Source organism: Giraffa tippelskirchi, chromosome 4 (genome assembly GCF_054371585.1).
Source record: "Giraffa tippelskirchi isolate mGirTip1 chromosome 4, T2T-mGirTip1v1.2.pri, whole genome shotgun sequence".
Lineage (NCBI taxonomy): Eukaryota > Metazoa > Chordata > Mammalia > Artiodactyla > Giraffidae > Giraffa > Giraffa tippelskirchi.
This window is the reverse complement of record NC_137278.1, coordinates 106,152,788-106,224,876: the sequence shown is the minus strand read 5'-3', so window position 1 is coordinate 106,224,876 and position 72,089 is coordinate 106,152,788.

The window sequence follows — 72,089 nt, the reverse complement described above, 5'->3', positions numbered from 1 at the left end:
GAGTATATGATGCAATATTGTAGCTTAGATTTAGCTTAGAATGTTGCTTTAGTCATCTTCAGTTCAGCCGCTCAGTCATGTCCAACTCTTTGCAACCCCATAGACTGTAGCACACCAGGCCTCCTATCCATCACCAACTCCCAGAGTTTACTCAAACTCATGTCCATTGAGTTGGTGATGCCATCCAGCCATCTCATCCTCTGTCGTCCCCTTCTCCTCCTGCCTTCAATCTTTCCCAGCATCAGGGTCTTTTCAAATGGGTCAGTTCTTTGCATCAGGTGGCCAAATTTCAGTTTCAGCATAGTACTTCCAATGAATATTCAGGACTGATTTTCTTTAGGATCGACTGGTTAGATCTCCTTGCAGTCCAAGGGACTCTCAAGAGTCTTCTCCAATACCACAGTTCAAAAGCATCAATTCTTTGGCACTCAGCTTTCTTTATAGTCCAACTCTCACATCCATACATGACCACTGGAAAAACCATAGCTTTGACTAGATGGACCTTTGTTGGGAAAGCAATGTCCCTGATTTTTAATATGCTGTCTAGGTTGATCATAACTTTCCTTCCAAGGAGTAAGAGTCTTTTAATTTCATGGCTGCAGTCACCATCTGCAGTGATTTTGGAGCCCAGAAAAATAAAGGTTGTCACTGTTTCCCCATCTATTTGCCATGAAGTGATGGGACCAGATGCCATGATCTTTGTTTTCTGAATGTTGAGCTTTAAGCCAGCTTTTTCACTCTCCTCTTTCACTTTCATCAAGAGGCTCTTTAGTTCTTCTTCACTTTCTGCCATAAGGGTGGTGTCATCTGCATATCTGAGGTTATTGATATTTCTCCCAGCAATCTTGATTCCAGCTTGTGCTTCATCCAGCCCAGCGTTTCTCATGATGTACTCTGCATATAAGTTAAATAAGCAGGGTGACAATATACAGCCTTGATGTACTCCTTTTCCTATTTGGAACTAGTCCATTGTTCCATGTCCAGTTCTAATTGTTGCCTCTTGACCTGCACACAGGTTTCTCAAAAGGCAGGTCAGGTGGTCTGGTATTCCCATCTCTTGAAGAATTTTCCAGTTTGTGGTAATCCACACTGTCAAAGGCTTTGGCATAGTCAAAAAAGCAGAAATAAATGTTTTTCTGGAACTCTCTTGCTTTTTCAGTAATCCAACGGATGTTGGCAATTTGATCTCTGGTTCCTCTGCCTTTTCTAAAATCAGCTTGAACATCTGGAAGTTCACGGTTCACGTACTGTTGAAGCCTGGCTTGGAGAATTTTGAGCATCACTTTACTAGCATGTGAGATGAGTGGTACTTTGAGCATTCTTTGACATTGCCTTTCTTTGGGATTGGAATGAAAACTAACCTTTTCCAGTCCTGTGCCCACTGCTGAGTCTTCCAAATTTGCTGGCATATTGAGTGCAGCACTTTAACAGTATCATCTTTTAGGATTTGAAATAGCTCAATTGGAATTCCATCATGTCCATGACTACTTTTTCTCCTAATAAAATTTTAATATTTAATATAAAACAAAATAGGTAGAAACTATTAAACACATCATATGATATTCGTGAAGGCTTCTCTTTGCTGTTGTTAGCATTATAATATATAATCCATTTACCTATTTTGTAAATACACAGTGATAAATTTATCTTAACTCTGCTTCTTCATTCTTATCTTTTCAAAGGATGACAAAGGGGGAAGATGAGAGGTTTTTGAACACTGGGTAGAAGAAATACATAGCATGAATCCAAAATGATATAGCAATGATAATTGAAAATTGTGATAAAAATATTTTATGTCCAACTACAAATGTTTTTGTTAAAATACATAGTATAAATCTAGTTTGAAGCAGAGCTTATACTTTGATAACAGTTTTTCCTGTTTCACAACTTTTTAAAATTGTGTCACCCTCCCTCAATTTGTTAAAACTATATAATTTGGAGAAAGCCATCCTTCAGAATTGTTTTTTACAATTTAGCTGTCATTGTGATATCATCTTGGGAAGCACTGTAGCCTTCTTTGGTTGAGGGTTTTTGTGACATTCCAAATCATTATACATAAATTTTTAGCTAGCATTCAAGGCTCTCCACACCATGATGTAGACGGAACACTATCCTTCCTTCTCATTCATCCTCCTGGCCATGTCCCATATTGTTCAGCTTGCCGGAGAGACTGGATTAAATACCACCTGCTGAACAAACCTAAATCATTGTCACATCTATGCCATTTCTCACGCTGTCTTTTTCCAGGAATAAAACACTCACACATATAAACACACATATGGAAGATACATATATATATATCTTAGGGCATAATTCACCTATTGCTGCTGCTAAGTCGCTTCAGTCGTGTCCGACTCTGTGCGACCCCATAGACGGCAGCCCACCAGGCTCCGCCGTCCCTGGAATTCTCCAGGCAAGAATACTGGAGTGGGTTACCATTTCCTCCTCCAGTGCATGAAAGGGAAAAGTGAAAGTGAAGTCGCTCAGTCATGTCCGACTCTTAGCGACCCCATGAACTATAGCCTACCAGGCTCTTCCGTCCATGGGATTTTCCAGGCAAGAGTACTGGAGTGGGGTGCCGTTGCCTTCTCCAATTCACCTATTACATTTCTGAATTTTCCTAAGCACTCTTGTGACTTCATTGAACCTCCAATCATATTTTATAACTAAATTTGAAGATAAATCTCTTAAGTGTTTTCAAGTAAGATGAAACAAAACAATCACACAAAGGAACATTCTTTTCATGTTTCTTAAAAATATATTGTTAAAGGCATTTTCTTTATATAGTCAAATCTCTTAAATTGAAAAAGATGTAATACACTTTTAAAAAATGTTCTATATATTACTTTTTCTTGGTCATAAAATAATTGTGTGGTAATAATTTTTGTCCCTTCAAGCTAGCTAGCTTGGAAGTAAATTTAATATTCAATTGTAGTAGCTTTATACAAATATTAACTCCCAGGAAGTTAGTTGCTTATTCATAAGGTGTGGTGCATAGGAGAACCACAGACCCAAGAAATGCCATACTCAAGAATTCAAATCCTATGCTAGTACTCAGTGAATTAAAATCCTAGGCATACAGATGTTTAGAGATTTTGATCTATGAGTGCATGTTAAACTTCTGTTTTAGGAGAAAAGGAGAGGTACCTTAAAGTATTTTAATAGAAAAGCAGATACTACAACACATTCTATCTGATCATGGTGAGGAACTATAAGAATAAAGCTGGCAGAAATGAGGCAAAAATTCATGCTGTGGTCAGCTGGTTGGCTGTGTAGCCAAGAGGTCATTCAACTCTAATACAAGAGAAAACAAACTCAGAGCTTGTTTTGAACCTGAGACTACTCATGTCCTAGAGTACTGATGAGAAAAAACAAAAGCCCTGCTCTCATGAAACATACATTCTGGTATAGAGTCACAGACAATAAACAAACACACTATTACTTCAGAGAGTGATAATAGTCAAAAAGTTAAATAAAAGAGAGTAAAGGGGAAAAAAAAACCCACTAAATTAGATAAGATGAATGGTGAAGACCTTTCAAATCAGGGGAAATATGACCAGGGGCCGTATAAAGTAATGGAGGGAGTTACAAAAATTCCTGAGTATTGTACCTTTGGGGCAGCCACCTGTCTAGTAAGAATTTACTTGGTTGGAAGACCAGCAAGATAGAAATGGTGGTTAAGATGAAGTGGAAAAGGAGAGTGGCAATTTGTAGATAAGGATTTTAAAAATATTTTTAAAAGTTGTTATATTACTGAATATTATAAAAGTTAAATAAAGTTTTATACCCCTTTATAAAGAGGTAGTAGAATTTTTTAAAATGTGTTAGTGATTTAAACTAGGAATGATTATCTCCTGTGTATCTATATCCATCCCAATGCAGTCACCTCATTGTTAAACTTAGAGTGAATGACAACAATTTGGCCCACATTTCTTGATATTTTGTGAACTATGAGGGTTCATGTAATACTTAGCATTTATTTGTACACTGACAAGTATAAAAAGTACTTGAAGAAATTTATAGTCATGTTTCTTTTCTAATACAAATTCCTGAAAACATTTCATGTCCGGTAAGTTTATTTTTACTTCCTAATTTTTTGTAGTTTAACACAGCAATATTTTCTATTACTAGATAACAATGCTGGGATAGAAATACATTCTTTTAAAATAATTCAAAATTTTTCCGTTTCTTCTAACTACAGGAGATACACAGTTTGTCAAAAACAGTATAGTAAGAAAGTATGAGGACTATTTTTATCTATTTTTCAAGAAAATTTAAGAATGAGATCATTTACCCTTATTTTTAAACCATAAGATTGAAGGAATTTGCCATATCCTCACACCTGGGAGAATCTCATTAGCAGGACTTACAGTATTTGGATATAATCTAGGACAGTTGAGGTTTTCTATATGTAACTGTGATTGATTTGACAGCAGTTATTAGTATTAAAAGTTGAAATAAGCCAGAAAGATGATTATAATACTTAGGTTATAAATAATGAAAAATGTACAATTTTTATTACTAGCTTGTTAATAAGTACTGCTTATTTAAGAAGTACAGATGGATATATACTAACATGTAGATTAAGTGAAATAATGAATTATTCTTTTTTTCTTTTTGATAGGTTTGTGCCTACAGCTATAACCAAAAATAACATAGTCTGTGTCTTTGTAAATTTTTTTTCCACGATGATAAACAAGAATTTAATCGATATGCTCAAAAGTATTTTGAAGAGTAAATAATTTCTATTCTTGGTAATGTCAGACTAGGTAAATCTAGATTCCATCCTACTGTGAATGCCAGGGAAAAACGGTTAAAATATAACAACAAGTTTGCTTAAGAGCACTGAAAATCTAACAAGATCCTATGAATGTATAGTTCTAAGATCTGAGAAGAAAAGTAACTCAGGTCAGTGAGTAGAGTTTGGGAGCTGCTTTTGCAATAAGAACAGTATCAGTTCTGGAAGAGATGACTTTCAGGGTTAGAAACCTTGAAGAGCTAAGGAAATCAATCTTAGAGTACAGGGTCCATCAAGGTGAAGACGCCCCTGAGAATTTTACACATATATGTGGGGTGCTCTGTAGAGCCTAACTGTAGGATTCACAATTGAGTAGGTAAATGTTGGCCAGGAAAGAATCTCAGTTTTAAAATGTGACAACTCCTGATTGAATGAGGTGATCTAGAGTTGTCAAGCTCATGCTATCTGCCACCCCTAATGATTAGAGTAGCGTACAGGCTCAAATAATATCTATAATGCACCATGTAAAATTCCTGGAACTCAGCAAGGCCATCAGGTAAATGAGTAGATAAGACAGTGTCATTGAAATCTATGTGGAACCACAGCTCCCAGAAGTATCTCTTACTGGGAATCCTGGGAAATGTAGCTCATAGCATCTCTTCTGTGATGTAGGGCGAGGGGCCTGATAAGAAAACCGTGGTAATGGAGAGTTGACAGTGAACCTGCAGCACAGTGGGACAGATTTGAACATGATTAAACTTCATTTAACACATATAGACTGCTGCACCTAATAGAATAATTTATATTTTAAAAATCAGTTTGTAAGAATTATATATGCGAACCATAAAGGAAGTCTCAAGAAATTTTAAAGAACTGAAATCATATGAGTAGCTTCACTATCTAGAGAGAAATTAAGCTAAAAATAAGACAATTAGCAAATAATAGTTTATGTTCATGAAAAATAATTAGTAAATGAGTATTAGCAATATTGCCAACACAAAGTCACTGCATAAAATCTAGATATATTTCTACATGCAGAAGTCAGAAAATTAAATTTTAAATGATGCTATTCACGAGCTGCAGGGTCTTTCCTGTGGTTCAGATGGTAAAGAATCTGCCTGCAATGCCGGAGACCCAGGTTCCATCCCTGGGTTGGAAAGATACTGGAGAAGGGAATGGAACCCACTTCAGTATTCTTGTCTGGAGAATTCCATGGGCAGAGGAGCCTAGTGGGCTACAGTCCACGGGGTAGCAAAGAGTTGGACATGACTGAGAAACTGACACTTTTATTTTCACTTTCATACACGATAGCAATATACACATATACTAACACATATGGGAATAAAGTTAATGTCAGAATTCTAAGAAAACTTTAAAACACTTTAAGAGCTATTTGATAAAGTATAAATAAATCAAGGAATATTCCATTTGCAAGATATTTCAAAGAGATTTCAAACAGCATTTAGTGCAATTCCAATAGAAGTTTCAACAGGTTTGTGCATGTGTGTGTGTACATGTGTAAATTAAACTGTGATTATTAAATTTATACAAAAATGCAAAGGATTTAGAATAGTCAAATCATTCATGAAAATGATACATATCATTGAACTAGGATAAAGGACTATATAGCCTGTGAGGCTCCTCTGTCCATTGAATTCCAGGCAAGAATACTAGAGTGGGTAACCATTCCCTTCTCCAGAGGATCTTGGGTAACCACTCCCTTCTCTAGGGGATCTTCTGGACCCAAGGATTGAACCCAGGTCTCCTGTATTGCAGGCAGATACTTTACAATCTGAGCCACCAAGGAAGTACATGATAAAGGACAATGTTTTTAATAAAAGACAAGAAAATTTATCTGTATAAAAGTATGAAACTTGAATATACCTTATGTTATATTTAAATATAAATACCAACAACTCTACAGATTCAATTATAAATGCCAAAATAAAGTGGCACAGATACATACATGCATACAGCATCTAGATTGTACTATATTTAAAAAAAGTAAAAAATAAATTGGGCTTCCCTTGTAGCTCAGTCAGTAAAGAATCTGCCTGCACTGCAGGAGACCTGGGTTCAATCCCTGGGTTGGGAAGATGCCCTGGAGAAGGAAACAACAACCCATTCCAATATCCTTGCCTGGAAAATCTCATGGACAGAGGAGCCTTGTGAGCTGCAGTCAATGGGGTCGCAAAGAGTCGGGCACAACTGAGTGACTACACTTACTTACTTATAGTAAAATAGGTTCACAATTTTCTGGTACTGATCAACTAACTAGGACAAAAAAAAATCATTGAAAACAAAGAAAAATATTAATAGATTGCACTACATGACTGGAGAAGGCAATGGCACCCCACTCCAGTACTCTTGCCTGGAGAATCCCGTGGCGGAGGAGCCTGGTGGGCTGCAGTCCACGGGGTCGCGAAGAGTCAGACACGACTGAGCGACTTCACTTTCACGCGTTGGAAAAGGAAATGGCAACCCACTCCAGTGTTCTTGCCTGGAGAATCCCAGGGACCGGGGAGCCTGGTGGGCTGCCGTCTATGGGGTCACAGAGTCGGACACGACTGAAGCGACTTAGCAACAGCAGCAGCACTACATGAAAATTAAAAGCCACTAAATTAGAAAGAAAGCAAATGTAACAGTGAGAAAATACTTTTGCAATACATGTGACCAACAAAGAGAGCATAGTCACTGCATGTGAATGACTTATAAATAAATCATTAATATCAATAAGAAAATGATGAACAATCTACCAGGAACAAATTGTCAAAGCCACAGTCAAATATTTTGTAAAACAGCTCAACTGGCTCATAAACATAGAAAAAAGTGTTTAAAACTCATTTGAGCAGAGAAATAAATACCAATTGATATCACAATAAAATACCACTGATATGTAATAAACTGTTAAAAAGAAAAAAAGTATAAAGTTAAGTATTAGGAAGGGTAAGGGACAAAAGGCCCACTTAAACAGCGTTAAGACTGTTAATTCATATAATCACTAATATAGCCAAATATTATGACTCAATAATTCAGTTCCTAGGCCTATTTCCAATAAAACTATATACATAAAAAGTTTATTTAAGATTGTTCTAAGCAGTATTATTATGAATGAATATACTAAAAATAACCCAAATGTTCATCAACAGAAGAATAGGTAAATATTGTTTAGCATGTTCATAAAATGAAATCTACCCAACAATGAAAATAAATGAAATACAGCTTCATGTCACAACATGGATAGATTTTACAAGCACAATTCTGAGTAAAAAAACACACAAAAATTACATAATTCATGATTGTCAATTGAGGACAAAAGCAGGCTAATCTCTCTGATTATTAAAGTTAGGATATTGGTTATCTTGAATAAGATAGAGAGGGTAATAATTGTTTAGGGTCAAGAGATGATCTGTGGTGTGCTGATAGCATTCTCTTTCTAGACCTGGGTGGTAGTTGCATAACTTTTCAGTTTTTGGTCTTACAGTGAGTTTCATATTTATTTTCTTGTACATTTTTGCTGTGCATGTGTTCTACTTCAATTTCTAGTGTTAAGAAATTTATAAACATAGCAGTGTTTCTAAAGTTGCCAACTTTAGGCACATGTCCAAGAAAACAAGGAAGTTGTGACTAAGGGGTTTTTCTCTGCTTTTTGCATCAGAACACAAAGGTTATTACAACAAGTGATTATAGAGCTAGACATGTAATCCAATGGATGAGATATAATTAAGGACTCAATAGAGGATCAAAAATAAGAAAAAAAAAGATAGAGAAAGAAAAATTTCTTCAGAAAATCAGCACATTACAGGCAGCCAGATAGTGCTATGCAGAAAAACATGCAAGTTCAAAATCAAACCACCAATAATGATGACTATTTATTGCATGATTTGCAGTCAAATAAATCCAAATTTAAATATTTTATAGTTATGTGATCTTGATCATGCCATGTTTCAATAGATTTGAGCCTCAATTTCCTCAACTGTAAAAACGCCATGTTATATCACATAAGTATTGTCAGAAATCAATATAAACATATAAGAATTAGTTTAGTGTCTGCAATTAGTAATATATAATACATAATATTTCAAGTGGTTGTAAATATTTCTGATAAGGTCAATTCAGTCGCTCAGTTGTGTCCGAATAATCAGAGGTTATTCTCATTGTCTTAAACATCAAATTCTTTTAGGTGCGTGCATGCGTGTTAAGTTGCTTCTGCTGTGTCTGACTGTGTGCGACCCTATGGACTGTAGCCTGTCAGGCTCCTCTCTTCATGAGATTCTCCAGGCAAGAATACTGGGGTGGGTTGCCATGCCCTCCTCCAGGGGCTCTTCCTGACCCATGGATTGAACTGAAGTCTCCTGAGTCTCCTGCATTGCAGCTGGATTCTAGCACCACCTGGGAAGCCATCTTTTAGGTAACACTTGCTTAATATAATGATAAAGTGGAGATTCCTGCTTATAGTTCCTTATCTTCCTTTATATGGTTACTACATGTAAACATAATTTCTCTAAATGCAACCACAACCCTTGAAATATCTTCATCTTGGTCTTCTGAATATCCATGCTAAAAATTATATAGTTACTCAGACCGTAGAGACACTTGCAATGCCAGAGACCCAGGTTTGATTACTGGGTCAGGAAGTTCCCCTGGAGAAGTGGATGGCTACCTGCTCCAGTATTCTTGCCTGGAGAATCCCATGGACAGAAAAGCCTGACGGATTATAGTCCGTGGGGTCACCAAGAGTCAAACAAGACTGCGTGATCAAGCAAACACTCCTTCACCAGCATTCTCTCAGTTCTCTGCCTAATTACTTCTTCTATTCTGGGTAATTGATATAAAAGAAAATCTTACATTTTGTTAGATACTAGTCTAACTCTTCTTTATAGAAATGAGTACTTTTATGCTAATAAGGGGACCATCTTTCACATGAAATAATCTCCCAACATTCAAGCAGAGTAGACCTACCAAAATGGATTTGTGTCTGACCTCTGCTAATCTCTCTAGTTTCATTTTAAATTACTTTTTCTCACTATCCTTTGATATATGAGACATCCAGGAAACCAAGACCATTTTTTTTCTTTAAGTTTACCAACTAAGCCCTGGACTCCAGGAGGTAACTTTAACAAGACCAGGAGAAAGTTGAGAGGAAAGCCTTTTTATCTATTTATACTAGTGACTTATCTTATGCCCATTATTATAAGAATGGGAGAATTTAATTCAGATGACCATTATATCTACCACTGTGGGCAAAAATCCCATAGAAGAAATGGAATAGCACTTACAGTCAACAAAAGAGTCTGAAATGCAGTACCTGAGTGCAACCTCAGAAAAGAATAATCTCAATTCATTTCCAAGGCAAACCATTCAACATCACAATAATCCAAGACTATGCCCCAACCACTGATGCCAAAGAAGCTGAAGATGACTGGTTCTATGAAGACCTACAACATCTTCTAGAACCAATGCCAAAAAAGATGTCCTTTTCATCATAGGGGATCGGAATGCAAATATACAAACTCAAGAGATACCCAAAGTAACAGGCAAGTTTGGCCTTGGAGTACAAAATGAAGAAGGCCAAAGGCTAACAAAGTTTTGTTAACAGAACACATTGGTAATCACAAATACACTTCCTCAACAACACAAGAGATGACTCTACGTATGGACATCACCAAATGGTCAATACACAAATCAGATTGATTAAGTTCTTTACAGTCAAAGATGGAGAAGGTCTGTACAGTCAGCAAAAACAAGACCTGGCACTAACTGTGGCTCAGACCATGAGCTCCTTGTTGCAAAGTTGATGCTTAAATTGAAGAAAGTAGAGAAAACCATTAGGCCATCCAAGTATGAACTACAAGTTGAGAATAAATTAAATCCCTTATGGTTATACAGTGAAGGTGACAAATAGATTCAAGGGATTTGTTCTGGTAGACAGAGTGCCTGAAGAAGTATGGACATAGGTTCATAACATTGTACAGGATGCAGTGACCAAAATTATCCCAAAGAAAAATACAAGAAGACAAAGTAGTTGTCTGAGGAGGCTATACAAATAGGTAAAGAAAAGAGAAGGGAAAGGCAACAGAGAAAGGGAAAGATACACTCAACTGAATGCAAACTTCCAGAGAATAGCAAGGAGATATAAGAAATCCTTCTAAGTGAACAATGCAAATAATTAGAGGAAAACAATGGAATGAAAAAACTAGAGATCTCTTCAAGAAAATTGGAGATATCAAGGGAACATTTCACGTAAGGATGTGTATTAGTCACTCAGTCATGTCTGACTATTTGTGACCCCATGAACTGTAGCCCTCCTCTGTCCATGAGATTCTCCAGGCAAGAACAGTGATAGGCACAATAAAAGACAGAGATGGTAGTCAATGAACAGAAACAGAAGAGATTAAAAAGAGGTGGCATGAATATATAGAAGAACTATAAAAGAAAGGCCTTAATGACCCAGATACAGCAATGGTATGGTTACTCACCTAGAGCTGAACATTCTGGAGTGTGAAGTCAAGTGGGCCTTAGAAAGCATTACTAAGAACAAAGCTAGTGGAAATGATTAAATTCCAGCTGAGCTATTTCAAATCCTAAAAGATGACACTGTGAAAGTGCTGCACTCAATATGCCAGCAAATTTGGAAAACTCAGCAGTGGCCACAGGACTGGAAAAAGTTAATTTTCATTCCAATCACAAGGAAAGGCAATGCCAAACTATTGCACAATCGCACTGATTTCACATGCTAGCAAGGTAATGCTCAAAATCCTTCAAGCTAGGTGTCAACAACACCTGAACCAAGAACTTCCATATGTACAGACTGGATTTAGACAAGGCAGAGGAACCAGAGAGCAAATTGCCAACATCTGTTGGATCACAGAAAAAGCAAAGGAATTCCAGAAAAACACCCAATTCTGCTTCCTTTGACTGTGTTAAAGCCTTTGACCCTGCCTCTGGCAAAATCTGTATACAAGTCAAGAATTGACAGTTAGACCCAGATATGGAACAATGGACTAGTTCCACATTGGGAAGGGAGTATTTCAAGGTTATATATTGTCACCTTGCTTATTTAACTTACATGCAGAGTACATAATGCAAAATGCCAGGCTGGATGAATCACAAGCTGGAATCAAGATTGCAGGGAGAATATCACAACCTCAGATATGCAGATGACACCATGCTAATGGCAGAAAGTGAAGAAGCACTAAAGAGCCTCTTGATGAGGTGAAAGAGGAGAGTGAAAAAGCCGGTTTGAAACTCAGCATTCAAAAAACTAAGATCACAGTAACCAGTCTCATCACTTCATTACAAATAGATAAAAGAACGGTGGAAGCACTGACAGGTTTTATTTTCTTGGGCTCCAAAATCACTTCTGATGGTGACTACTGTCATAAAATTAAAAGAAGCTTGCTCCTTGAAAGGAAATCTATGAAAAATCTAGATAGCATATTAAAAGCAGAGTCATCTCTTTGCCAGCAAAGGTCCATAGAGTCAAAGCTATGGTTTTTCCAATAGTTGTGTATGGATGTGAGAGTGAAACCATAAAGAAGACTGACCACTGAAGAACTGATGCTTTGGAATTGTGGTGCTAGAGAAAACTCTTGAGAGTCCCTTGGATTGAAAGGAGATCAAACTAGTCAATCCTAAAGGAAATCAATCCTGAATATTCTTTGGAAGAACTGATGCTGAATCTGAAGCTGCAGCTGCAATACTTTGGCCACCTGATACGAACAGCTGACTCATTGGAAAAGACCCTGATACTGGGAAAGACTGAAGGCAAAGAGAAGGGGGCAGCAGAGGATGAGATGGATAGGTAGTATAACTGGCTCAGTGAACATAAATTTGAGAAAACTCCAATAGATAGAGAAGAACAGAGGAGACTGGCTTACTCAAATCCATAGGTGACAGTTGGACATGATTCGGTGAATGAACAGCAACAGCAACAATATTACAAGATTGAAGACAGGGATGTAGTTTGATGTTCACCCCTTGACTATTTATTGGTGACTTTTTTTAAAAAGTGGAATAGTTCTTAAAATGAAGACTGAGATATTTTGTGTGACTCACATTCAAACGGAAAGCTATTTGGTTTAAGGAATTGTCTGAATAAGTGAAGTAAATCACAAGAACATTAGTTTCCCCCCCCCTACATTCTTCATATCTGACCATCTAAAATAGATTTAAAGTAAAAATATTTGTTTTCTCTCATGTTTAAGTTGAATCAGTTTTATAGTAGCTCTGAATGATAGAGTAAGTCTAGTGTTGTGAGAGGGCATCAGAGGGAAGACACACTGAAACTAAAATTACAGAAAACTAGCTAATCTGATCACACGGACCCCAGCCTTGTCTATCTCAATGAAACTAAGCCATGCCATGTGGGGCCACCCAAGACGGATGGGTCACGGTGGAGAGGTCTGACAGATTGTGGTCCACTGGAGAAGGGCATGGCAAACCACTTCAGTATTCTTGCCTTGAGAACCCCATGAACAGTATGAAAAGGCAAAAAGATAGGACACTGAAAGATGAACTTCCCAGGTCAATAGGTGCCCAATATGCTAATGGAGATCAGTGGAGAAATAACTCCAGAAAGAATGATGGGATGGAGCCAAAGCAAAAACGATACCCAACTGTGGATGTGACTGGTGATAGACGCAAAGTCCAATACTGTAAAGAGCCATATTGCATAGGAACCTGGAATGTTAGGTCCATGAATCAAGGCAAATTGGAAGTGGTCAAACAGGAGATGGCAACAGTGAATGTCGCCATTCTAGGAATCAGCGAACTAAGATGGACTGGAATGGGTGAATTTAACTCAGATGACCATTATATCTACTACTGTGGGCAAGAATCCCTTAGAAGAAATGGAGTAGCCATCATGGTCAACAAAAGAGTCCAGAATGCAGTACTTGGATGCAATCTCAAAAACGACAGAATGATCTCTGTTCATTTCCAAGGCAAACCATTCAATATCACGGTAATCCAAGTCTATGCCCCGACCAGTAATGCCAAAGAAGCTGAAGTTGAATGGTTCTATGAAGACCTACAAGAACTTCTAGAAATAACACCCAAAAAAGATGTCCTTTTCATTATAGGGGACTGGAATGCAAAAGTAGGAAGTCAGGAAAGACCTGGCGTAACAGGCAAGTTTGGCCTTGGAGTACAGAATGAAGCAGGGCAAAGGTTAACAGAGTTTTGCCCCGAGAACGCTCTGGTAATAGCAAACACCCTATTCCAACAACACAGGAGAAGACTCTATTGATTATATTTTTTGCAGCCAAAGATGGAGAAGCTCTATACAGTCAGCAAAAACAAGACCAGGAGCAGACTGTGGCTCAGATCATGAACTGCTTATTGCCAAATTCAGACTTCAATTGAAGAAAGTAGGGAAAACCACTAGTCCATTCAGATATGACCTAGATCAAATCCCTTATGAGTATACAGTAGAAGTGACAAATAGATTTAAGGAACTAGACCTGATAGACAGAGTGCCTGATGAACTATGGACAGAGGTTCGTGACATTGTACAGCAGACAGGGATCAAGACAATCCCCACGGAAAAGAAATGCAAAAAAGCAAAATGGCTGTCTGAGGAGGCCTTACAGATAGCTGGGAAGAGAAGAGAAGCGAAAAGCAAAGGAGAAAATGAAAGATATTTCCATATGAGTGCAGAGTTCCAAAGAATAGCAAGGAGAGATAAGAAAGCCTTCCTCAGCGATCAGTGCAAAGAAATAGAGGAAAACAACAGATTGGGAAGGACTAGAAATCTCTTCAAGAAAATTAGAGATACCAAAGGAATATTTCATGCAAAGATAGGCTTGATAAAGGACAGAAATGGTATGGACCTAACAGAAGCAGAAGATATTAAGAAGAGGTGGCAAGAATACACAGAAGAACTGTACAAAAAAGATCTTCAGGACACAGATAATCACGATGGTGTGATCACTCACCTAGAGCCAGACATCCTGGAATGTGACGTCAAGGGGGCCTTAGAAATCATCACTACGAACAAAGCTAGAGGAGGTGTGGAATTCCAGTTGAGCTATTTCAAATCCTGAAAGATGATGCTGTGAAAGTGCTGCACTCAATATGCCAGCAAATTTGGAAAACTCAGCAGTGGCCACAGGAATGGAAAAGGTCAGTTTTCATTCCAATTCCAAAGAAAGGCAATGCCAAAGAATGCTCAAATTACCGCAAAATTGTACTCATCTCACATGCTAGTAAAGTAATGCTCAAAATTCTCCAAGCCAGGCTTCAGCAATACGTGAACAGTGAACTTCCAGATGTTGAAGCTGGTTTTAGCAAAAGGCAGAGGAACCAGAGATCAAATTGCCAATATCCGCTGGATCATTGAAAAAGCAAGAGAGTTCCAGAAAAAAACATCTATTTCTGCTTTATTGACTATGCCAAAGCCTTTGACTGTGTGGATCACAATAAACTGTGGAAAATTCTGAAAGAGATGGGAATATCAGACCATCTGACCTGTCTCTTCAGAAACTTGTATGCAGGTCAGGAAGCAACAGTTAGAAGTGGACATGGAACAACAGACTGGTTCCAAATAGGAAAAGGAGTACATCAAGGCTGTATATTGTCACCCTGCTTATTTAACTTATATGCAGAGTACATCATGAGAAACGCTGGGCTGGAAGAAACACAAGCTGGAATCAAGATTTCCGGGAGAAATATCAATAACCTCAGATATGCGGATGACACCACCCTTATGGCAGAAAGTGAAGAAGAACTAAAGAGCCTCTTGATGAAGGTGAAAGAGGAGAGTGAAAATGTTGGCTTAAAGCTCAACGTTCAGAAAACTAAGATCATGGCATCTGGTCCCATCACTTCATGGGAAATAGATGAGGAAACAGTGGAAACAGTGTCAGACCTTATTTTTTGGGGCTCCAGAATCACTGCTGATGGTGATTGCAGCCATGAAATTAAAAGACGCTTGCTCCTTGGAAGGAAGGTTATGGCCAAACTAGAGAGCATATTTAAAAGCAGAGACATTACTTTGCCAACAAAAGTCCGTCTAGTCAAGGCTATGGTTTTTCCAGTGGTCATGTATGGATGTGAGAGTTGGACGGTGAAGAAAGCTGAGCGCCGAAGAATTGATGCTTTTGAACTGTGGTGTTGGAGAAGACTCTTGAGAGTCCCTTGGACTGCAAGGAGTTCCAATCAATCCATCCCAAAAGAGATCAATCCTGGGTGTTCATTGGAAGGTCTGATGTTGAAGTTGAAACTCCAATACTTTGGCCACCTCATGCGAAGGGTTGACTCATTGGAAAAGTCTCTAATTCTGGGTAGGATTGGGAGCGGGAGGACAAGGGGACGACAGAGGATGAGATGGTTGGATGGCATAACCGACTCCATGGACATGGGTTTGGATAGACTCCGGGAGTTGGTGATGGACAGAGAGGCCTGGGGTGCTGCAATTCATGGGATCTCAGAGAGTCAGACACGACCGAGCGACTGAACTGAACTGAATGATAGAGCATTTCTCAGTGGATCCCAATAACTATCCTTAATCCAAAAAGGTTTGATTTTATGAAGACTATATAATTCTGTTTACATGATGAAATGAATATATACATTAAGAAAGAAGTGGAACAACTGTGCTATTGCCAATTCAACTCATCAATTGATATTGTGCATGTACACAGCTAAAAAAACTCTTTAAAAGTGGTAAAGATTAAGATTATAGTGTTGCTTTTCAAGTTACAATTTCAAAGGAAAGAGAGTAACTTCTAGGCATATGCTTATCATATTTTGTGTAGAGAATGTCGAGAAAAAACTATTAATACAAAGTAAATTTTTGCTTTGAAATGCATATAAAGAATCATAGCTGCTAAGTCACGTTAGTCGTGTCCGACTCTATGCGACCCCATAGATGGCAGCCCAGCAGGCTCTGCCGTCCCTGGGATTCTCCAGGCAAGAACACTGGAGTGGGTTGCCATTGCCTTCTCCAATGCATGACAGTGAAAAGTGAAAGTGAAGTCGCTCAGTCATGTCCGACTCTTAGCGACCCCGTGGACTGCAGCCTACCAGGCTCCTCCATCCATGGGATTTTCCAGGCAAGAGTACTGGAGTGGGGTGCCATTGCCTTCTCTAAAGAATCATAGAACCGATGGTAATTTAAATAAAGAGCTTTAATATATATTAAAGAGCATTTAATGTAACAAGAAAACTCATGGATCTTGAATGCACTTGATCTACCTGGGTTTCAGTTCTCTAGTCTTTAACTTGGAAGAGACTGATTAATATCTTTCCAACTTTATACTCATATGCAATTTCATTGAAATTAGACAGTAAGAAAGACTTAAAAATGTTCTTAAATCCATTAAATCTATCTTAAATCCATTAAATCTTTTTACTTTAAAAATCAACTCTTTTTTGTTTAATATCTCAGACCAAAAGAATAAGAGAGATAAATATTTTATCTAATAAAAAGGCTTATGGTGTAGAGTCACTGTTATGCTAAATTGGTCAGTTTAAATCCATCAAGTATTTCATTGCCAATACTTGACAATTTTCCAGAACAACTTCTATTTTCAAGTATACTGTCTCATGTTTTCAGAAATTAAGAAAGTAAAGTGATGTGTCCCAAGTGTTAATTGAAAAATACACTCACTAAGCTTTTAAAATATATAATAAATATATTACATATGTATAATATTAAACAATATTGATGCTAAATATATATTACATATAAAATATAGTAAATATGTATGCTGCCATCCTTACTATAAACTGATAAGAGAGACATAGTGTTAAAGCACAAGAAATCTCAATAACATTTATTTTTGAGAAGTTTAGGGAAATTTTTGTAGACAGGACATGCTGTCAAATAAACTAGAAACTTATTCTGAAAAGTAGTTGGCTCCAGTAAACCTTCTTAAAAGAGTTTCTAGAGGATATATGAATAACAGAAAACATCACTATATAAATGAATGCTTCCATCAGGGTCTATATAGTACGTGTCTATTATAGATTCTGGTTTCATTTTATCACTCCACATAGTCATTCAGTTCTCCCCGAGTCCTGTGTTCTCCTTTCTAACCATCAGATGGTTCCTGGCTTATGATAGCTGACAAGGCAAAAATAAAATCCTAGTCACAAATATTTCTTCTACCTAATTCCTAGTTGAGTTCTCAAATTTAACATACTTAAGAATTACCTAGAGGGCTAGTGAAAGCATCCATCCCCAGACATTCCTGTTCAACGTGTTTGGAATGGTACTAGAAAATGTCTATTTCTAACAAGTTCCCAAGTGATCTGATCCTGAAGTTCTGTGAACCACACTTTCAGTAGTACTGTCTTAGGTGATTTAGATGGTCACCCAAATCTATTAGAAGTTCAAATTTTAGCCAAACCCGCTTTCCTCCATTTCTAAAATATTAGAAGCTCATTATATAAAGTATTTGTAAGCAATCATTTATTTTCTATTTTTTTTTATAATACACCAACTGAATAACTGCTGATTTCGCCAGAGAGGCACTATCTGTTTGGCCAAATCAAGCAACTTAATAATGACCAACTTTCTGACAGTTCCAACCAACTGCACTTTCATTAGATAAGAGTCATGAATTTTAAGAGCATTTCCAAAGTTGTTTATTCTGACTGACTCTCACACTTTAACAAATTGAATATAATAGTGTTTTTTTTTCTTTGTATACAATTTGTGTGTTTGTTTTGTTTTAGGCAAAAATGGCAAAAGCAAAATCTTTCTTTGAAAGAGAGACAATTCCTCTTTGATGTTAATTAGCACAATTGAGGGGTCAATGTCTCAGATCTTTTTTTGTCTCATCTTCCTCCTAACTCCTGCCACTCTAGCTAAAGTGGTTCTCTCTAAAATGAGAGGCTAACAATCCAGACTTCCTTCTATTACCAAGGAAAAAATGTACATACTGATGTCCACAAATCTATAACTTTGAAAACTGAAGTTACAAGTTTAAAACACAAGTTAACTTTTCTGATCATTGCATTTATGAGCACAATACAGGAAAGATGCAGAAGGGCTAGCTTCTCACCCTGAACTGCATTAAAACTTCTCAAACAAACCCTTTCTGGACAGCCCATTCTTAGAAACTAGATCGTTCCATGTTGTAACAGTCTTGAAGGAGATTCATGCTCTGGCACTCTAAGGATAATAGAAAACTGGTGACATTTGTCATAATGATGACATTATATTATATCAGTTACTAAGAGAACTAAGTAAAGTCTCTACTGGGGAAAAAAAAAGGAGTGAAGATTGTTACCTATGATTAAATGCCACTATCAAACAGAGAAAGATGAATTATACACTAAAAGAGCTTGTTTTACAAGAACATACTATCAATAGAGTCAATCTGATATGACTTCAAAAAATGTTGTCATTGATGTATGATACAAAGTATGTTTCTAAAGAAATAAAGCATTATTAATGATTTTAATAGATTTGGTTATTTCATTAAATGTTTGACTCAGTCAGTAAACATTGGACTTCAGTAGGTAGTTTTCTAATTCTATGTGAGAACAATGATTTCTTAACTGAAAAAATGTTGAAAATATTTTTGTGTATCTAGATATTATATTAGGTTTAGCAATACTGGGAGTTTTTTATCCCTAGATATATCAGGATGACTTTATAGTGTAATATATACATATATATATGTATCTATACACACACATATATATATATATGAGTAATTATATTTTACTCTTGTAAAATACATAGGTATACATGTTTGTTTGAATGTCTATAAGCCAGTATTAGAGTGTAAAATTTGTAGGATTTTGGAAAAATAGGGGTGTGGAGATTGTGTAAAACAAACCATAAATGGAACGAAAGAAAAACATTAAAATCCATGACACGCTTATAAGCCAAACGGAAGCCCAACATGTTTTGCATCTCTTAAAAATCCACTCTTAGAAATGTTTTTAGTATGTTCAAGAAAGCCACTGTCATATTATCATTCAAAGATAGTCTTCCTATTTCTAGCTGTGCTGTGCCCCTGGGAAAAGTCAGTCACTGAAAAATAATTAAGAATAAGGGAAAAAGAAAACAAATAAATAAAAAGGCTAGATATGATTCCAGAATCCACCCATTAATGACATGGAAGCTTGAAGAAAATATTCAACTTCTCCAAGCTTTAGTTTCCATCTCAGAAACCACATAAGCTTGCCAGCATTTTTTTTTTGTCACTTTATATTTTGTGTAGCACTGGAAAAATTATTTTTTAAAGTTCCTAGTTCTAGGATTAAAAAGGGAACAGTACAAGAAGCTATGGAGTGAGGATATACAGAAACATGTAAGTTAAAAGAACAAAACTTAAGATGTTAGCTTGAAAAGAAGAATGAATACAAAGTTTTCAATGACTTCAAGTTTTTATTAAAGATATCTATGGTTCAACTTTCTACCTATTATGAAGACCCTTTACATGTTAAAGAACTTATGAAAACTAATAGCATTGGAAATCAGTAGAAAAGATTTTTGTTTGCCTGTTTGTTTGTTTTAATTTAGGAGCTCTTATGAAATAGATTTCTATTTCTATACTGCCTCTGGTTCTTTCAAGATCAAGGTATAGAAACTGGGTATAACTTTTTAAAAACCAGGAAAATAATACCATTCATGAGTTTCTCTTGGTTGTTCATTGTGATAGCAGAACAAAAGTGTTTCATGAGAAAACCACTCTTCAAAGGGAAATTCTGCTTTGAACTCATTCTGAAAGATTGATCATTGATATCATATATATTTGTCCTTCCAAATTGACTGGAACTTGTTTCTTTTTTCACTGCCATGGAGGTTGGTCTAGCTAGTGACACTAGACTTCAGTATTCTTAGGATTGGATGTGGGCACAAATATTATATCTATTTTCACAAATGTCTCCACAGTCCTGGGACTCCCAAGTTTCTTACAGAACTCTCTCATGCTCTCTTTAGTGGTAGTATGGGACAACCCTACAATTTCTGCATCATAGCACATGTCCTTCTGAGAGTCCAGCCTTCTCCTTGGAGACACCAGAAATATTTTTGTGTTTCTCTTACTGACATCTACAAATGTGGGTGTGAAAGAGGTACATGCTTAGGTTTGGAACGTTTCAGCATTCTGGATTCCTACAAAATCTCTTTGATTAATCAAAATTCTTCTAACGAATCTGTGATTTTTATAGCTATATGGATTATACATTGGAGGTGATGAATAGATTCATGGGATTAGATCAGATAGACAGAGTGCCTGAAGAACTATGAACAGAGGTTCACAACATTGTACAGGAGGTGGTAACTGAAACCGTCCTCAAGCAAAAGAAATGCAAGAAACCAAGTGGTTGTCTGAGGAGGCCTTACAAGTAGTTGAGAAAAGAAGAGAGGTGAAAGGCAAAGAAGAAAGAGAAAGATATACCCAACTGATACAGAACTCCAGAGAATAGCAAGGAGAGATAAGAAAGCCTTATTAAGTGAATAAGGCAAAGAAATAGAGAAAAACATTGATTACGCTAAAGACTCTGACGATGTGGTCACAAAAAAAAAAAAAACCTGTGGAAAATTCTTCAAGAGATGGCAGTATCAGACCATCTTACCTACATCCTGAGAAACCTGTATGTAAATCAAGAAGCAACAGTTAGAATCAGACATGGAACAAGCTGAAATCAATCAAGATTGACAGGAGAAATATAAATAACCTCAGACACGCAGATGATACCACCCTAATGGAAGAAAGTGAAGAGAAACTAAAGAGCCTCTTGATAAAGGCAAAACAAGAGAGTGAAAAAGCTGGCTTAAAACTCAACATTCAAAAAACTAAAATCATGGTATACAGTCCCATCACTTCATGGCAAACAGATGGAGAAACAATGGAAACAGTGACAGACTTTGTTTCCTTGGGCACCAAAATCACTGCAAACAGTGACTGCTGCCATGAAATTAGAAGACACTTGCTCCTTGGAAGAAAAACTATGACAAACCTAGATAGCATTTTAAAAAGCAGAGACATTACTTTGCTGACAAAGGTCTGTATAGTCAAAGCTATGGTTTTTCCAGTAGTCATGTATGGATGTGAGATTTGGCCCATAAAGAAGGCTGAGTGTCAAAAAATTAGTGCTTTCAAATTGTGGTGTTGCTATTTACAATAGCTAGAACATGGAAACAACCCAGATGGTCATCCACAGATGAATGGATAAAGAAGCTGTGGTACATAAATACAGTGGAATAGTACTCAGCCATAAAAAGGAACACATTTGAGTCAGTTCTAATGAGGTAGACAAACCTAGAGCCTATTTTACAGAGTGAAGTAAGTCAGAAAGAGAAATATAGGTATTGTATACTGATGCATATATATGGACTCTATAAAGATGGTTTTGATGAATTTATTTTCAAGACAGCATGGAGAAACAGACATAGAGAACAGACCAACGGACATGGGGAGGAGGGATAGGGTGAGATGTATGGAAAGAGTAAAATGGAAACTTACAATACCATTTGTAAAATAGATACCCAATGGGAATTTGCTGTATGACTCAAGGAACACAAACAGGGGCTCTGCGACAATCTAGAAGGGTGGGGTGGGGAGGGAAATGAAAGGGAGGTTTGGTTTGGGAGGGAGGTGACATGAGTGTACCTATGGCTGATTCTTGTTGATATCTGATAGAAAAACCACAAAATTCTGTAAAGCAATTATCCTTCAATTAAAAATATAAATAAAGAGACAAAAAAAAATTGTGGTGTTGGAGAAGACTCTTGAGAGTAACTTGGACAGCAAGGAGATCAAACCAGTCAATCCTAAAGGAAATTAACCCTGAATACTCTTTGGAAGAACTGATGCTGAAGCTGAAGCTCCAATACTTTGGCCACCTGATGCAGAGATGACTCATTGGAAAAGACCTTGATGCTGAGGAAAGATTGAGGGCAGAAGGAGAAGGGGGCAAAAGAAGATAAGATGGTTGGATAGCATCATTGACTCAACAGACATGAGTTCGAACAAATTCTGGGAGATGGTGAAGGACAGGGAAGCCTGGCATGCTGTAGTCCATGGGGTCGCAAACAGATACGACTGAGCAACTGAACAACATATGGAGTTATGTGCGCTGCACTGCTTTTATTGCCTCTCATTATGCTCTGCAAAATTTTGTCTGCTCTGCAACTGCTCTGGAAAATGTATATGCAATTCTACCCATTATCTTCAGGTTTGGTTCCCCTGGCAAAAATTCAGAGACAACATGAAAATTCCCTTGTGAGACCTTGTTCCCATTAAGAAGCTGAAAAATAGAAAAATATTGACTCAATGAGCAAAAGTAGGGGGTGAAAGGAAGAAGTAGAGGTAAAAGAAGTGGAAGTATATTAATATCCTTTTAAAACCTAAATGTATAGCCTGAAAAATAGAATTTTAGTTATATGATAAATCAGTAGTTACAGAAAAGGATATTTGAAATCTATTAACATTGGTTGCCTTTGGAATTTACCTGGGGAACTGGGAATTAAGAAGGCTTTTAATATTATATCATCTTGTATCTCTTGAAAGAAATATGGTTGTGGCCCTGTCCGGACTGCCCTCCCTTTTTGTGTGGGTGAGTGTGCATGCACACGTGAATCAGAAAAGTTGGCTGACTGACTAATATTCTTATATAGTGGGTGACCTTTCCTGCTCTAATCAGATATTGGGTCAATTTTCCTCAAATACACAGAGTGGACTTAAGTATACACAAAGGATGTTATTTGTGTCTTAAATATGCCAGTAGAGTACTTAGTAGGGGAGACATATTCATTCTTCATCTTATTAAACAATCTTTTTAAAGTGCTTCTTGTTTGCTGGACAGTAAAAATATAAAGGTTATTAAGATATATTGTCTATATTTCAAGAAAATATAATATACAAAAGAGTGGAATGTTTTTAACAAAGTTTTCATGGTAAAGTTTAGACAATTTCTTTAACATATAGTAACTGTTTCACTGAGAATGTTGAATAAGTAATTTAAGTCTTTTTCAAGTTTCTTCAGGAAAAACAAATTAAATGATTTACTAGATCTACCAGATTTAGATTTACTAGATTTGACTTCTTTTTTTAAAAGTCTCATAAAAATTCATGTTAGCATCAGAATTGATTAAAGTCTCATCATATATACTTGCACACTAAAATTAAGGGAAAATACTTTTGAAAAATAGTTTCATGGATTATTTTTTAAAGTGGTCAAAAACACTGCTGTCCATCATAACTAATGAGAACAGATTTTGAAGCTTCAGGGGTATCAACTGCCTTGATCCTGGTCTGTACATGATTTTTCTAGCAAAACTCAGCTACTGTAGTTAACATGCCTAAGCTGCCCCTTCTCCTAGGGGCAGAGAGATGTCTGATTAAAATACTTCTGCCTTCTGCCCATCCCTACCTTCCAATGAGAATGAACACCTGTTGTATTCAACTACTCCCTTTTAGACAACCTGTCTGCATTTGGCCACTAACATAATCTCTTATTTAACATTGCATGCAAGCCATGTTCTGATTTGATATTTCTGATAACTCAAGGGAGAACTTTATAACATTTTTCTTTTTGCCAATTCCAAGTAAAGATAAAAATCTCTGTGAACAGCATCCCTGATTCCATTATTGCTTTTCTTCTCATCAGAATATAAACATAAGAGCTTCTTATTTATACACTGCACTTCCATGTTACATTCTTTTTGCTACCAATATCAAGATTTGCATACAACATAACATTAAGTATATTTTTTTAAAATAAAATTAGTACCTATTTTTAAGCAAATCACAAATTCAGAATTATGAAGGCTAGAACTTTGCTAAGTTTCTAAAATTATTAATTTACTTCATTCACTTCAAGAATATTTAGCAAGTGGATACAATGTGCCAAGGACTCTTCTAGTCATTTGGGTATATCTGTGTATAAAAGAGAATAGGTTCCTATCTTCATGGAGCTTGTATTTTAACAAGGAGATATAGACAATAAAACTGATATAGCAGATGCATTTTCTACCATTTATAAGTATGAAGGTTGAAAAAAGCTTATCAATATATAGAGATCAAGAGTATCAGGGGCTGGGAAACATAAGGGTACTATTAAATAGGGTGATACGACAATTCTCCTTGAAATGATAAAATTTGAGCAAAGATTTAAGAACATAAGTTGTTTAGTCGTATGGATTTCTGGATTCTTTCCAGAAGAAACAAATAACACATATACAATCTTTACAGGGCTTTCCTGGTGGCTCAGTGGTAAAGAATCCGCCTGCAATGCAGGAAACCCTCGTTCAATTCCTAGATTGGGAAGATCCCCTGGAGGAGAGCATGGCAACCCACTCCAGTATTCTTGCCTGGAGAATCCCATAGATAGAAGAGATTGGTGGGCTATAGTCCACAGGGTAGCAAAGAGTCGGACACGACTGAAGTGACTGAGTACACACCATCTTCATGGGATTTTTTTTCCCGTAGCTCAGACAGTAAAGAATCTGCCTGCAATGCAGGAGATCCAGGTTTTATCCCTGGATTGGGGAGGGAATGACAACCCACTCCAGTATTCTTACCTGCAGAATCCCATGGACAGAGGAGCCTGATGGGCTACAGTCCATTGGATTGCAGAGTCAGTCATGACTGAGCACACAAGCATGCACAATCTTTACAGTGGAACCAAAGAGGCCAGTGTGGCCAGAATATTTGATTTGGGGTAAGGACAGGAAAAATAGAAAATGAAGTCAGAGAGTTAAGGAGGAGTTGGAGGGGTAAGATTATATACAGCTTCATAGATTGCATAACGGTTGTGACTTTTACTCTGAATGAACTCGGAAGCTATCACAATTCAGAGGTGACACGCTCTGACTTTGGCTTAGAGTGACACTTCCCACTCTAGTGGCCTCTGTATATTGATTGTATCGGACTAAGAGTAGAAGTAGAAGTCCAGTTAGGTAGCTATTGAAGTAATCTCAGTTAGAAGAGAAGATGAAGACTTGTTTGAGGGAGGTACCAGCAGATCAGGTTAAGAAGCTTCAAGATTCTAGAGGAGACAATATTTCCAGGAAGTGGAAAGGAGAGTCAAGGAGGACTCCAGAAATTTTGATGCTAAGCAACTGAAAGGATGCATTTAGGTATAAGTGGGTTTGGGAGGAGAAAAAACAGGGGTCAGTAATGCGCATATTCTGTTTGAAGCTCAAAAAGAATAACAAACTAAGCATATAAATGGAGGACCATTAACAACTATATTGTACTTGAAGTCATGAGGCTGCACAAACTCACCAATGGAGGGAGGATAGTTCCAGAAGAAGAAAAGACAAAACTCTGAACCTGAGATGGGTTGGGAATATGAGGATAAACAGCCAGGGTTAACAAGGAACGTCCGTGACATATAGCGGGCTTCCCTGGTGGCTCAGATGTTAAAAGTGTCTGCCAGCAATGCGAGAGACCCGAGTTAGATCTCTGGGTCAAGAAGATCCCCTGGAGAAGGAAATGGCAACCCACTCCAGTACTCTTGCATAGATGCAGCAACATATGGTAGTATCTTGGAGAAGAAGTGATGAAATATATCAGAGGAGAGAATGAACCTCTGTGTGAAGAGCTGTTAACAGATCCAATAAAATGGGGGCTGTGAAATAATAACTGGATTCAAGAATGTGGACGTCACCAGTGAACTGGACAAGAGCAGCAATGTAAGAGGTAAGAAAACAAAAGTCAGACTATAGAGGGGCCTAAGGAAAGTGAAAAGAGAGAATTAAAGAAATGTAATATGCTCAATTCTTCCAAGGAGATTCATTACAAAAGAAAGTAGTCTTTTAACATAAGAGTCTAGGATTTTATAGATGAGAAAAACAAAACTGATGGAATACATAAGTGACTAAGTCAAACAGTTTATAAGGGATAGAAACTGATTCAAATTCAAACCTGCCTGTCTCTTTTTGTTGTACGCTGCTATTTTCACAAATAGCCAAAGAAATTGGAGAGTGATCAATTAATTCTTATTTTATGTGATTCTGTGAGAATTAAGTGATTTATCTATACAAATTGTATGGCACAAAATCTAGCACATTATAGGTGAGAAATACAGACTAGATTTCTTCTCCTAATGTTCCCTACTCTTGTTTACTGTCTAAAATATACAGGGTCATTGGGAAATGTAAAGCAAGTGTTTATTGCTTATGAACCATATGATAAAATCAAATATACGATAGGCTACTAAAAGAACATATGATATTTACAACTTACGTTTCTTTTTATAACAGAGGGGTACAAGAAATGTATTTTTGTTTACATTTTGTCACCAGAAAAAAAGGAATATTAGATCTTGTCCAGGCTTCCCTGGGAGCTCAAATGGTAAAAAATCTGCCTGTTATGGTGGAGACCAGGGTTTGATCCCTGGGTCAGGAAGATCCTATGGAGAAGAGAATGGCAATGCACTCCAGTGTTCTTGCCTGGAGAATTCCATAGACAGAGGAGCCTGATGGGCTATAGTCTAAACAAAACGTGGGCCTATTTGGCTGACTAATAATACAAGTATTCATGTATAATTTATAAACTTATATTACTCTAAAAAATAGCTATTCATCTAGGTAAGGAAGAAAGTTAGAATCTCCTATCAGTTTGTCTCCAATATTATTTAAAGTATATTTTCTCTTGTAAAATTTTTTGTTTAATGACAGCACGGTTTTGGAAATGAACATCATGTGGTTTGGAAATATTCACATTATTAAGATAATTATTTCAGTTACTGAACAGAAGAAGAAAAATGAATCTAAATATGTATAAAATGATATTTAAGGATTAGTAAGCATACATGGCTGTTTATATTTCAACACCTTAGAAAAACACTACTTTGAAACTGCATGCACAGGATCAAAGTCTTAGAGGTATTTAGGAAATAGTAACTGGCCTTGTTTTGTTGGAATTTAGACAAACAGATGAATTATAGAAACACATAGTTGTAGATGTTTAGGTAGGTATGGATAAGAAAATAATATCAGAATAGGCCTTTAAGAATTGCAAGCTTTGCAGATCCTTTCCAATCCAGATTAGTAATGTTAAAATACTGTTTCCTTCAACGTTACATCCTACCTTAGGGGTGAAGATTGGAAAGAGACAATAAATATGCAAATAAATAAGTCATTCATGGGTGTTGGGGATTTGGGACGCTTACTTGAATTACATTATCAGGAGATAACTCTCTTAGGGAATATTTGACTTTAGAGCAAACTGACAAGAAGGTAGTCATGCAGGTATTTCTGAACAAAGCTTTCTAAGTAAGAGTTAAAGCAAGGGTAAAGACCTTAAATATATCAAAGTATGATTCTGAAATTTAAAAATCAGAAAAAAGGAGCTCTCTGTGCAAAATGCAGTAGGAAAATGAGAAAAACATGGGAGAGATCATTGGAGAGGTTACCCAGACAGATTGCACAGGACTTGGTATGCCGGAGTGAGTGTGCACATCATTGCAATAGCAATGGGAGCCTTTAGGAACTGGTACATGGTAGGATGAAGTGATTTAATAAGGGCTTTACAAACTCCCTCTGGCTGATTTATGCAGAATGGATCAGAGCGATTATAAAAGCCTATTATTAGAAGGCTGTCAATGGAGTTGAGATGACTGACAAGGTGATGTGAAGTATGACCTTAGCAGAGAAGAAAAAATATACAAGCTAGATACCATAATTACTGGTTCCGCCAAAAATTTATTCAAGTCTTTCCATAAGATATGAAAAACCAAATGAAATTTTTGGCCAATCCAATGTAATAGATGAACTAAATTACCTATCTGTTTTGTAAAATGTGGAATTATGTGAGTTCAGTTCAGTTCAGTCGCTCAGTAGTGCCCGACTCTTTGCGACCCCATGAATTGCAGCACGCCAGGCCTCCCTGTCCATCACCAACTCCCGGAGTTTACCCAAACCCATGTCCATCGAGTCAGTGATGCCATCCAACCATCTCATCTGGAATTGTATGAAAGGGAAGAGAAAAAAAATAACTTTCACTGACTGCGTACACCTCAGTTTGAACAGATTGAGTTTGAGAGACTAGCAGTAGAATTCTGGAAAGACACTGAAAATCGACATTAAAATTTACTGGAAAGAGAGAGTCAGTCTTTCAGTTTGGGGCAACATCAGCCTAGAGGGAATCATTAAACTATTAGAAAGACTGGCCTTTCGCTAGCCACAAGGGTTTGGGGCTTTTGTAGAACACTTCTCTTTTATGATGCAAAGCCTCTAAACTTGAAGAGACTGAAGTGGGAAAGAGAAAGGTCTAGACTCTATTATAAAAGGAAAAAAGTAATGAGAAAGAGAGACTCAAATTTCCTCTGTTTCCCATCAGTGGGCTTCCGTGGTGGCTCAGCTGGTAAAGAATCCACCTGCAATGTGGGAGACCTGGGTTTGATCCCTGGATTGGGAAGATCCCCTGGAGAAGGGAAAGGCTACCCACTCCAATATTCTGGCCTGGAGAATTCCATGGGGTGGCAAAGAGTCAGACAAGACTGAGCTACCTTCACTTTCACTTTCCCATCAGTGCTTTTTCTTTTCTGGGAAGATCCAGACACATTAGTATGTTCCCATAACATAAATGGTGTGTTTATTAATGCAACTTAATTTTTAGAAGAGTACATGAAAATGTGCATACTGCCCTCAATAAAGTTATAATTCAATTGTGAAGCAAAAGCAACTGCCTTCTTGCTTTTATCTCAAAATTCACAATTATGCAATATTTCAGAGGAAATTTGCACAACTTAGTCCTAAATGGAATTTTTACTTTCTCACTTTACATGGCTGTTCTTAACCAGCTTCTCTTTGTATCAAACCCGTCTGTGACTGATAACTTTCCATCCATCCCTCTCGATCCTACCATATTTTATATCATCTTGATTTGTTCCCTGTTATATTTCTACCTCACTGTAGACAAATTCAGAGTTTTTGGCCTCTGAATTTTTCAATTTATACTCTACTGGGATCCAACAGTAGACCAGCAGGAAAGTTGATCAAACAAATGCTCTTCATAGAAGGGGATGTCTATGTGTATGTGTTGTTGTTGTTGGGAATAAGGGGCTACAAATACTTCTATAGTAATTAATTTTTGTCCCTGAGAAATGAGATATCATTTTTAGAATTTTTAAAATACATACAAAATGTGTGAAGAATCTTCTCACAAAAGATACATATTCTGAAATCATGAAGTAGCTAAATTTTCCATCCATAGTTTTAAATTCTTAAGTATACTGAGCCAATAATCAGCAACTCACACACTTTCAAAAAAAGATAAAAAAACAGTTAGTCTTTATCTTAATTAAATGATGAAGCAATTCAACCAACTCAGCTTTTAAATTTAATCATAATTAATCTAAATAGGTATACAATGCTGTAGCATTTAGTGGTTCAATAAGACAGTAGGGATCTGGCAGAATAATTCCAACTCTATAGGCTGCTTCATTTATTCAAAAAGTGATAACAAGACAGAAAATCATTAAGAAGTTTTCTGTTGTGATGACAGTGCATTTTTCAAAGTTTGTCTTGAGATATACTAAAAGATGTAAACCTCATACATACTTAGAGTAAAAAATTCTCAGATCTGATATCAAAAGCATGAATCACAAAAATAAAAAAATGAAATCAGACCTCATAAAATATTTTGCCTTGCAAAAGGCTATGTAAAATAATAAACGGTAACTAGAGCTATAATGAAGGCTTTATTTTTTACATATGTCAATCACTTATTTAATTTATTTAATGTTTAATTAATTTAATGTTCTTATGTAGACTATATAAAGGTCCAACATAATAGCTGTGTTGTACTGAGAGCAATTTGAGATAAAATGTGATGGGTATTCTGGTTGTTTTCATCAGATTATTTGGTTCAATTTGCATAGTCTACCATTACTGAAGTCAGAAGTTTTAGATTCAATTTTCAAAGTATCATTTCATTCTCCACCTCCAAAACAGTAAATATTTTCTGCAAAAGACATATCATCATAATGGATGAAGAAGGCATTGTCCTATACAAACTGTTAGAAGATAATTTGGATAAACAGAGAGAAAGAGAGGAGACCTGTTTATAGGTGTAATGCATGCATAGACTTTAGGTAAACATAAATAAACTCCTGATTTGATCATGGTGACTCAAAAAGAGACAACAGATATAAGAAAAAATTTACATAAATTATTCATTATTCTATTTATTATGCTTCTTCATTTTTTTTTTTTTAAATAATAGCATAAATGTAAAGGTTTTGTGATATATTGCCAAGCTGTAAGGTAGGTTACTCCTTGGAAGGAAAGTATGACCAACTTAGACAGCATATTAAAAAGCAGAGACATTACTTTGTCAACAAAGGTCTTTCTAGTCAAGGCTATGGTTTTTCCAGTAGTCATGTATGGATGTGAGAGTTGGACTATAAAGAAAGCTGAGCACTGAAGAATTGATGCTTTTGAACTGTGGTGTTGGAGAAGACTCTTGAGAGTCCCGTGGACTGCAAGGAGATCCAACCAGTCCATCCCAAAGGGGATCAGTCCTGGGTGTTCATTGGAAGGACTGATGTTGAAGCTGAAACTCCAATATTTTGGCCACCTGATGCAAAGAGCTGACTCATTTGAGAAGACCCTGATGCTGGGAAAGATTGAGGGCAGGAGGAGAAGGGGACTACAGAGGATGAGATGGTTGGATGGCATCACTGACTCAATGGACATGGGTTTGAGTAGACTCCTGGCAGTTGGTGATGGACAGGGAGGCCTGGCGTGGTGCGGTTCATGGGGTTGCAAAGAGTTGGACATGACTGAGCGACTGAACTATAGGTAGGTTAAATAAATAAGACAAAAGTTAAATAGTGAAAGGCTATGGTTGAAAAATCTGAGCATCATCAAGAAGCAGTATTATCTAAACAACAGAATTCTTTGTGATTATGTATCTTAAAATGAAGAAGAGAAATTGTGGTTGATGAATAGTCCAAATTACTATATATATTTTCAAAGATGTGGATGAGTTAACACTGATTCTGCTATAATAGCTTTTGAATATCTAGAAATTAACATTAACCTCATGATGAACATTTGAATTTACTTTTACTCAGCAATGAATTACTTATAATCAAAGGACTTTTCAACAACCAGTTCTAGAGAATGTACATAGTCAAAAAACACAAAACTAAGCTAAACTAAGCAAATCACAGATCTACACAGGGAATGTAAGTTATAAATATTCTCATACTTCTGAGGATATACTGACTGATAACGAGAACATGGCTTCCTACTTGATGGACCCTTGCCCATCAATATAGTTTCCAATATTATCATAACTACGGAAAACAGAGCTACCTCCTCCTTAGCAAAAGGAAATATCTTTGAGAAAATGCAAAATTTCTTTCTTTTTTTTTTTTCTGGCAATAGTGACAATGTTTTTATTTTTATTTATTTATTTATTTATTTTATTTATTTTAGTTGGAGGCTAATTACTTTACAATATTGTAGTGGTTTTTGCCATACATTGACATGAATCAGCCATGGGTTTACATGTGTTCCCCATCTTGAACCCCCCTCCCACCTCCCTCCCCATCCCATTCCTCTGAGTCATCCCATTGCCCCAGCCCTGAGCATCGAACCTGGAATGGTGTTCTATTTCACATATGATAATATACATGTTTCAATGCTATTCTCTCAGAATGCCCCACCCTCACCTTCTCCCTCAGAGTCCATAAGACTGTTCTATGCATCTGTGTCTCTTATTCTGTCTCCCATATAGGGTTATTGTTACCATCTTTCAAATTCCATATGTATGCATTAGTATACTGTATTGGTGTTTATGTTCTTCTGCAATGGATAAGCAGATTAAATCTTATGCAAGATAATGAGCTAGTCTGTAATTTAAAAAATGTTTTCTACTCATGTATTCATATTATTTCTTAAGTTTATAGACAAAATGAATTGATAAGTTTAATTTGAACATATTTAATAGAAACATATTGAGTCGTCAGTTGAGAAGACAAGTCTGAAATTCAGAAAAAATATGGTACCAGTAGAAGAAAGTTGATGCCAAGATAAATTATCAGTAGGTAGATGGCATTACAAGATTCATGGATGAGTAAGATCATCTTTCATGTGATACAAGTATGGGCTCAGGACAGAACCCTGTGTAGGGGCTATAATCTAAAGACTAAAAGCAAAATCAAGGAGAAAAATGTGACCAGATATTCAGCAAATATTTGAATAAAATCTAAAAAGAAAAGTCAAATGTTGAATATACAAAAAGTAATTTCAAATGTTATTTGCTTCAAATTGAATTTCCCATCTTTTTATTCATTATATATAAGAATACTGGGCATCATTTACCTTACTGAGTGTACACATAGAATATAAAATACTGACAATTTGAAGAAAGGTTGATTCATGTTTCTAATCTTTTCTTCTTTGCTATTATTACATACTTATTTTAATAACATTATAAAAATGTTTAAATTTTAAAAGCAAAGAAAGATTGTGATTAAAAAAATTCTATAGCAAACCATTACCTATAGCATTTCAATAATGACATTAAAATTTTCTCTTATTTCAAATGAATTTTATTCACCCTCAGTTGAATCACATCATAGATTTCAGCAGTTTATGATTTTTTTTTAATTTTGAGGATTATTTGTGACATTACTGAAAATTGTGAAACCTTTCTGCATGAAAGTTTAGTCAAAATAGATCTTGAATTTTTCTCAAGAGACCTGATTAAGAATTCAACTGTATACAGTGACATGCATTATTATATTAATTGCACTCAGAACTAGAAAATATATCATTCCTTTGAGAAATTATATTCAAACTTAAATCATTTAAGGGCTTAACCACTTGGAACATTTCAGCAATTCACTAAATCAGTATGAACTTATCTACAATTAAATATTTTATTTGCTTAAATTTAAAGGCATTAAAGATTTGCTTGCATTGGTAAAAGAGAGATTGCTAGTTTCTAAGAAGTAGAGGCAAAAGAGGCTTTCCTGGTGGCTAAGATGGTAAAGAATCTGCCTGCAATGCAGGAGACCTAGGTTCTATCCCTGGGTTGAGAAGATCCCCTGGAGAAGGAAATGGCAACCCACTCCAGTATTCTTGCCTAGAGAATCCCATGGACAGAGGAGCCTGGTGGGCTACAGTCCATGGGGTCACAAAGAGTCGAACATTACTAACGCACTGGCGTGTGCTCGCGTGCGCACACACACACATACACACACACACGAGGCAAAATAGTTATCTAAATTACCACTGATAGCCATTTACAATCAAGTGCTTATAACTGACAAGGCTCTGAGTACCACATAGAAAGTAAATATAAATACCAGCTATGAGCACATGATCCTTGCAAATTGAAGACTATAAGAGTTGAGTATTTTCCCTTTACCTTAAAAAGTTTTATGCATGTATCTATTATAATCAGTTTTGTTTCCTTCCTGTCTCCCATGCCTCTACCATTTAGCATAGTATGTGTTCATTGATTTAGACCTTACATTTCAGTGTGTAAGTTATAAAATAAGAAAATAGAAGTTTGGCAAAGTTAAAAGAGAAGTGAACAGTATCCAAAGATGGAAAAAAAGAGTTGTATCCTCTTTTGATTAGCAGCTTTCAATTGTGAAATGGACATACTTATCCTATTAGCAGAAGAATGGGCTTGCTATTGTTTTATTTGCAATCTATTCTAGTTAAGAGAGATGAGAATGAATGTCAAATCGATGAGATACAGAGTGTGACTTTATACTGGGGCAATTTAGGAAAACTGGAATTCTGGTTCCTGGAATCTCTTCCTATATAGTTGATAGGAGAAATTAATGTTTGTGAGATATGGACAATGTAAGTGAAGCAGCAGCCATACCTCCTTCCTCCGAATGCTGGTGCAGGGTGACTGTTGGTCTCGAGTACACTGTATTGCTGTGCAGCAGCATCACACCTGCAGCTTCCAGTCTCTGCCTGATCTCCTTCCTCCAGCTTTCTTGAGTCTTTAGTCAAGTGCATGTGCAACTCCATGGTGAAGAGAACTAGGTTCTCTCTCAGCTATTGGAAGTGGTGAAAAACAGATGCAAGTTCTGGTTTTCTCTCATATGTCCTAGTTGTCTTCAGAGATTTCAGTTTGTTCGTGTTCTGTCCATATTAGTTTTCTTTCCCCATTGCTGAACTGACTAGTCTATAGCAAATTTGACCAGATATATAACATAGACAACATCCATGCACAGATACTTTCACCAACTTCTCAACTATGTAAGGGCTGATTCTTACAATATCTGTATCATTTATAGTGTCTCTATTTCTCTTAATGAACCCTGAGTTAAATAATAGAGAATAAAAATGACACTGGAAGAAGCTCTATCAAAAAGTGATATTTCAATACATGCATTGGTCTATATTATCTATATTACATAAGAAAGTAGCTTATGTAAGTTCCAAAATTTGAGTACAAAAACAAGAAAACAAACAGACAAAAATGAGATAGGAAAAATAAATAATAAAAATAAAATAGGGCACATATTTTTCTAAGGTCTCATTGTGAAACAAATTAAAAATTAAAACAGGCCCTCAAACCATCCTATTTAATAATAACAATAAAAAAATCTCATGATGTGACAGCTTCATGACCCATTGTTTAAATGGTATAGAAAAAATGTGACTCTAGAGTAACATCACCTTTAAAATGACTTAATCTAAAGTCCATAAATATTTCTGCTTTAATAAAGTATATAGCAGCCTGCCTTTAAAAGGGACTAAAGAGCAAATTAAAATAATGACTATATTGTTATGTTTTTACAAATATGTATTTTTTGTTTGGCACAATTGTAATTATTATTTATTGTGTGTTTGCTTGCACCAGGAACTACATTAAATATTTTATATTCATTAATTTTTTTGTTACAATTCCTTATAAATTCTATTTTTATCATAGTTTATAAATGGAGAAAAAAAACACAGGAAAATTAAGTAATCTGCCTGAAGAAATGCATCTAATAAAGAAGAGTACCAAAAGTTGAATTTAGTTTATCTGACCTCAGACTGTTCACTTCTTTGACATTCTTATTAAAATTTTATTTGAAAAATATCAAAATATGAATCAACACTAACAAAATATTAGGTTCATTATTCCAATCTGAGGAACCATCTTTTTAAAATCATCATTTTATTAGGTTACTTGAGGAGATGGAAAGAAAGGTTAGATAAGAAATGTCTATACTTGTGTATAAGTATGTATACATATATATGGATATCAATATACACATATATGTGTATATATGTATCAAATGGGTAGGATTAGATAGTTGATAATGAAACACTGAAGCACTTTCAAATACTTTCAGTAATTTTAGATAATTGTTCTTGTATCTTAAGTTCCATTACTAAATTCTTACTTTTGCTTCAATATCTTGTTTCAATTTCAGATGTTGTATAGCAATCTCCTACTATGGAATATACTTTAGACCTCCTTTGTTGCATTAAACAAAAATATTTCCCTTGCCTCATTCTCTCAATGATTTCCAATCATAGCTTTTTGTTAAGTAAATACTTGGTTTACATTATCATGATCATATAAATATTGGTCACATTTGATCTCTATAATGTCCTATATTGACATAATTTGAGAGGGGGTTAAATATTAGTATTATCTGGGTAGAAAAATTACCATATTTTTGTTTTTTCTCTTTTTTCTATTCCTATCCTTAATTCTTCCCTAGGCTCTAAAACTATATTTGGTCTAGTCAACCATATTTAATATCTAATTTAAAAAAGAACTTAATTTGAAATCATCTCTCGTGGATCTCTCTCTCTGCCTCCTCCTGTGTTGTTTGATCACTAGCATGGAAAGAAAGCTGATTGGAAGTGGGTACATGAGAACTCATGCTTTATCAAGGGATGATACAACAATAAATTGGTCTCTGCATTGAAAGTCCCCCAAAATTCAGGGAGTATTTTCTTTTGAGCATACCACTTAATGCTGCTGTTTCTAGGCAGCATTTCATCTTTGACCTCAATGGAAACAGATATCACCAGAACATAATCATATCCTTTTTTTCAGAATTGGATGTGAATGGCTACAGGCAAACACTTAAGCAGTTGAGATCTGTTTCTTACTGACCCTTGCACAATAATATGTTAACCCACACTTCTGATTTCAGCTTCAAGATCACACTTCACTACATTCAAATGTGCCGGTGTTTTCAATCCTGGAGCTTCTCCAGAGTTTTACTCTGCAAGTTTAAATTCAGTTTTCTGTGAATTATTATGTCAGTATTTAATTTTCCATAGCTCTTGAGGTGGCTTTTTCTTCCCCCATTATCCTATTCTTGTGAGTGTTACTTTTTTATTCTTTTATTTGCACTATTAAATACTTAACTCTAGAAGACTGAACTATGTGTATTATATAATCATAGTAAACTAGAAGAATGTTTCTGTTATTTTAATTTAGCATTCAGTGTGTATTTTCTGTATAGTTTGGATGATATGATTTGTAATAAAAATGATCAGAAATTAGAAATCAAGCCCGAAAATTTGAACGAAAACCTTGACTGCAATCAAATTATGAAGCCAATTTATTGACTTGCCTGTTGTTCCTAAATAACTTATTTATCTAATGTGATCTTACTATACCTGAGTTTAGTATGGTATTATAAGGAAGAGTCAATCTGAATAATTAAGGTGAGAGATGATGTAAATTAAATTCAGTTTCCACAGCGATATAGAGACTATTTATATTACAAGAAACTTATATGCAAACATGATATTGAGCTTATAATTGTTGTGAATTCCTTTAAGAAAGGGAATGTTGATTAATCATCAAGTTTTGGGATAATATAAGCAGTACGAGAAACAAGCTTCCAGCTTGGGAAAGAAAACACCTGGAATCAGAAGAAAGGGTCATGTTACGTAGGATCCCGTCCAGTGTTTAGGTTTTGTTTTCTGTTTCTGGGGTCAGAGGGGTAAGGATGGAAATTTCAGCACATATTTTTGAACTCTTCTCTCCCAACTCCTTGGCAGGGTAACTCAACCATAAAAAATTACCTTAATTAATTGTCTTAGCCTACTATAAAAAAAATCTCCCAAGTACCTTTTATTTTTCATTAATTCTCCGCTGCCCAACAGACTCTGACAGCCTGATATTCTCAGGCATTGATGGTTCTCACACCCAACCAACCTGAGCAGAAAAAGAAAGATTCCATCTTTCTACTTCCTGTGTGACATAGGAAAGACCATGCAAAACAAATACCACCATGATAAACAAATACAAGTTAAGAAAAATTTAACCAGAATCTATGCGGTCCCTTGGAATATACAGTAGAGTAATTCCTAAGGAAGTACCAGGGCGGAAAACAGACATCATGGGGCACAATGATCCATCAGGCAGATAGGCAACCCACAGTCAGCGGTAAATGAGGAGGCTGGGGTGTGGAGCTCTGTCGGTCAGCACACTAAACCTCTTCCCAAGAATTTTAAATGCTGTGACGGACAAAAGGATAGCAGATTTCCTTAGATCCCTTTAACTATTTAGTCTAAGTCTAATGAAGCAGAGGGACCTGGGTCTGGCTGGGACTAACAGTGGCTGGTTTTAGATAACACAAGTATGGTTAGAAAAGGGACAGATGGACAAACAGTACTTACTGAATAATTTAAAACTTAAATACTCCCATAGTCTCTCAATAAAATACTAAATTTTATTAATATGACTTACACTACAACCAAGAAAAAAAATTTTCTAGTATCTTATATAATGATGTTTCTATATGTTCAATATAAAGTGTTGAATAATACAAGTGAGCTTCCTTGTACACTTTCTGTGATACATAAATAATATTCTATTGAATATAATCTTTTGTGATATAAAAGCAATAGGAATTAAAGAATATCAAAGAAAGTGATAAAGAGAAAGACATGCATTATGGGAGCACCACTGCAGTCTCTAAAGATGACATCTTTGCTAATAGCAAGCTACCAGAGTCCTAGGCACTCAAGAATCTCAGGTCTGCAAGACTGTGATTTGTGTAACACTTGAAAGTTTTTTTGCCTAGTTTTATTTACTGACAATTTGTAAAATCCAGAATCATGCTGTATACAAAAAAAAAAATGTAGACACTGGAAGTGAGATAGTTCTTAGTTAAGAAAATACTACATGCAAATAACAATAGAAGTTATAAAAGCTCTCAGATGAAATAGCAGGTGACATTTTGGTATCTGGGCTTAGTGAGAGAGTCAATGTACTGCTACTGCTACTGCTAAGTCGCTTTAGTCGTGTCCGACTCTGTGCGACCCCATAGACGGCAGCCCACCAGGCTCCCCTGTCCCTGGGATTCTCCAGGCAAGAACACTGGAGTGGGTTGCCATTTCCTTCTCCAATGTGTGAAAGTGAAGTCACTTAGTCGTGTCCGACCCTTAGCGACACCATGGACTGCAGCCTACTAGGCTCCTCCGTCCATGGGATTTTCCAGGCAAGAGTACTGGAGTGGGTTGCCATTGCCTTCTCCGAGAGTCAGTGTAGGACACCAGCCATCAGCAGCTCATAAGGCAAGTCTGCTACTTTAGTATCACAGTCCTAAGTCAACATTCAACAATAGTTTTCTTAATTAGACTGAGTTCTCATGTGGGCTTCCTTGGTGGCTCAGAAGGTAAAAAATCTGCCTGCGATGTGGGAAACTGGGTTTTGATCCTTAGGTCAGGAAGATCCCCTGGAGAAGGGAATGGCAACCCACTCCAGTATTCTTGCCTGGTGAATTCCATGGACAGAGGAGTCTGGCAAGCTACAGTCCATGGGAATGCAAAGAGTCAGACACGGACTGAGCGAACTAACACTTTCTCATGTGGTGAAAGTTTAACATACAAATTGATATTTAAAATGGAAAGAAAATCTATAGACATTTAGTAAACTTTATTCAATCAATAAGTTTGAGTTTTTGATTTATTTTGTTATGATTTCTAGACAGAGTAGAATCTTCCTTAAGTCCCTGACTGCCTGAGTTTGAATCCTGGCTCTAAAACCCACTGCTGCTGCTGCTGCTGCTAAGTTGCTTCAGTCATGTCCAACTCTGTGTGACCCCATAGATGGCAGCCCACCAGGCTCCTCCGTCCCTGGGATTCTCCAGGCAAGAACACTGGAGTGGGTTGCCATTTCCTCCTCCAATGCATGCATGCATGCTAAGTCGCTTCAGTTGTGTCTGACTCTGTGAGACTCTATGGACAGCAACCCACCAGGCTCCTCTGTCCACAGGATTCTCTAGGCAAGAATACTGGAGTGTGTTGACATTTCCTTCTCCACTAAAACCCACTAGGTCCATGGATTTGGGTAACTTACTCAACTTCTGTGTCTCAGTTACTTCATGTATAAAAAAGAAATAATAGTATAAACTATCTCGTGAAGTTGCTGTGAAGCAACCAAATCAAAAATTAGTTAGTATGTATAAATTGCTTAGGATAGTACCTAGCACAAGTGGTTACCATGAAAGCATATGCCATTATTATTATCATTATTTTGAGATATTTTGTAAATCACACTTTGTACCAGGCAGTGTAAAAAATTTCTTAGCTCATCCTAATACCAACTTCTTCCTCGTCCTGAAAAAAAATAATATTGAATTTTGCATCTAACATTATAATCAAATATAATTGCTCTTGGATAGAAAAATAAATGCTTTTAATAAATGCTATCAAAAATGACCAGAGTAAATGTGTGATGTCAGTATGTGATAGCAAAAGTAGGACTATGGTCAAAATTCTCAAAGTTGTCAAAGTTAGGTTGATGTTTAGTTTCCTGTCATCCCTGTTACTGTGGGGTTTTTTTTTTTTTTTTTTTTTTTTACTTTTTGCTGGTATTATTGTCTTCTAGGACTGATGCTCTGTGTTCCATATGGGGTCCTTATCTAGATACAAAGTAAATTATCTAAGTAATTAATTAATATTAAGTGATTCATTGACTTTAACTTGGCCTTTTCAAACAGTATAATTAAGGGATTTTCAATGACCAGAGGCATCCAATAGCATTAAAAGATAATTTATAGTGTATTATGCCAACCATTCCCAGTTTACCTTGAAAGCAGACACACACCTATTTTTGTTGTTGTTGCTAATCTATGTTCAGAGATCATTGATCAATGATCAATAAATGTTTGCTGTGGAGCCATACCTTTGTCTTGATACATGTTAATATCAGATATAGACTGCTGTGAAGATTAGGCATAGGCACATTTAAGTTAATCCAGCATAGTTTCTCATCTGAAGAAGTCAAGATACACAACAGAGATTAGTAATTTTATCCAGTGTAAGTATAGACATTGTGCCCTCTAAAATCCCCAAGAGCCTCACCAGGAAGCACAGAGTTGTCCATGATAAGTTTTTATGAGTGAGAATAGGTCATATCAGACACCTTGGATGACTAACTTTCTCTTCCAAGCCCAGGCTTATACATATATTTGAAACAGTCAAGCTTTGAGCCTTGGCTGGAAACATGCTATTAGCTGTTGTTTAGTCACCTTGTTGCATCTGACTCTTTTGCAATCCCAGAGATTGGAATTTCCCAGGCAAGAATACTAGAGCAGGTTGCCATTTCCTTTCGCCAGGAGATCTTCCCGTCCCAGGGATCAAACCTGCATCTCCTGCCCATGTCTCCTGCATTGCAGGCAGGTTTTTTTTGTTTGTTTTTTGTTTTTTTTATTGCTGTGCCACTGGGAAAGCCCTAGAAATACACAGTAGACCACCTCATCTGGACCAAGTGCTCCTCATAAGAGACTCAGACTCCATCTAATCATACAATTTCACCCTCCTACTCCTTGTATACCTCAGGAAAAATATATTCTGTAACTCAGATTTCAGAACTAGAACTAGGGCCAGTTACCCAGATATTTCTGAGAGTCATGCTTACATGACTTTAGACCAACTAGTATATCCTCCCCTGTGGTAGGGAGTAAGAGGAAAAATCATAAACTGATCATTTCCTTATGTTGGAGATTGTGCCAGAAAAATGAAAAATAATTATTTTAATAATGATCAAACAGTTAATATAGCATCAACTGAGTCTTATTGTGTACACTGTTAAAAAATAACTTTGCTTGTGCTATATTCTTTTATTACTATGACAGTAACCTGAAATAGGAAACCTAGATGTAAGAAGTTAAAATGTGGACAAATACAAAAGGCAGAACGTGGTCATACCGGGGCAGTTTGACTCAGAAATCTGACTCCGTATCACATCTAAAAGCGAATTCTGGGCCTTTTAGAACTCTATAGCCAAGCACTTCCACCATGTACTCTGTGCTCTGTCATGACACCGACTCAATCTCAGGAAATCACGTAGGTGATCTCTCCAGTCCTGTGAGTCTGGGAGACTCTGAAGGAAACTGGGAAAATTTATAACCACTTACACAAACCAAGCAAAGATTGTCACCGTGTGTTACATGGCAATAGAGAGCAACAGAATCAAGGTGATTGAATCATAACTTTGAATCATACCCCATGCATTAGAGGCCATCTCAACATTATTTGCAGAATTTGTTCTAAAAGTGTCAGTGCTGTGTGTAAGTTTTAAAGATTGAGTTTCATGAAACTATATATGGTCTTTTAAAAATTACAATTAAGGCTTAGACTTTGAATCCTTTTACAGGAAATGTAGGAAGATGGTCTTACAACAAGATAGGCAAATGCAGAATGACAATGCCACTTTTCAACACATTACTAAAAACACACTGAAATAAATATATGTTCTTGTGGTTGTGTTTTCCTGACAGGAAAAAAAAAAAAAGTGCCTGGATGCTACATCACATCATGACCCCATAAAAGGGATATCAATCTCCACTTTCTATGAACCTTCAAAACTTCTGCTTACAAGAATATATTATGTAAGATGAGAGCACCAAATATCTGATAAAAATCAACCCATCAGTCATGCAATTTAAAAGATACCAGTTTTCCTGATATGCTTCTAATAATGCTATAAATTGAAATATTAATATAAGGGAAACATTTTTATGCACAACAACCATTAGAATTAAATAGGCATTTAATTATATATTTTAAGTATCTTGTTGCAAAGCATTATGAAGTGAAAATAGATTTGACATGGTGTTTTAATTCTTCATTCTTTTTCCAGACAACTGGTAACTAGCCTTATATATTTACTGGTCATAATAACAGGCCACAACATATATTCCCATGCCATGTACTGTTAGCAATCACTTAGCAGTCTCGTCAGCTGAGTAGGTGAGACACAGCAGACTCTGGAGACACTAGCCAATGAAAGTGAAAGTGAAAGTGTTGGTTGCTCAGTCCTGTCTGACTCTTTGTGACCCCATGGACTGTAGCCCACCAGGCTCCTCCATCCATGGGATTTCCCAGGCGAGAATACTATAGTGGGTTGCCATTTCCTTCTCCAGGGGATCTTCCCAACCTAGGGATTGAACCCAGGTTTCCCGTACTGCAGGCAGGCTCTTTACCATCTGATCCACAACGGAAGCCTGAGTTCACTGAATCTGCTACCAGGTAAATTATTTTCAAACTTGAACCTGCAGGGATTTGGTTTCTGAAGCATCTGTTGAATGTTTTTGCTATATCTTTTGTAGTAGTGGGACTTCCCTGGTGGCTCAGAGGTTAAAGCGTCTGCCTCCAATGCGGGAGACCTGGGTTCGATCCCTGGGTCGGGAAGATCCCCTGGAGAAGGAAATGGCAAACCACTCCAGTATTCTTGCCTGGAGAATCCCATGGACGGAGGAGCCTGGTAGGTTACAGTCCATGGGGTCGCAAAGAGTCGGACACGACTGAGCGACTTCCCTTTGTAGTAGTGAATTTCACATTAGTACACACTATCAAGAGTACTATTAGTACTCTTGCCTGGAAAATCCCATGGACAGAGGAGCCTGGCGGGTTACAGTCCATGGGATTGCAAAGAGTTGAACACGACAGAGCGAATGAGCATATATGTGCTGCTCCTGGTTTAAAATTCTGCCATAGCTCACCACTGCCCTCAGCACCACTTCTTGGCCTACCCGTTGGTCCTCCAGCAGTATGTTGGGACATTCCCGTCTAGAACCCTCTCAACAGGCCTACTCAAAGATCCTGATGCTGGGAAAGATTGAAGGCAGGAGGAGAAGGGGGCGATAAAGGATGAGATGGTTGGATGGCATCACTGACTTGATGGACATGAGTTTGAGCAAACTCCTGGAGATAGTGAAGGATAGAGGAGCCTGGCGTACTGCAGTCCATGGAGTCTCAAGGAGTCAGACATGACTGAGCGACTGAACGACAACAACAGTCCTACAGAGCCACTTGGAACTCCCTCATTTCCCCACACCTTTGTACATGTGATTTCCTGTTCCTGGGGGGCCCTCTCCTCTTGTTGTAGCCATGCGTTCTGGCAAACAAACTCACTCAGAAGGACAATGCAGGTGGTGGAGTGCAGTTTATTACACCAGTGGGCCCAAGGCGGAGTCTTCTCTTAGCCATGGACCCCGACCAGCATTTGTGAAAATCTTTTATACCCCGTGTGTACATGTCCAAACTCACCACCCCAAATTCGTTGAGACTTACATAAACTAGGAAGGGTAAATACAACCACAATAATCCCATCATTCATGTGTTATGTGATCAAACAGTTAAACAATTGGCCAATAATCAATAAGCCCGAGGTTACACTCCGATAGGTACAGAAAAATTTATGGCCCGTCCAGAGATAGGGGTGATTAGTGTATGTTTTCTCTTAGGCGATGAGTAACCTGGATACGATCTTCAAGGTTCCCCTGTCTGGAGGGGGTTTTATCCTTCTATTGTCGTTTCCATAGGCACTAAGCACAGAGTTTAGAGTCCATTGGAGAGGTGGCCTAGCATGATCAGCAGGAACAGGCCTAAGATGGAGTCCAGGCCCTATGAATTCCCTCTTCACTCCGTCATCTGGGTGACAAACTCCCTTTATCCTTCAGGTGGCAGTTCTGCTTCCCTTGCAGGGAAACACTGCCTCCTTTCATGTGCCCAAACTCGAGATTCCATGCTGGAGGGACAGGCTCTCAGAGTCACAGGGTGGCGGGATAAAGTGTCTTTGTCACGTCCCCCTTGGGATCTCTCATGACCTCGGAATGCTTGCCTATAGCTGTGGCCCAAGTCTGTGCACAATTGCCCAGCAAAGTGGACCCTGGCTGGATCTTTCCACAATGGCAAGCCGCTGGAAAGTAAACCCCTCCAAGTGCTGGGTCCTGATGCTGTCGCAGGAGCCCTCCCTCGGCCCCCTCCTGCTCCACCCTCCACCGGAGGGGTCTTTTCTGCAGCTCAAAGGCTGACACACTGCCTCCAGATGGCAGTTCCATTCCCTGCCCTTGACATAGTGCAGTTTACATCCTATCATAGTCCCTGGGTGAATTAATAAACTATCTGGCATCACCAGATATCTGGAGAAGGAAATGGCAACCCACTCCAGTACCCTTGCCTGGAAAATCCCATGAACGGAGGAGCCTGGTGGGCTACAGTCCATGGGGTCGCAAAGAGTCGGACACGACTGAGCAACTTCACTTCACTTCACTTCACTTCACACACTATCAAGAAATTCTGACACCTAGAGAAGAGGGAATTGCCCCTTGTCAGGGAGCATACACTTAACACTGGAGAAATAAAGATGGACAGTCGTAATTATGTGGTCATGGCAAATCAATCTTGGGAACATATTTTCAATATTTTGACTTGTGTGCGTGCTAAGTCACTTCAGTCGTGTCCAGCTCTGTGCTATCCTATGGACTGTAGCCCACCAACATCCTCTGTCCATGAAATTTTTCAGGTGGGAATACTGGAATGGGTTGCTGTGTCCTCCTCACCCACATCTCTTATGTCTCCTGCATTGGCAGGCAGGTTCTTTACCACTAGTGCCACGTGGAAAGTTGGGCGAGATAAAACAACTTCAAATACAATAAAGTGATAAATGAAGTAGATACTACAGAATAATACAGAAAAAGAGTAATTAACTAAATGTTCCTTCTCACTCAAAATTTCTTAAGTAATGTTGAGTCTGTCTGAGAAACAGCATTTTGTGATTATTGTAGCCAGTAGCTACATATTCCTTAGTGTCGTGTGTATTATTTCTAATCCTCACAAGAATCTATTGAGGTAGTTATATTTTATTTTAGATATGAGAAAAATGAGTCTATGTTAATTAAATATCTTTTCCATAGCTAGTGTTTTCATGACATTACAACATGGTTTATGAAACAGAAAATTCAACTGCATCTGAATTAAACAATAAGGGATTTGTTGGCTGTAAAACTCTAAGACCCAGAGGCAGAGTTTGACCTAGAAGGTTAGCATGAAAATCAAAGACCCTATTTCTTTTTATTTCTCCATTGTATCACCCACAATTTTGTCTTGGTTCAAGGCTGCTGCTGCTGCAAACATAAGACATATCCCAGCAACAATCCAGGTACATAGGCTTCCTGATCATGTCCACTGTTAATGACAGAGAATATACAATCAACAAAGAAAAGTTTGAGCTTCATATTAAACAGTTCTGTAAACTAATACTATGCACTGATTGCTAAGACATTTCTACATGTCACCCTGACACAGGGAATGGAATTTAAGATCCTACTAGTGGACAAGGACTCTGACCTAAAGTTGGAAAAAATCTTCGTATTTTTTAAAGAAGTTTCTTAAATGACACTGTGAAATGCCAATTAACACTGTGAGAAAAAGCAAGAGCAGTAAACATTGAGGCCGGAGGGACTGACATGAGCTAAATTATGTAGAATTGCATAGGCCATATTAAAGATTTTGGATTTTGTTCTAAATTTAATGAGTAAATAGGAAAAGGAGTACGTCAAGGCTGTATATTGTCACCCTGCTTATTTAACTTCTATGCAGAGTACATCATGAGAAACGCTGGGCTGGAAGAAACACAAGCTGGAATCAAGATTGCCGGGAGAAATATCAATAACCTCAGATATGCGGATGACACCACCCTTATGGCAGAAAGTGAAGAAGAACTAAAGAGCCTCTTGATGAAGGTGAAGGAGGAGAGTGAAAAAGTTGGCTTAAAGCTCAACGTTCAGAAAACTAAGATCATGGCATCTGGTCCCATCACTCCATGGGAAATAGATGGGGAAACAGTGGAAACAGTGTCAGACTTTACTTTTTTGGGCTCCAGAATCACTGCTGATGGTGACTGCAGCCATGAAATTAAAAGACGCTTACTACTTGGAAGGAAGGTTATGGCCAACCTAGATAGCATGTTTAAAAGCAGAGACATTACTTTGCCAACAAAAGTCCGTCTAGTCAAGACTATGGTTTTTCCAGTGGTCATGTATGGATGTGAGAGTTGGACGGTGAAGAAAGCTGAGCGCCGCAGAATTGATGCTTTTGAACTGTGGTGTTGGAGAAGACTCTTGAGGGTTTCTTGGACTGCAAGGAGATCCAATCAATCCATCCTAAAAGAGATCAATCCTGGGTGTTCATTGGAAGGTCTGATGTTGAAGCTGAAGCTCCAATACTTTGGCCACCTCATGCAAAGGGTTGACTCATTGGAAAAGACCCTAATGCTGGGTAGGATTGGGGGCGGGAGGAGAAGGGGACGACGGAGGATGAGATGGTTGGATGGCATCACCGACTCGATGAACATGGGTTTGGGTAGACTCCGGGAGTTGGTGATGGACAGAGAGGCCTGGCGTGCTGCAATTCATGGGGTCGCAGAGAGTCGGACACGACTGAGCGACTGAACTGAACTGAACTGAAGTATTCACAGATTCTACATTAAAAAGGCATATGATATAAACTAGGTTTCAAAATGATTAATCTGGCTTTTGTGTGTGAATATGATGGTGCAGTTGAAGAACTGATGCTTTTGAACTGTAGTGTTGGAGAAGACTCTTGAGAGTGCCTTGGACTGCAAGAAGATCCAACCAGTCCATCCTAAAGGAGATCAGTCCTGAGTGTTCATTGCAAGGACTGATGTTGAAGCTGAAACTCCAATACTTTGGCCACCTGATGCGAAGAGCTGACTCAATGGTAAAGACCCTAATACTGGGAAAGATTGAAGGCAGGAAGAGAAGGGAACGACAGAAGATGAGATGGTTGGATGGCAGCACTGACTCAATGGACATGAGTTTGAGTAAACTCCCGGAGTTGGTGATGGACAGGGAGGCATGGCAAGCTGTGGTCCATGGGGTCGCAAAGAGTCGGACACAACTAAGCAACTGAACTGAACTGAACTGAACTGATGATGGTGCAATGGTAAAGAATCTGCCTGCCAATGCTGGAGATGTGGGTTCCATTCCTGGGTCAGTAAGATTCCCTGGAGGAGAAATGGCAACCCACTCCAGTATTCTTGCCTGGAAAATTCCATGGACAGAGAAGCCTGGGAGGCTGTGGTTCATGTGGTCACAAAGATTTGGACAAGATTGAGCAACTGAGCACACAGCACATGATATCTACAGAATAAAAGCAGGAAGTCTTGTTTGTATTAGTAGTCTAGGGAAGAGATAGTGGTCCCTGGGACCAAAATTGTATAAGTGCATATGGAGATTAGTAAATTGACAGAAGATGTATTTTATAGACAGAATCAACAGGACATGCAGATGTAATTAGTGATATATTAGGTACATTTCTATCCAACACTATTATGGGTTTCAAAGATTGCCTTGAAAATAGGTAAAAATACCCTTCATATAATTATGGTTAGGAAAATAAACAATTCAGTGAAAAACTATCTTTAATGTGGTTTGGTAAGAAATATTACTATGACTACTGGGTAAATGAGTACTATAGATAAAAGTGGAGATATAGAGAAGAAACAAACTTAGTCCTAACAAGCCTGAGGGTTTGAAGAGAAAAAATACTAGAACCCAGAAAATAACACATTATTTGTATAGTTAGAAAGAATCACAATTCTCATGCTTATAATCAATGCAAATTTGTCAAAGGTACGCTTCAGCAATATGAAATCTTAAAATATAATATATCATCTACCTTTTTGTTTTAACAAGGAACAGAGCCTTTAAGTCAGTGTTCCACTTCTTGGTCATGGTCTATTTGTATAAACAGAATTGTTTGGCTGTGGATGTAAACACAAAGTCCAAAATTGCTTTTAATACATTTCAGGCTGACATTTATTGAACACTATAACTTAAAGCCAAGGTAAGTGTATTTCAGCCTCAATAAAAACACAATTTATTGCAAATCATCTCTCAACAAGTCACTGTTAAGCTTTCATCCAGTCGTTGAACTGGTATTTACAAAACACTTAGTGTGTGGGTCAGGCACTCATGACAAACACTAAACATACAATAAAGATTTTAAGGAAAAAACATTCCTTGCCATACTAATATCATTGTGTACATGGATTTTAATAGATCAATTGATTTGTTAAAGATATATAAGGAAGTTTCTCCATAGTGATGATTGCATACAAAACAGAGGAATCAGGTGAACTGAGGGAGACAAAGGAAAACATAATTGGACAGAGGGGAGAGCACATATAAAGTTATATACTAGGAGAAGACATGGTGAATATGAGGGGCTGAAAGAAAGCCACTGTAGCTGCAGTTAGGGAGAATATTTTATAGAGGAGTTTGGGAAGTTAGGTGGGTGCCAAAACATGCAGAGTATTTACACATCGATGCATGTTGTCTTCACTGTAAAAACAATGAGAAGCCGTTGGAAGGCTTTATGTATGGAGTGACACATTTTTATTTGATCACATAAAAGATTGTTCTGAGTAAAAAAAAAAATTGAAGGGATAAATATGTGTTGTCAGACTAGAGAAGAAATGATGATAACTTGAATTAAGGGAGACAGATGTGTTCAAACTTGTGAGATTTTTAACAGGTTAAATCAGTAGACTTTTCCAGGACTGGATATCAGAAACAAGGCAGAGGCAGATGTCATAATGATTTCTCAGTTTCTGGCTTACATAACCTGGTGGGTTATGCAGCCATTTGTGACGAAAAAGGGTAGTAAAGAACTAGGTATAGGGATAAAGATTATAAGCTTAGTTTCTGTCTTTATTGTGTAACAGGGTCTTTGAAATATCCAAGGACTTATTTCAATTAAATAGTTAAATATTATCAGGAGCTAAAAGGTAATTCTGACCAGAGACATCATTTTTTGAGTAACCTAATTAATATAATAATGGCAGTCATACATGTGAATGAATTTGCCTAAGAGTATAGTCTAGCTTGTGACGACTCATGATCCTGGGACTAGGATTTGACAAATCTCATATTGTATTGTAGATTGCAAAAAAGGGGAAGTAGGAGTAAAAATATGGAGAATTTAAAAAGTAAAATCTAAATAGAAGGTTTTGAGGATAAGGTAGTGTTTGGCAGTAATCTAAAGACACTCCCCCCTACTCCAGGGGTGGGAGGGAAGAAGACTAATTTCCTGACATTGGAAGTAATAAGTGAACTTGGAAGAATTTCAGTAATAGAGAGATGAAGACAGATTGGTATTGCAATGAGTAGAGAGAGAAAGAAAAGAAGGAAAGAAGAAAGGAAGGGAGAGAAGGAAGGAAATAAAGAAGGAAGGAAGGGAGAAAAAGGAGAGGAAATAGAGTGAAGTGTGAAATGGAAACTGTAGATAAGCCTTTGGAGAGTCTTGTGCAGAATGAGAAAGAAGACTGACTCTGAGGAGCCAAGCAAGACTTGACTGCTTTCCTTTTCTTTTTTCATTTCTCATAGGATGTACTTGAATTGATTAAACAAGCCAATGAGTGCCAAGTCACTTCAGTTGTGTTCAACTCTTTGCGACCCTATGGATACCAGGCCCCTTGGTCCATGGGATTCTCCAGGCAAGAATACTGGAGGGAGTTGCCGTGCCCTCCTCCAGGGGATCTTCCTGACCCAGAGATTGAACCCACATCTGCAGCTCTTGCATTGCAGGTGATTTCTTTACCTCTGAGCCACTGGGGAAGCCCTTACAAGCCAATGGAATGATGCGATTGTGAGTAAACTATGAAAGGCAAAATAAGAATAGCTGATATATACCATAATAAGAAAGCAGATGAGATGAAATCCACACTAGAGATGAATTATCTTCAAACAGGAGGATGAATTTTGTTTCAACATGAGGAAGAAGGAGAGAATGGGAGCAGATGATACTAATAATCATAAAACATTAATAACAGGAGCTGACATTTGAAAACCATACATATGGAAAACAATAAGGCACAAAAAATTTCATCCTTCCCAAGGTTATCTTTTTAACAATAGTAGAAAGAAGTTAAAACTTGTATATTTGAGGAGAGTAGAATAATGTTGAATAAAACAAAAATAATGTTGAAGAGATGCAGGAGAGGCAGTGAGTTGACCAAACACAGAATAGGATTGCAAAACAGTGTTGGTAACCCCAATTAAGACAGTGGTTAAGAATTTATAGTGAAAATATTCTGTTCTGTTATATGTAAATTTTATGTAGTAATAGACTCATCAGAGAAAGTCCTAGAAAAAGATTATGAGGCTCAAAGTTACAAAATTTTGCAATATGTATGAGACAAAAATTCTGAGAAGAGAGATTTATATATAACAAACCTATGCTTGATAGAAGTCATTATGAAATCAGTAAAGTTAAACAGAAACGGAAATGAAAGTGAAAAAAAGTGTAAGTCGCTCAGTCGTTTCCAACTGTTTGTGACCCAATGGACTGTATAGTCCATGGAATTCTCCAGGCCAGAATACTGGAGTGGGTAGCCTTTCCCTTCTCCAGGGGATCTTCCCAACCAAGGGATAGAACCCAGGTCTCCTGCATTGCAGGCAGATTCTTTACCAGCTGACCCACAAAGTTTTTCCAACAGCCCACACTCTAGGATTTACATTTTGTTCCTTTCAAAAGAGCTGGTTCCATATTCGTGAAAACAGAGGCCTGGACCTTGTTCAGTACATCCCTCCCCAGAAGGGGTGAGGGAGACTCTGGCACGATTAGAAACTCATGAGGAAACAGCACAGAGTCCCAGTTGCAGCTTAAAGGATGACTGACAATAACGTTTGGTTCATCCTTCCATCCCATTATGGTAGTGGATCGAGAGGAAAGTGGACCAGGGGCTTCAGTGAGCACAGAAAAAGTTGCCTCAGTGTCCAAAAGAAATCAACTGATTGGCCCTCCACAGTTATTAATACCCAGGGTTCCTCAGGCGTAATTAGGATGGGAGCTTGTGTGGGGCCCCCGGGCACCTTCAGTCCAGATTATCTTGCGAGTCTGACCCCTGGGGCCTACTCCTCAGAAATGAAAGAACTATCTAATTAATTTGTAGAGAGCAGAAATTTCAAGTAACTGGAAATCCTGAGAAAATAAAATATACGAAATAGTTAATGATAAATGATGGAAATAGCAGAATAAGCCATAAGGAAAGGAGACATGGCGTGAAGTGGGATTATTGGATCAGTGATTTCTGAAGACTGATCAGATTCAGGGTATGAAAAGACTCAAGGTGTGACCCTGGAAGTGAACAACCTAAGTGGAAAAGAAGCTCATTGAGTATCAGGAATTTTAAGACCTAAGGAGTTCTAGAACTGGAAACAGCTGCATATGAATGTTATATGAAGTGGGGACTTGGGATAAATAGAACATCTAAACTGGGTACCAAAATCTTTGAAGAGTAGTAGAAACAAACCAGAACCTCCACAGATGACAGTGTTAGAGAGAGTGATACAACAGAAACACTTAATCCTTAATTCTTTTGTTCTGAAAAAAGAATGAAATACTAATAGTCTGGAATTGCTAATGTAGAATAAGAAGAATGAAGCACGTGAATTTAAAGGGAAAAAAAAGAAAACAGGAAGAGGCATCAATCAAACACCCTATTAGGTGAATGGCATTCTCAGAGTGAGGTCTGCTTTCTAAGGAAAGCAAGTAAAAACGGGTGATGCAAAAGAAAACGAGGAAAGTTTATACATGGGGCAGGGAAAGTCCAGTAGAAAATTTAAGGTTAATATTGACAGATCAATAGAAAGATGGAAAGCTTGACAATTTAATTTCAGCAAACCCTTTGAGAGACAAGAAGGAATATATATCTTATTTGGTCAGAGTAATATAGACCCTATCGTAGATTCAATATTGAAACACAGTGGGGAATATCAATGTATTTAGTGTATCACAATCCAGTATTAGTGAAGGAAAAATATACATATGCATATATATATATATATATATATATATATATATATATATATATATGCATTATCTATCAAATTACTATACTGGCTTGGTACCAAATGAGTAGAAGCATAATAGTAAAGGAAGAGGATCACTGAGTGGGCAAAGGGAGATGTCTTAACCTGGCTTTGTTTTGAAAATTATCAAGTATATACTTTGTCTTAAATACAATGTGTTGTTTGTTGTTGCTTAGCTGCTAGGTCATATCTGACTCTTTTGTGACCCCATGGATTGTAGCCCACCAGGCTCCACTGTCCATGGGATTTCCCAGGCAAGAATACTGGAGTGGTTGCCATTTCCTTCTCTATGGGATTCTCTTGACCCAGGGATCCAAACCATGTTTCCTGCTTTGGCAGTCAGATTTCCACTGAGTCACTAGGGAAGCCTCTTAAAGACAATGGAGGATTGTAAAAAGAATATATTTAAATAAATGCCTGATTATCAGCTGTGAATTTTTAGTAAAATCATTCTGGGAATGAAATATAGGATAGATTGAAAGATGAACTGGAAGGTTAACTAGAAGATTAAAATTCCAGTTATAAGAGAGCTGAATAAACCATTCATTTCCAATCTTTACTGAATTCCCATTTGTGTAATAGCTCTGGGCGTCCAAATGAGGGATTCTACACTTTAGTAATAACTGATTCATTCTATTTAGAAAACCATAGTTTCATGTTAGATTGGGAACAGTGGTGGAGGAAGGATGCTTACTGCAATACAGAGTGATCAATGAATTCATCTAACAACATATCATGTGCTTCCTCAAGGTACCGTTTGAGATTTTGAAAACACTTCTGTTATATAATCTTAATATATTCAATTATTGTTCCCAGTCTTTGATTCCTCCCTGGAATGGGATTTCATAGTTCTGCCTATTGACGTGTACTTCTTATTCTCACCAGAAGAACTTTAATACTTAATACATCTTCATCACCACTGACTTTGAGTTTGACCATATGCCACTTTTCGATCAATACAAAACTAGAAAGATGGGACAATCAGCTGGTTCTAAGCTGAGAATTCAAAAAGCACTGTGGTTTTCCATTTCATCTTCTCGATCATCTTTCCTCTGTCCTGAGAACAATGTACCTAAAACAGTGAATGCTCCTTCTGGCTAAGTCCTCAAATGAAAAGGTATGTGAATCAGATTTGAGTGTGACCTTGAGCCAGGCCCAACTGAGCTCAACCAAACTCACTCAAGCCAAGCAAAATCCAACAGGTCCCAGAAGGACCCAGCAGAACTGCAGTTGAGAAAGTTTTTTTGGTATAAACAACTGTTTTGTGACTATTTGTTATGCAATATTGTTGCAGCCAAAATTGAATATTACATCTTGTTTTGCCTTTTGAGATTATATACATATAAATATAATGTGTATATATGTATATTTATGCACATATGCATGTACATCGGCAAATTGTGACACACTAGATTGCAATGTTTTATAAAATAGCTAAATAAATACTCTGTAAATATCAAAACATATTTATGTATCTTTTAATCTCTTTCTTTTATTTTTAAAATATTTTCTACAAATATGGATTTCCTTTCTCTTCCTTTTTATTTAAAACTTTTTCAAAAACTCAGTATCAGTAAATAAGTTTTCTTCTACTCTAAATCTCCATAAGCCTACTGTTGACAGTCTACACTAAATAATTGATACTGACTAGTTAGATACTTCTATCAACAATGACTTTTCTGGAGCAAAGAAATCACAATGTTTGTATCCTTCACAATTGTAGATTTTCCAAACCACGGAGAAAGAAATAAACTATTTTGCCTAACATTTTTGGTTCCCTAAATTATTGAATCAGAGTTTACTTTAATACTTAATTTTCTTCCAATTCATTAAATAGGAGACTGCTAATATGCTCTAAGTTAAGATAAGGAAAATATTAGCTCTACTTTTATATAAAATCATCACTTCCCTTTTCCTGTAGTATCCTTTTCATTTGATCCATATTCATGGTGTTCATCCAGTTGAACTTCATTGGTAGAAGTAAGAAATTATTTCTGTTACATTTGATGGAGTCTGATCACAAGTCACTCATTTTTCTAACATAGAAATGACTGGAATGGATTAAAGGAAAACTTCAGACTATAAGAAATGTTTCACGATTGCTTCTTTCTGACCTGAAGACATTGATATATGACTTCTTAAATGAAAGAAATTTCATGTTCTCTCTACCCAAGGACTTGATGCTCTTTTATTTGGAAGTATGAGTGGTTAATGTTAGTCTTCCAAAACTTTGACACCTTATTTGAGATTAGTGATGGCCAAAACTTTGGATATGTGTTCTCTAAACTTTCAATTGCCTAACCTTTTCTAAAAAACTATACACTTATTTCTTTCTTTCATAACCATATGTGACTTGACAAAAAAGAAAAGATTTTGGCCTTTCAATGTATTATAATAATCATAGGGAAAAATATTGATAAAGCATCCTTGAAATTATACTGTGAATAAAGAGCTTTGACAACATTATATTAAATATCAAATATGGAAGAGCTATGTTTACACTAATATGAGGGTCCTTACACCTTACATTTTAGAGTATCTAGTCTATGTGAAGGAAATACTAAAGACCACTTGGGCAAACATTTTAACAGGAAAAGCAGTGACATAAAAAGTAAATGATTTTAACTCTTAGAAGCCTCTCATACACTTGTACTTTGCCAAGATAGAAGGAAGTATCAGATTACAATGTCTTATGGTCATTTTCTAGAGTTAATATTGCATATAAACCAATTATGTTTGTGGGACTGATCATTTGAGTTGAAAGAGCTGATCTGCCCTGGTAAGTGAATCATTTCTTTCTCTTTCAACACTGCACATTTTTATTTCTTTAATATGTACACTTCTTTTAAGAGAATGGTCTTGGGTAGATAAACCTATATTTTCTCAAGATAAACAAAATTGCAATCTTCATTTTAAGAACCAAAATAAAATTTTAAAATTGATCTATTTTATACAAAGGGGAAATTATTAATTAGGGTGTTATTAAACAGTATCTACATTAATATTATTGTAATAAAATCAGTTTGGAATGTATAAGATACAGTTCTATCTCTCCCAATGTGGTTTCTGGTAAAATAAAATCAATTAATTATACTGTTAATAATCCTTCTGAGACTCAAAAAGATGATCTGTCCTATAAAACCCCTTTATATACAGAGTTGATACAGGGACCTTACAGAAAAATAGTTAAAAACTGAAGACATGTTAGATTGGTCTGCTATCTTATTAGCTGCAACATTTTATACTTAAGTTAACCCAGGCACTATGACAAACAAACTAGAAACAGATGGAAGCTTAATATAATAGAGTGTTATTTTATGTTCATGTAATAATCCAAAACATCCAGGCATTCCTAGGTGACAGGAGACATTTTATGCTGTGAATCAAATATTTGAGCTCATTTGACCTTATGGCTCCATCATCTCTTAGAAATGCATGGTAATCTGCACCTGTTTTGTGGGAAAGCTCATGTTTGCAGTGGTGGTAGGGGCACACATGTATCTCAAAAATCATGTCTCAAAAATTGGCACATCAAATATTGGTGCATATTTACTGCTGAAGTACAGCCATGCACCAAGATAGAAATATAGATCAATGGAACAAAATAGAAAGCCCAGAGATAAACCCACGCACATATGGACACCTTATCTTCGACAAAGGAGGCAAGATTATACAATGGAGAAAAGACAATCTCTTTAACAAGTGGTGCTGGGAAAACTGGTCAACCACTTGTAAAAGAATGAAACTAGAACACTTCCTAACACCATACACAAAAATAAACTCAAAATGGATTAAAGATCTAAACGTAAGACCAGAAACTATAAAACTCCTAGAGGAAAACATAGGCAAAACACTCTCCGACATAAATCACAGCAGGATCCTCCATGACCCACCTCCCAGAATATTGGAAATAAAAGCAAAAATAAACGAATGGGACCTAATTAAAATTAAAAGCTTTTGCACAACAAAGGAAACTATAAGCAAGGTGAAAAGACAGCCTACAGAATGGGAGAAAATAATAGCAAACGAAGCAACAAACAATTAATCTCAAAAATATACAAGCAACTTCTGCAGCTGAATTCATGAAAAATAAATGACCCAATCAAAAAATGGGCCAAAGAACTAAACAGACATTTCTCCAAAGAAGACATACAGATGGCTAACAAACACATGAAAAGATGCTCAACATCACTCATTATTAGAGAAATGCAAATCAAAACCACAATGAGGTACCATTTCACACCAGTCAGAATGGCTGCTATCCAAAAGTCTACAAGCAATAAGTGCTGGAGAGGGTGTGGAGAAAAGGGAACCCTCTTACACTGTTGGTGGGAATGCAAACTAGTACAGCCACTATGGAGAACAGTGTGGAGATTCCTTAAAAAAACTGGGAATAGAACTGCCATATGACCCAGCAATCCCACTGCTGGGCATACACACCGAGGAAACCAGAATTGAAAGAGACGCGTGTACCCCAATGTTCATCACAGCACTGTTTACAATAGCCAGGACATGGAAGCAACCTAGATGTCCATCAGCAGACGAATGGATAAGGAAGCTGTGGTACATATACACAATGGAATATTACTCAGCCATTAAAAAAAATACATTTGAATCGGTTCTACTGAGATGGATGAAACTGGAGCCCATTATACAGAGTGAAGTAAGCCAGAAAGAAAAACAACAATACAGTATACTAATGCATATATATGGAATTTGAAAGATGGTAACGATAACCCTATATGCGAGACAGAATAAGAGACACAGATGCATAGAACAATTTTATGGACTCTGAGGGAGAAGGTGAGGGTGGGACGTTCTGGGAGAATAGCATTGAAACATATATATTATCATATGTGAAACAGAACACCATTCCATGTTCGATGCATGAGACAAGGGCTCAGGGCCGGGGCAACGGGATGACCCAGAGGGATGGGATGGGGAGGGAGGTGGGTGGGGGGTCCAGGAAGGGGAACACATGTAAACCCATGGCTGATCCATGTCAATGTATGGCAAAAACTATTACAATATTGTAAAGTAATTAGTCCCCAACTAAAATAAATAATTTTATAAAAAATAAATAAATAAAGTACAGCCATGTTTCCCATTTAATTAAAAGGGAAGATAGATATTATAGGCTAGGATTTTACCGTAGAAGAAAATATTTTTTAATGAAGAGTTAATAATACCAACCATAATGTGGACTCCTCATCTCTTTATCTATTTGATTGTTTCTTTCAACATATAGAATGTCCTCAAATACTCATGCAAGGAAGACAACCTTCTAAAACCATCTAATAATTACATTCAGCTCCAAGTCTACTATCTGCTAGGGATACATATTTCAGATATATGTGGTACAACAATATAGACATTGAACAATATATCCTCAATACACTCAAGATACAATAATGAAGCACCACTGAAATAACTGCAATAAAATTTCTGTTCAAAAAAAGAGAAGAAAGGAAATAAGTAATCATGTATTTCATAGCAATTATGCTATTTCGCTGGTCAGGTAATATGAAGACCCCCATGGAATAGCTATGGAGAAGAGCCATTGATTAGAACCTGAGTCTTCCCTTCAGGAGAAATCTCCTGGCCCATTACTCTTGTTACGTTAGAAAATGTGGAGGGCCTAAGATTTTATCCCACTTGCCAGATAACAAGTCAGTCTAACACAGTATTCTGACAGAATGTCATAGGACTCTTGGACCAGCCAGTCAAAAACTGCAGTCATAGCAGCAGTTTTCATTGGTTTTTCATGGCCCAAATCTAATAGGCAATACAATGTGGGTCAGATGTTACCTGCACAAATGATGTTCAACAGAGGACAGGGATACCAACTTTTAAGAGATACTTAGCTTTTATGGAGCTGTCAGCACATCACCCATTATCTCTTTGAAAGAGAGTGCTTACTTACCCTAGAATGTTAACACCTCTCTGGGAGGGAAACAGAAAGGCTTTATCTTTACTGGGTGGGAATATCTTTTGGGAGGTAAATCACTAATTCTTGGGAAAGATATACTATCTCTACCTTCTAAGGCTGTTTTCCTTCAAATATGCCCTTTCTCCTAAGTCCCAGACCTTGCAAAAACAAAATCTCCAACAATTCACCGTGGAAACATTTGAAATAGGTATTGGAATTAACTTCCCATAATACTGTAAAGCTTTTGTATTCTATTTCCTATTATACCAGTTTAGTGCTTTAGGATATTAAAGTTGGTACATTCAGAAACACTTCAGTTTCAAATCATGGTTTCTTTGGAAGTAGAATCCTCTAAAATATTTAGTAGTCATCCAAGAGATCCAACCAGTCCATCCTAAAGGAAATCAGTCCTGAATATTCATTGGAAGGACTGATGCTGAAGCTGAAACTCCAATACTTTGGCCACCTGATGCGAAGAACTGATTCATTGGAAAAGACCCTGATGCTGGGAAAGACTGAAGGCAGGAGGAGAAGGGGACAACAGAGGATGAGATGTTTGGATGGCATCACCAACTCAATGGACATGAGTTTGAGTAAACTCCAGGAGTTGGTGATGGACAGGGAAGCCTGGTGTGCTGGAGTCCACGGGATCACAAAGAGTCGGACACAACTGAGCGACTGAACTGAACTGAACTGAATGTGTTTGCTTCTAGTTAATTCTTTTGGTCTATAACCACACTTATCATTATGTCTTGCATTTAATTTTCCATCCAACTCTATTTTCTCACATACTCTATCCTTGGCACTACTTTACCGGTGTGCTACATTAAGCCATGGAGAACAATAGTGTTTGGTGTTCAGCTAATTATCCATAGATTGATTTTGACTGAATTTTAATAGGCCCTTGTCTTAAAGACTTTGCCTGTTATATTTCTTACTTGGTGGGTACCGAAACAGTTGTCACAAAATTGTGGATTCCTAATACCTCTCAATATCCCTTTTATTTCAGCTTATAGGCAGTTCAGTTCTGCTTGTGCTGATCTTCTTCTTAAAATGTCTTACTATGAAGTGCAAAGAACAAGTAACCTGTTGTAAGAGACAAAGTCTGTTTAACATTTTGCCTGGAGTTACAGTCTATAAACTAAAACCAGAAATGTGTAGGCTACTTCAGGTGATAAAGAATATACTTATACGAATTGTCCCTGCTAGATAATGTATAGCACTGTAGGCAATAAAATCTATTTTCAAAGTCCTGAAAGTGAAAATAAGAGTCTCTCATTTGTGTCCAACTCTTTGGGAAATCATGGACTCTAGTCCTCCAGTCCACTTTGTCCATGGAATTCTCCTTCTCCAGGAGATCTTTCTGACCCAGGGATCAAACCTGGGTCTCTTGCGTTGCAGGCAGATTTCTGCCATCTGAGCCACCAAGGATTTGCCTTTAAAAAATAAAACAGTTATCTATATGACTAATTTTGCTAATTCTAGAATGTTAGCTTGGCAATGGTAATATTTATCTTAGCAGTTTGTAATTGTTTTTATATTTTATACTACTTATGCTTCTGATATTGTCTTTCTAGCTCATTACTGTACTCTCAATATCCAGCAAGGTATTCATCACCTAGAATGAAATAGTAAGTACCTGATGAATTAAGGAATAAATGTAGGTAATAATGTCAACAATCTTGCAACATAATTTGCGTTTCAAAAGTTTATAGATGAAGAAATTGAGAAATACAAGATTAATTGATTGTTTAAAGTGTAACGGGTACTTAAACAGCCAAGTCTAATTTGTGTTAATGAAAACCTTGTGCAATTGTTTTTAGAAATATGATGATATTTGAGATAGAGGCTACAGAATATGCATATATACATGCTTAAACATTCTAAATATAACTAAACAGACTACCTGCCTGTTATCAGGAAAAAAGCATACATATACTATACTTAGAATTACAGAGTAGAACAAGATTCTAAGATGACATTTGGTCTACCTATTTCATCTTAAGAAATGAACAGAAAGTATACATAAATATGTTTAAAAACTTGTAACTAGGCTATATATATATGTGTGTGTGTGTATGTATATGTGTGTGTATATATATATATATATTTACTGTGTTTATCATTAGCAAGCTTAATTAGAGTAACTGTTATATCCAAGTGCAATATCACTCTCATAGGGCAAGTGACATTCCCAGGTAAAGCAAGCAAGCTCAAGGCACATATGCCAGTGACGCTGACACTTTTTTTTGACATTCTTGTACTCAGGTTGTACAAAATTCATCTTCAATAAAATGAAGTGACTAGATTAGTTGTTTCAAAGAGAGTGAAAATCACTCCATTGTGTCCTACTCTTTGTGATCTCGAGGACTATACAGTCCATGGAATTCTCCAGGCCAGAATACTGAAGTAGGTAGCCTTTCCCTTCTCCAGGGGATCTTTCCAACCCAGGGACCGAACCAAGATCTCCCACATTGCAGGCGGAGTCTTTACTAGCTGAGCTACAAAGGAGTTGTTTCAAAAGTCTATGCAAATTTTAAAATTCTACATTTCTTTGTGATCTCGAGGACTATACAGTCCATGGAATTCTCCAGGCCAGAATACTGAAGTAGGTAGCCTTTCCCTTCTCCAGGGGATCTTTCCAACCCAGGGACCGAACCAAGATCTCCCACATTGCAGGCGGAGTCTTTACTAGCTGAGCTACAAAGGAGTTGTTTCAAAAGTCTATGCAAATTTTAAAATTCTACATTTCTATTTGGAAATAATAGCTGCATACGTCTTTATGAGTCATAGGTGGGTGTTTAACAAAGTAAAATGTAGAAGTATTTCAAAGATTTGTTAAGTGGATGGATTTTTAACAGTACTATATATGGAAATAATCACATACTCTTTGAACTTGGGGATTAAAAATAAAATCTGTGCTGTCAGGTCGTGTGACAAGAATAAGTATTTATTACCCCTGTAAGGACACTTAGAATGTTAGTAGAAAGGTAACTGAATACTATCATATTCTGTTGCTTCCATGTGTAATTTACTAGCAACTGAATTTAATAGGAATAAAAATAACCAACTGGATTATTAACAAAATTGAAGCAGATGCTATGTTTTAAGTCTTATGTTGCAACAACATTTTTGAAATATTAATTTCTTATATTTTTTGTCTACACATTTTTACTTTACCAAATGAAAGAAACAACAAATAATTTATTAAGGCAACATTTTATGAAGATAATGGAAATACCAGTATAGGAGCAATTTAATAATTTACAAAAATAGCATTTCTAAACCAGGCCTGAAGCCTGTACCTATGACATGACTACATATTGTATCCTTTTTCTGATTATACAAATCAATCTTCCACTGAAATAAGAAGCTACCTCTAGTTAGTTACTTGTTTTTCTCCATAAATGCATTTGGAGTAGTTTTAAACTCTCCAATGGAATCACCATCATTCATAATGATGGAAAATACAATTTTTATAAAGCAAAATACCAATGTACAAGTTTTATGCCTCTAATAGTGAAATCATCTTGAAGGCTGCTTTGAGGCAGTATCCAGTGAATTTTTTACAACAAAAATGACATATTGTTCTTCATCAATATGTCTTTTAAGCCACATTTATATTAATTTTATATTAATGAAATATTATCAAAAAAGTGAGAAAATCACATTTCATTAATGAAATATAGTTTATTCTCTTAATGCAGAAAAGTGGCATTAAAAGATGTCATCTAAGAGCACAGACCTTGAGCAAGATTGCCAAGGTTCAAACATCAACAAGTACTTATCATATAAAAATAGTCAGGGCTTTATATCACTTTGTATTTCAGATTTCCTTATATAAAAATGAGGACAGTTAATGTACCCACCTTACAAAATTGCAATGGTTATGTGATTTAAAATAATGCTTAGTATATAGTAAATATTGATACTTTGGAAATGTTAGCTGATGTGAGTAGTATGTCCAAAAAATTACAAAAATAATATTGCTGGAATAGTTTCATAAATCTGTGCTTGCACGCTAAGTCACTTCAGTCATGTCGGACTCTGTGACCCATGGACTGTAGCCTACCAGGCTCCTCAGTCCATAGGATTCTTTAAGCAAGAATACTGGAGTGGATTGTGTCATGCCTTCCTCTTCATGAATCTACATCCTTTTTTTATTTGCAGCAGTTTGAAACCATAGGGGAAAATAGATAATGTTCCTTTAAAGCAGTTGCCTTATATTTGGAAAATATGTAACTCATAGAAAAATTGATCTACTTTATGTACTGGTGAATCTTAAAATGATTAAAGGAATTTGCAAAGACAAAATTTTATTTGATATTAACTTTTAATAGCATGTAGCATCATTTTAAGATCATGAGCATCCAATATTGTATTACTATAGCATCTAATCAAGCTTGATAGTTATAAAGACAATTACATATATGAGAGGGCAGAAATGTTAGCAAAGTTGAGTGATGGGGTATAGACTGCACTACCTTATTTACAGTTGTGTTTTGAAGGAAAAGTTGAAATGAGCCCATCTATGTAAAGTGGAAGAATTATAGAATATTCCAGGCAAAAAAAATCTTCACACTATTACAAGGTAGGATGCGCAGGGAATTTTAAGATATTTGATAACTGTGCAAAGTCATGAGAAGGTGGCAGAGTTTCAAAGGTATTGAATGTTGTGCTAGAGAAATAGGGCATGGCAACATGAGAGGGCATGACTGAAGGACTGGTATGCCTTTTGACATAGGACTTAATCAGAAACATCTGTTCGGAGTTTTATCTTCATCTTTTTACATATTATTGCCTGAAAATCATCTTTGAGATTCATCAGCATTCAGCTCAGTCCAGATTTGCCCCACAAATATGTCCAGCTGATACAGTATTAACACATAAGAAAAAAAAAAAAACTAACATTGGTTAGATATTTATTGCACTCAGTCGCTTCAGTCTTGTCTGAATCTTTGCAACCCTATGGACTGTAGCCTTCCAGGCTCCTCTGTCCATGGGATTCACCAGGCAAGGATCCTGGAGTGGGTCACCATGCCTTCCTCCAGGGGATTGTTACTACTCAGAAATTCTCAGACCAATTGACAAAAATGTGTTAGCTAATACTTCAAAATAAAATTATATTAATAAAAATGTCTAAAAATATTTCTCTAAGAAAACACACTTAATGGAATTTTGCATCCATGAATGGATAAAATAAAATAATTAAAATTTAATTGCAATTTTGAATGAGAACAGCACATTTAATAATGGCATATATATTTTTTTTTTAGTTTAAAGGAATTATTATTTTATTTTATGTGACAGCTTTGTCAGAGTATAACTGACAAATAAAAATTGTCTCTATCTAAGACATACAAAGTGATGATTCTTATAAATAGAAAATGAGAAATGATTAACATAACCAAGCTAATCAGCACATCCATCACCTCACATAGTTACTATTGTGTGTGTGTGCGGTGAGAACACTTAAGATCTGCTCTTGTAAATTCCAAGTATAAAATATAGTTTTATTAATTATAATCACCATACTGAATATTAACATTGTAACTTATTCACTTGATAAGTAAAAGTTTGTACCCTTTGACCAACATTTCTTCATTTCCTCCACTTCTCAGTCCATCACAACCACCATTCTATTCTATTTCTGTGAGTTAGACTCTTAGATCCCACACATACATAAGTTCACACAATATTTGTCTTTCTGTGTCTGGCTTCTTTCACTTATTAAAGTGCCTTCAGATTCATTCATGGTGCCACAAACGGCAGTATTTTCTTCTTCATCTATGGCTGAACTTTATATATATATATACATACACACATGTATAAATCATAATATATACATATTAAAATCCCAATGTTATTTTTCACAGGAAAAAAAAGGGAATCTTAAAAATCCACAGAGAACCACAAAAGATCCTAAATGGCCGAAGTAATATTAAGAAAGAAGAACAAACCTGGAGACATTCTACTTCCTTTTTTTGAATTACGTCACGAAGCTATAGCAATCAAAACATCATCAGTTCAGTTCAGTCACTCGATCATGTCCGACTCTTTGCGACCCCATGAACGGCAGCATGCCAGGCCTCCCTGTCTGTCCATCACCAACTCCCAGAGTTTGCCCAAACCCATGTCCATTGAGTCAGTGTGATGCCTCAACCATCTCATCCTCTGTTGTCCCCTTCTCCTCCTGCCCCCAATCCTTCCCAGCATCAGGGTCTTTTCCAATGAGTCAACTCTTTGCATGAGGTGGCCAAAGTATTGGAGTTTCAGCTTCAACATCAGTCCTTCCAATGAACACCCAGGACTGATCTCCTTTAGGATGGACTGGTTGGATCTCCTTGCAGTCCAAGGGACTCTCAAGAGTCTTCTCCAACACCACAGTTCAAAAGCATCAATTCTTCGGTGCTCAGCTTTCTTCACCGTCCAACTCTCACATCCATACATGACCACTGGAAAAACCATAGCCTTGACTAGATGGATCTTTGTTGGCAAAGTAATGTCTCTGCTTTTAAATATGCTATCTAGGTTGGTCAAAACATCATAGTACTGACATAAAACCAAACTCATAGACTAATGAAACATAATAGAGTCCAGAAGTAAACCACGTGTATATGGTCAGCTTAATTTTTGAATAGCTTGTTTTCAGTGTATAGAAATTCAACAGAATTTTTACATTTTGATTTGTCTCCTGTAACTTTACTGAATTTGTTTATTAGTTCTACCAGTTTTGGATTTTTTTCTGCTTTTTTTTAGTGGAGTAATCAGATAAACCATGTCATATAAACCATGTCATCTGTAAATAAAGACAATTTGATTCCTTCCTTTATTGCTTTTATGGCTTTTATTTTCCCTCTTGTCTAGATGCTCTGGCTAGACTTCCTGTACTATGTTGGATAAAAGTGGCAAAAATAGGCATCCTTGTCTTGTTCCTGATTCTAGAGTAGAAGCTTTCACCTTCTCACCATGGATTATGATGCTATCTGCAAACCTGGAATGTATAGTCTTTATTATGCTCAGGTATATTCCTGCTACACTAATATGTGGAGATTTTATAATAAATGGGTGCTGAATTTTGTCAAATTCTTTCTTCATATCTATTTAAAAAAACGTTTAATTTTTTTCTTCATTCTGCTAATATTATGCATCAGATCCTATTTGTGTATGTTGAACCACCCGAAGGATAAATCTCATTTTATGGTGTATTATTTGGGGCTTCCCTGATAGCTGAGTTGGTAAAGAATCTGCCTGCAATATAGCAGGCTCTGGTTCGATCCCTGGGTTGGGAAGATCCTTGGGAGAAGGGATAGGCTACCCAGTCCAGTACTCTGGCCTGAAGACTTTCATGGACTATATGGACTATACAGTCCATGGGGCCGCAAAGAGTCGGACACAACTGAGCGACTTGCACATCCTTTTAATGTTTCATTGAAATAAATTTTCTAGAAGGGATATTGCAAAAATATTTAACAGGGATATTGGTCTGTATTTTTCTTGTTTTGTCTTTATTTGGGTTTGTTATGAGTATAATGCTGACTTTATAAAATGAGTTGGAAGTGTTTCTTTTTCAATTCTTAGGAAGAATTTGAGGGTTTGTGTTAATCCTTAAATGCTTATTAGAAATCACCAGTGAAGACGTGTGGTCCTGAGTTTTTCCTCTTTAAAACATTTTTATTTCTTCGTTTTTGGCTATGCTGGGTCTTTGTCTCTACTCTCAGACTGTCTTTAGTTGCGGCAAGTGGGGCTCCTTTTCATTATGTTACAGGGGCTTCCCATTTCAGTGGCTTCTACTGTTGCAGAGCAGTGACTCTAGCATGTGGGCTTCAGTAGCTGTGGCATGCGAGCTCAGTACTGGCAGCTCACCGGCTCTAGAAAGCGGCCACAGTAATGGTGGCGCATCGGCTTCGTTGCCCCTTGGCGTGTGGAATCTTCCCAGACCAGGAATTGAACCCATGTCCCTTACATTGGCAGGCAGATTCTCAACCACTAGACCACAAGGGGTGTCTGGTCCTGAGCTTTTTCTGTTGATGGATTTTTGATAATTGACACAATTTATTTACTCAATATTGGTATGTTCATATTTTCTATTTCATGATTTAGTCTTGGTAGGTTCTAGTAGTTGGTTAATTTCTTTTAAATTAACCAATTTATTAGCATATAATCGTTGATAGTAGTCTCTTTTAATCCTTTGTACTTGTGTGGCATCAGTTGTAATGTCTTCTCTTTTATTTCTAATTTTATTTATTAGAAACCTTTTTTCTTTTTTAGTCTAGCTAGTGTTTTCCAATTTGGTTTTTATTCATTTATTTATTTTTTAAAAGCAACTTAGTATCATTGATTTCTCTATTGTCTGTCTAGTCTCTATTTTATTCATTTCCTTTATTTATTTCCTAGATTTCATCATTTCATTCTTGTGCTATATTTGGATTTAGTTTGTTCTTTTTCAAGTGTTTGAGGTATAAAGTTAGGTTGTGTATTTGATTTTTCTTTTTTATTAATATAGTCATTTATTGCTATAAAGTTTCCTCTTAGAACTGCTTGCTCTGTCCTGTAAATTTTGTTATATTCTACTTCTATTTTGGGTTGTTTCAAGATACTTTTTTGATTTCCATTGCTTTGTCTTCTGACCCATTGGTTGTTCATGAGTGTACTGTTTGTTTCCACATACTTGGGAATTTTTCAGTTTTGCTCCTGTCACTAGTTTATAGTTTCGTACCATTATGGTAGCAAATGATACTTATTTGATGGAGTAATGTTTGCCTGATTCTTCATAATCTATATAGCTTTACATTGGTATCTGTGCATTTGAAGGAGTAATTGTCATTTCCATTCTTTACAGACTGATTTAAGCAGGTAAAGAAAGACCTTCTCTTGCTGGTCCCCTAGGCCAGCAATCCCTAATGTAATCCTATTAGGGATTACCTCTGCAATCACAGTCCATTTGGGTTCAAGTAAGCTCCTGTGGCTGCTGCTGGGTATTTACTGGTTTGGCAAGACTGTTGCCACTGCTTGGACAGGTATGGATCCTGTCCCTGGGCAGACTGGACTGCTTCTAGGTCCATGATCAGCAGGGCTGGTGCTGAGACAAAGATCTGCTTCAGGTCTGCCTTTGATGGGGATGTTACTAGGTGTGTGAATGGATGTGGCTCCCACCTGGCTTCTGGGTAGGCTCTCACAGGGTCACTGAGAGGGTCCCTTGACAAGGCAGGATTGGAGCTGATTTGTGGCTGAGAGAGGCAGAAATCAAGTCAATGGATTATTTTAGGTTCTGGAGCTGGGACTGAGGTCTGCAGGCCTTCTTCTGGGGACATGAATGGGCCTGTCTCCTGCAAGTTTCCTGAGCAAGCAGGATTGTCCCCAGACCATGGCTCAGATGGGTTGAAGTTGAATCATAGGACTGCTTCAGGATCTTCAGGTGGACCAAGATTAGTGGGCTGATATCTGGGGCAAAGGATGGGGATGACTTCCACTGGGTCCCTTAGGCAGGCAGGATCACGCCTGAACTGAGGCAGGTGAGGTGCTGGAGCTGGGTGTTGGACTGCTTCAGGGTACACAGCTGAGACCAAAGTCCGTAGGCCTGTTACTTGAGACTCAGGTAGGCGTGACTGCTCCTGGGGGATGCAGTCAGTGCTGACCAGCGGAAGCAACACAGGTCAGTAGCAAAATGCGCACAGAGATGGGGTTGTTTCCAGGTCTGTAGCTGGGACCACAGTTGGCAAACTTGTCACCTGGACATGAGTCTGCCTTCTCAAAACTGCCCTCTTTGGTCTTGAGCTTCATCAAGGTTTTGCAACCTTTCTACCTGAATCCCAAAGCTCCCATAAAGGCATGTTTGTCTATAGAGGACTGACTCATTATTGTTGCTGTGTGGATGATTATCATCAGAAGATCTTTTATCCTGCCATTTTGCTGACATCACTCCTAATATTTGAATATGCAAATTTGATTGAGGTCATTGAATTAATGTATTGTTGCTGCTGCTGCTGCTAAGTCGCTTCAGTCGTGTCCGACTCTGTGCGACCCCATAGACGGCAGCCCACCAGGCTCCCCCGTCCCTGGGATTTGCCAGGCAAGAATACTGGAGTGAGTTGCCATTTCCTTCTCCAATGCATGAAAGTGAAAAGTGAAAGTGAAGTCACTTAGTCGTGTCCGACCCTTAGCGATCCCATGGACTGCAGCCTACCAGGCTCCTCCATCCATGGGATTTTCCAGGCAAGAGTACTGGAGTGGGTTGCCATTGCCTTCTCTGGAATTAATGCATTAGAAGACAGTTTATCACTTGAGACAAATTTCTTAATTATAAGGCAGAAATTTAAAAAAAAATGGCATTCTTTCTATAGTATTGTCCATGAAATAAGTATAAGATTAATGTTTGTAAATGACAGAGATTCTAAAAATTATTATATTTCTATACTCACTTAAAGCTATTATTTTCTGGTGCATTTTTAGCAGGTGTTTGTATTTCTTCATTAAAAAATATTATCAACTAAAGCATATTCTCACAGAAGCTTTGATATACAAAATCTATTGGTACCTGTAATGCTTAACTGTCAAGGTTAATTACCTAAATACACCTTTTATTGCAACAACTTTTGTAAGAAACAAATTGACTCAGCTGAGGCAATTAGCATTTTAACAACAGCATCGAGTAAACAATAAACAAACAAAAACATTCCCTAAAATTATACTTTTTAGCTTCAAAACTATTACGCCAAAACAGGTAAAAAACTGAGTTGTTTTTAATGTGACCTGTGACATATTACATGCAGTCCTATCATTATACATTTAAAAATTAACTTTATTATACTGAGAACAAACATATCCACATTCTCTAAAACATTGTTTAATATTTAGGAGGTAGGATAACTTCATTAAGTCTACTTTCTTCTAAAGGCTTCATGATTTTATCCTCTTATTTTTTATTTTATTTTACTTTTCCATAATTTTTCCATTCCTACATTCACACACTGGTTAAAGAGCTTACTGACAAAGGTTTTCATTTTTCTTGGCATTTTCAGGGTTCCTATATACTTTCCTACATTCATTTTGTTCTTGCAAATATCATTGAGTCTGTAAACTGAAAGAATTCTTTAAGGTTATTGACATGGTAGCTAACTGAGAGAATTCTTAAATTTGTTCTGTGCAGTACTTGTCAGTGTATGCTGAAGTACCTAGTTTTGTATAAATTCATTGCAACTCTCCATCTTTCTTCTTTAGTTCACAATAGTTATCTAACTCACCATTGTTTCATTCAATGTACTTCACTCCTGGGTGGTTTTTGTCTGGAAAGTATCTAATATATCTATGTCTACATTGCTAAGTAGCAAAATCATTTAGTATTCTATTTCTTCTTCCAGATGCTATTAATTCCAGATTCAGATGGAAAACTTCCTTTTATTGAACCACATGAGATCATTCATTTTATAACAGCTTTTCTTTTTGAGGCTTAATTTCATTTTATATATTTGTCAATGAAAATTCTGTCCTCAAAAGTTTTTAGTTTGTATTATTTCACTGTTTAGGCTTTGTTAACTTGAATCTATGTTAAAAATGTGTCTTCTTTTTTTACAAAGTGATATAATTCTAACTTGATTTAAATGATCATATTTTGATTTTTCTTCATAATAAAAAATGAGAAATGAGGCATAAAAGTGTCTGGGTAATGAACTGAATATTAGTTTAGTCCTTCAATAGGCAGTGAATTAATAAGAGGATATATATTTACCATAGTTTATATTTTAAAATGCTCATTATATCCTCTTCTTTAAAAATTCTAACCAAAAGAAATTATATTGTCATAACTTTTTAAACTTTAAATCCCATGTAACAATTTTGACTCCAGCCCACCTTAAATAAATTGTATGTTAAAAAGAAGGTGTGGTTGATTTTAGCTGCAGTTTCTATTAGCTTAGCAAAGAGATGGGAGTAACAAGAGTTGAATAAGAGAGTTTTCGGACTTCCCTGGTGGCTCAGAAGTTAAAGTGTCTGCCTCCAATGCGGGAGACCCAGGTTTGATCCCTGGGTTGGGAAGATCCCCTGGAGAAGGAAATGGCAACCCACTCCAGTATTCTTGCCCGGAGAATCCCATGGATGGAGGAGCCTGGTAGGCTACAGTCCATGGGGTCGCAAAGAGTTGGACACAACTGAGCGACTTCACTTTCACTTTCACTTTGGTGTAGGAGACAGATTAACAGAAGGTGCAACCAGGGTAGTAAACCTATCTTAGATTGAAAGGTTAGTGAAAAGGGTAACATATCTAAGATAATGAAATCAACCAAAAAAGATCCCCAAAATTCAAGCACACAAGTTATTGCTATGAACAATCCTGGGAAAATACCTGAACCCAAGCTAGTAGATAATAGAAGAGCCATGCTAGAGGCAATCTGGAATGGTATGGAGAAGGTGCAACAAATTATCTATGGTATCGTTCCTAAACCTCTTTGCCTTAGGCTCTGGCCTTTGCTGATACCGGCATATCAGAAGGAGGCTAGCAAATAAAATTAAATACATATATAAGAAAACATGTTGATGCTACATACTCAAAACATGATATTCAACATTGGCATAACACAATATGTAGTCAAAACATTGTCTCCTACCACTGCTGGGTCCTGAGGAAATCCTTCTCATTTCTTGCCACCATGTCTGAATTCCAAGAAGATTTGTTGATTGTTCTTCTGTTGCCATAGGAAAGAGACAGAGTTTAATTAAGAGGAAAGACAAATTAATAAATTTGACAAATTTTTATTAAGTTGCATGAGTATAATACATTCTTGCAAAATAAATGTATACAAAAAATTGACTAGTTTGAGGTAAATTATAAAAATTTAAATTCAGTATAATGCTGAAGAAGTGATGCTTTAGAACTGTGGTGCTAGAGAAGACTCTTGAGAATCTCTTGGACTTCAAAGAGGTCAAGCCAGTCAATCCTAAAGGAAATCAATCCTGAATATTCATTGGAAGGACTGATGATGAAGCTGAAGCTCCAATACTTTGGCCACCTGATGTGACCAGCTGCCTCATTAGAAAAGATCCTGATGATGGGAAAGACTGAGGGCAGGAGAAGAGGGAGACAGAGGATGAGAGGATTGGATGGCATCATTAACTCAATGGACATGAATTTGAGAAAACTCTGGGAGATAGTGGAGGACAGGGAAGCCAGATGTGCTGCAGTCCATGGGGTCACAAAGAGTTGGATGTGACTTAGTGACTGAACAACAAAAACATGACTAAAGTAAAGAAATAATGACTAGAGTAGTATTCCAGTATTCCCAGAAAATCTGAATGAGAAAAAAAAAATTTATGACTGAAAAAGAATCATTTCCAAAACCTGATTTATGTTCACACAACTTTCTGACCATTATCAATCAA